Below are 71749 nucleotides of genomic sequence, written 5' to 3'. Positions count from 1 at the left end.
GCCACTGTAAGAACTCTAGCTTTTAGTCTGAGTGAAGGAGAAGCTATTAAAGCAGAGATCTGACATGATCTCCCTTTTATTTCAAAAGGATTACTTTGCTGCACAGAGCAGAGATGCAGCAATATGAACGCTAAAGCTGGGGATTAGCTAAGAGACTACTGTAGTAATCTGGGGGAGTCACCATGGTGACTAGGAAGAGAAAGAAGCAGAAGTGACTAGACGATGGATATATTTAAAGCAAAGGCAGCAGGATTTTCTAATGAATGGATGCAAGGTAGAAGAGAAAGAGAGACAACAAAGACGAAGTCAAGGATGACGCCAAGGTTTTTAGCCTAAACAGAGGAGTTGCCAATAATTGAGATGAGAAAGACTACAGGTAGAACATCTCTGAAAAGAAAGATTAGTAGTTCAGCATTGGCTCTGTTAAGTCGGAGATGTCTAACAGATTTTCAAGAGGAGATACAGAGTATACACGTGCATAGATGAAGCTGGACTTCAGGAAGACATGAGGTTAGAGATACAAATGGGAACATTACAAAACACTGAATACTTATAATCTGTGTTCTAGATGAATGTGAATGAAATCTAAGACATTTAAACATGAACCAATTTTACAAAACACTGCATTTGTGATTCTGTTTTGCAAGCAGTGTGGAAAAGGGAGGGCAAGGTAAAAGTTAATAACTCATCCCTTGGGAACCTAGAGACTAACACCTGCAGTTAAGAAGGTAACAATAAAGTATACCTGGGTAAACATATGTTAAACAAGATGGTAAGCAACCTAGACAGCATATTGAAAAGCAGAGACATTACTTTGCCAACAAAGGTCCATCTAGTCAAGGCTATGGTTTTTCCAGTAGTCATGTATGGATGTGAGAGTTGGACTGTGAAGAAAGCTGAGCGCCAAAGAATTGATGCTTTTGAGCTGTGGTGTTGGAGAAGACTCTTGAGAGTCCCTTGGACTGCAAGGAGATCCAACCAGTCCATTCTAAAGGAGATCAGCCCTGGGTGGTCTTTGGAAGGAATGATGCTGAAGAGCTGACTCACTGGAAAAGACTCTGATGCTGGGAAGGACTGGGGGCAGGAGGAAGAGGGGACGACAGAGGATGAGATGGCTGGATGGCATCACTGACTCAATGGACGTGAGTCTGAGTGAACTCCAGGAGATGGTGATAGACAGGGAGGCCTGGCGTGCTGCGATTCATGGGGTCGCAAAGAGTCAGACACGACTGAGCAACTGAACTGAACTGAACTGAAACAAACGGTAGACAGGAAGACATGAAAATTTAAATTAGGACAAATTCTGAACAGGATTTTACAACATACATCTTTGTCATGCCCTTCTCTCTTGATGTCCTGTCTCAAAGACCCCCAAGTACCTGAATCTGATCCAGTTCAGAGCATGCTCTAGAAGTCCTTGTCTATTAAAATTTTTTAGTAAGTCGTTACTTACTCCACTCTTCTGTCATGAGGTAGACATAGTGTGACTGGGCTACTGAAAATACTAGGAACAAGTTTACCAGATGCACTGTTCTTTGGACAGGTTCCTTGGTTTATTTGTATGTCTGGTGGCCAATATTTAACAAATTCTCAGTAAGTGAATGGATATTCACATAACAGCTTCCCTCAGCCCTGAGCCTTAACTCCTCTCCAACTCCCCAGACTTAGCCAGGGGTACTCTTGGTTTTTACTGGTCTTCGAAACAGACTTCACATATTTTCATCTACCTTGGCAATAAATCTTACAGCAGCTATATGGAATAGGCAAGAAAGCCTACTGTGTTGTTGCTGTTCATTCACTCAGTCGTGTCTGACTCTTTTGGGACCCCACAGCCTGTAGCCCAACAGGCTTCTCTGTCCATGGGACTTTCCAAGCAAGAATACTGGAGTGGGTTGCCATTTCCTTCTCCAGGGGATCTTTCCAACCCAGGGATCGAACTCGCATCTCCTGTACTGGCAGGGGGATTCTTTACCACTGAGACACCAGGGTAGCTCACTGAGATGGCTGGAGGTTGAAACAACTACTCTCTCTCTCTAAAGAAGAAAAGGACAATAACACAGTAACAATCCTTAACTTTACAGTCCAGTATTGTTTTCATTACACTAAAACACAGTGTAGGGTTAGTACTGATTTAGTTGAGGAAAAAGGTAATGATAAATAAAAAAAGGTTTTATAGGTTAAGAACCATTTTCTAATCATTTGTAAGTTTCCCATCAACCCAAATTCTCCTTCTATAAGTCTGGTCAGTGAAAGTCCAAGAAGTGACAGCTTTACAGGTGAATCAACAGTTTATACAGGTGAATCAAAGTCAATTATTCCCTCTCATCTCAAAGAAAGCATTTCTCCTGACTCCTATAAAGTCCAGTTTTTCCCTTAACAGCAACCTAGAGAATAAATCATGCTCATAATATAAAATGAGTTCTGGTAAACAAAAAAGATTACACAAAGACAGAAAAGCACTATTTTTATCAAGCACCTGTTCCAGGAGTTATTATGCCCATTCTTGTGAAAACTGACAGAATCTCACAAAGTAAATAATATTACACCCATCTTTATAGATGAGAAAACTAAAGTTCAAAGATTTAAGTGACTTGCCAGAGATAACCCAGCAAATAAATGAGACTCAAGATTCAAATTTATTCTGCTCTCTTCACTAACAGTGGTTGATATAAAAAGCCTCTTGTAGGATAAAAATGTCAGTAATAAGCATGGGAAACATAGAATGACAAGGAAAAGGGTAAAAGAGGAAAATTAAGAAATTGCTTTGATGGGTCAGTGCAGTTAACTGACATAAGGATAAAGTAAAAGTGAAGACAGAGAATGCAGATGGGTAAAAGGTGTTTTTAAAAGCGTGAAGCAAAAGAAAAAGGCTTCCCTGGTGGCTCAGTTAGTAAAGAATCTGCCTGCAATGCAGGAGACCCGAGTTCAGTCCAGGGGTAGGGAAGATCCACTGGAGAAGGGAATTGCAACCCACTCCAGTATTCTTGCCTAGAGAATTCCATGAGCCTGGCAGGTTCACAGAGCTGCAAAAAGTCGGACTGAAAAAGAACTGAAACCCACTTCAATGTGTATCATATCTTTTAGGAAGTCTTAATACCTAAAGTTAGAGATCATCAGCTATTTTACCTTATTTAACAGATTAATCAATGCTAATTTAAGTGTAACCTATTAATTCTTTTCAGTCAACATTTACAGAGTCTCCACTATGTGCAGGAAACTGTGCTAGATCCTAGAAAATGTTTAAAAGATCTAAGTTTAAGAAGACCTCAAGTTGTTCATGGTCTAGTCTGGTGAACTGGGAGAACAACCAACCAATTAGAACGTAGAAGGCAGGCAAGTGATAGAGTCAAGAACAAGCACTATGGAGGGACGCAGAGCACACCTAATCCAGAACAAAAAGGTCAAGGAAGGCTGGCCAAAGGAAAAGAGGTCTCAGCTGACTCACAGGTATTAGGCCCCGTGACTATCATCAAAAAGCATGTAGAGTCTTATTCACAGTCAGCTGGGGTCTGATTGAAAGCCTGAAATTAGGATTACCTTTTAGGTAATCACAGGATCTAGTGCACAGGTCAGCAAGCACAGAGATACTGATTCAGGATGAACAAACCTCTGATAAGGAAGTACAACATAAGACACAGGGAGAGGGTAATTTTTAAGCCGAGGTAACAAATGACAAGAGGAAAATCATGCTGGTGATGTGAGTCAGAGAGAGAAATCAAAATACTGTATTTATCGACTGCTTTACTGTTTACTGAATTCTTTTTAGGAAATTCATTTTTAATTATTTTTACATTTATTATGATTTCATTTAACTCTCCAAAAACTTCTAAAGGTACATAGCTAGAGTAGGTTTTATTATCACCCCCTCCCCCATCCTCTTTTTTTTTTTTTCTATTTTACAGATGAGAAAACTTAGGCTTGGAGAGGCTAAAAGATTTGTATCAAATCACATAGCTGTTAAATTGCCAGGGCTCACACTCATATTTTTTAACAGGTAACCCAGTGAGTTGCAAGTTAATTCTTTGGACTGCATGTCCATAACTTTAGACAGCATCCTCAAGCCCTCATAGTCATTGGGTTACAAAATGGTTAGTTAGCCCTCCAGATAAAACGCTGTGTTAACTCTGAAAGTAAAAACTATATGAGAAGTTAAGAGGGAAGGAAGGCTTGAAAATACTATAATATCACCTATACTATAGTATATGGTGGATGGTGGTATTTGGTGGCAAGACTGAACGGCACAAAAGATAAACTATCTCATCCAGAGAGGGGCCTAAGACACAATAATCACCAACAAATGCGCACCAGGTATTGGAAATAGGGGGTGCGGGGGGTGGGAAGTAGGGATGGGACGATAAGGGTGACAACTTGAAGGACGCAGGCATGAGCGAAGGAAAGGTGACTGGCCAAGCCGCAGACACGACAGGAGGAGAATAATGGGGAGCAGATGGGTAACCCAGAGGGGTCCGGGGGGAGAGCGGTGGGAGGGTAGAGGATGGTAATTTTTTTTTTAAGAGCCGGAAACAAGGATGTCGGCAGTCCAGAGTGGGGAAACAGCAGGGGGAAAGGTGACAAAAACCCAGGTGGTCAGGCTAGCAAGGTAACAATCCAGAGGCGGCAATGGCACGGACGGGCGGCCTGCTACCTGGGAAACAAAGTGTCAAGCCCGACCGGGTGAGCGCGTGCCGCAGTGACTCGAAGTTAGTACCTGTAACCGCGGTTGGAGGCCCGAGGAGGAATCCGGTAGACGCTGACGTCAGGCTTCACACACAGTACAGACTCGTACTCCAACTCGGACGCCATCTTGGCTCTACTCGCAGGGCCGCGGGGGGCGGGGCGGCAGCGCGGGGGCGGGACGTAGAGCCGGGGACTTAACTTCTAAAACAACTTCCGTTTACGCACTTCCGCTGACGCCACTTCCTCGAGAGTTCGGCAGGCGTCCTGAGATTAACCGCCGTTGGCGCTGGTTGCGGAAGCCATGTTGAAACCTGGAAACGGTGAGGTTGCGGGAATCACCATTTTGGGTAATGGCAAGGATGCCTTCCAAGTGCGTGATTCACGTTAAGGATATCTCCATCCCCGAAAGGCGAGAAGGGAAAGCGCCATCTTGCTCTCGGGAGGTGCCAGCAGTGCTCTGGGAGAACGAGGACCATCTCGAAGCCTGGCGAATTTTTTTTCTTCCAAGAGTCACTTCTTAACCGTAGTTTCCAAGAGAAAAGAGGTATCCGCGGGTCCGTAATCCCAAATTGGATACCTGTGAAAAAGTTGGCTTAAAGCTCAACATTCAGAAAACTAATATCATGGCATCTGGTCTCATCACTTCATGGGAAATAGATGGGGAAACAGTGGAAACAGTGTCAGACTTCATTTTGGGGGGGGCTCCAAAATCACTGCAGATGATGACTGTAGCCATGAAATTAAAAGTCGCTTACTCCTTGGAAGGAAAGTTATGACCAACTAGATAGCATATTCAAAAATAGAGACATTACTTTGCCAACAAAGGTCCATCTAGTCAAGGCTACGGAGAAGGCAATGGCACCCTACTCCAGTACTCGCCTGGAAAATCCTATGGACGGAGGAGCCTGGTAGGCTGCAGTCCATGGGATCACGAAGAGTCGGATAGGACTGAGCGACTGCACTTTCGTGCATTGGAGAAGCAAATGGCAACCCACTCCAGTGTTCTTGCCTGGAGAATCCCAGGGACCGGGGAGCCTGGTGGGCTGCCGTCTGTGGGGTCGCACAGAGTCGGACACGACTGAAGCGGCTTAGCAGCAGCAGCAGCAGCAGCAGCAGCAGCAGCAGCAGTCAAGGCTATGGTTTTTCCAGTAGTCATGCATGGATGTGAGGACTGTGAAAGCTGAGCACCAAAGAACTGATGCTTTTGAACTGTGGTGTTGGAGAAGACTCTTGAGAGTCCCTTGGACTGCAAGGAGATCCAACCAGTCCATTCTAAAGATCAGTCCTGGGTGTTCTTTGGAAGGAATGATGCTACAGCTAAAACTCCAATACTTTGGGCACCTCATGCAAAGAGTTGACTCACTGGAAAAGACTCTGATGCTGGGAGGGATTTGAGGCAGGAGGAGAAGGGGACGACAGAGGATGAAATGGCTGAAATGGCTGAGCCCACTCACTCGATGGGCATGAGTTTGAGTGAAGTCCACGAGTTAGTGATGCACAGGGATGCCTGGCGTGCTGCAGTTCATGGGGTCGCAAAGAGTCGGACACGACTGAGCGACTGAACTGAACTGAACTTAAAGACAGTGTATAATCCAGGCCTAGACATGGTAGATTTTAATCTTCCAGAGTCCAAACTTTAAAAATGCCAGGCCTGATCCATTGCCTTATAATAACTCCTTTTTATCTCAGAGTTTCGAGAATGGCACCTGTTGAAATAGTCTGCTACACTTTCAGCGTGTACTTTTGATTATCTTGTTTGGAAATTTTGCCCATGTTAAACCGTAAATGGGCTTCCTTGGTGGCTCAGATGGTAAAGAATCTGCCTTTAATGCAGAAGACCTGAGCCCTATCCCTGGGTCTGGAAGATCCCTTGGAGAAGGAAATGGCAACCCATTTCTGTATTCTTGCCTGGAAAATCCCATGAACAGAGTTGCCTGGCAGGATACAGTACATGGGGTCACAAAGTCAGACACAACAGAGTGACTAACACACTAAGCTATAAATGGGATCAATTCAATTCCTGACCAGTTGGGACGAGCATTATGAATTATTTAATAGCCAATGTTTGCTCTCAGTTTTATTATAGTGGTAAGTTCTACTGTAGTGTCTCCATAAACACCTGCTTTGTACACTCCAAATTTAAACTTGCCACAACAGTCACCTAATTGATTTAATTAGCACAGAGGGCAAGTGGAAAACCAATATACCAACTCAAGTCTGTCTGACTACAACAGTGGTCTAGTCACCACTTCATCATGTTGACTGGTTGAAAACCTGTCTAATTTGTCTGCTCTGCATAACAAAGTGATATCTTAAAATTCAAAAATGACTCATAATAGTTAGCCATTATAAGGATGTGGGGGATCAACTACTCAGTGTTTGCTGAAAGGTAGTGGTACAGCATTTCTGAAGGTAAATTTTGAATTAATACCCTGTATGTAACATTCAATGTAGCAAATCCACTAATAGCTATTTTAGGGCAATAATTTTATGTGTGCAAAATAATATATACAAAGATTGTTTATTACAGCATTGTTTGTAAGAGTGAAAAATGGAAACTAGGTAAATGAATATCAACAGAAAATGGTTAATGGCATATCTATTACTATAGAATGCTTTGGGATTTTGTGTGTGTGTGTGTATGTATGCTGTGCTCAGTCATGTCTGACTCTTTGCTACCCCGTGAGCTGTAGCCAGTCAGCCTCATTGGTCCATGGATTTTCCAGGCAGGGAAATTGGAGTGGGGTGCCTCCTATTCCAGGGAATCTTCCCGACTCAGGGATCAAACTCAAGTCTTCTGGATTACAGGCAGATTCTTTACCATCTAAGCCACCAAGGAAGTCCTTGTGAGTGTATAATACAGGCTTCCCTCATAGCTCAGTTGGTAAAGAATCTGCTTGCAATACAGGAGGCCCCAGTTCTATTCCTGGGTTGGGAAGATCGCGTGGAGAAGGAAATGGCAACCCACTCCAGTACTCTTGCATGGAAAATCCCATGGCTGGAGGAGCCTGGTAGGCTACAGTCCATGTGGTCGGGAGGAGTCGGACACGACTAAGCGACTTCACTTTCACTTTTCACTTTCATGCATTGGAAAAGGAAATGGCAACCCACTCCAGTATTCTTGCCTGGAGAATCCCAGGGACAGAGGAGCCTGGTGGGCTGCCATCTATGGGGCCACACAGAGTTGGACACGACTGATGCGACTTAGCAGCAGCAGCAAGGTGTTATTATTCTTCAAATATCTTCCACTAAACTATCAGCTACATAAGGCAAGAACTTTGCCTTTTCAGCACCTAGCATGATGCCCTTCACACAGTAGGTAATAACAGTTGAATAATACAAGGTTTACTTTGCCGACGAAGGTCCGTCTAGTCAAGGCTATGGTTTTTCCTGTGGTCATGTATGGATGTGAGAGTTGGACTGTGAAGAAGGCTGAGCGCCGAAGAATTGATGCTTTTGAACTGTGGTGTTGGAGAAGACTCTTGAGAGTCCCTTGGACTGCAAGGAGATCCAACCAGTCCATTCTGAAGGAGATCAACCCAGGGATTTCTTTGGAGGGAATGATGCTGAAGCTGAAACTCCAGTACTTTGGCCACCTCACGCGAAGAGTTGACTCATTGGAAAAGACTCTGATTCTGGGAGGGATTGGGGGCAGGAGGAGAAAGGGACGACCGAGGATGAGATGGCTGGATGGCATCACGGACTCAATGGACATGAGTCTCAATGAACTCCGGGAGATGGTGATGAACAGGGAGGCCTGGCATGCTGCAATTCATGGGGTCGCAAAGAGTCGGACACAACTGAGCGACTGAACTGAACTGAACTTCTGCTGAAGTACAGTCATTTAGCTTATTTCTCCCAAATCCCTCAATTTCAGGGTCCTATGTATACTTTGCAAAAAATTCAAAGACTATGAAAGAGGCTTTTGGGGGGAAGGGAATGATGGAGATACACTGTATCTTGATTGTGGTGTTAGTTGCACAAAATGTATATGTTAGTCAAGACTAAAGAAAATGTGCACTTAAAATGTGTGCATTATGTTATATGTAAACTATAACTAAAATGTATTTTAAAAACTTTAAAGTCCATCTCCGTGCTTCTCAAGATCCACCCTTCTGTCATTTTCCATTGAGCTGACTACTATAAACAATTTTTTGTATGTTCTTTCTGGTATTTTCTGTGCATTATGCATCTATAAGTATATGTGAGTCTATGAATTTTCACAAATGGAATCATACATACTATCCACATTTTGATTTTTATCTGACAATACATCAAGATACCGTTTTATATCAGTACATATAGGTAGACCTCAAACTTTTTAACATTTCATACACTCCATTGAAAGACTACCTATAGAGTCTTTTCAAACTACCTGTGAATTTGATTAATGAGATTTACTTTCAAAGAATCAGCCTATTATTAGAAGGTAGAAGTACATGCCTGCATGCATGCTAAGTTACTTCAGTCATGTCTGACTCTTTGCAACCCTATGGATTGTAGCCTGCCAGGCTTCTCTGTCTATGGGATTCTCCAGGCAAGAATACTGAACTGGGTTACCATGCCCTCCTCCAGGGGATCTTCCCGACACAAGGGTCGAACCATAGTCTCTTGTGTCTCCTGCACTGGTAGGCGGGTTCTTTACTACTAGAGCCACCTGGGAAGCCCAATACTCTTTGCTACCCCAGGGACTGTAGCCTGCCAGGCTCCTCTAACCATGGAATTCTCCAGGTAAGAACACTTGAGCGGGTAGCCATTCCCTTCTCCAGGGGATCTTCCCAACCCAGTGATTGAACCCAGGCCTCCTGCACTGCAGGTGATTCTTTACTCTCTGAGCCACCAGGGAAGCCCCAGTAAAAGTGCAGGAACTTTACATTAGGAGAGACCTTTAGACATACTGCCCTCAGTCGGGAAGATCCCCTAGAGGAGGGACTGGCTACCCACTCCAGTATTCTTGCCAGGAGAATTCCATGGACAGAGGTTACAGTCCATTGGGACACAAAGAGTCAGACACAACTGACTAACACTTTTAGACATATTTGGTAGTCTTTTCCAAATGATTTTTTTAAAATATGAGACCCCAATGCACCCATACAAACTCAAATATATATGCCTGAAACAAAGGTTTCCCAAAATGCTACTCTTACTAAACTTTTGCCGACAAAGGTCCGTCTAGTCAAAGCTATGGTTTTTCCAGTAGTCATGTATGGATGTGAGAGTTGGACTATAAAGAAAACTGAGCACCAAAGAACTGATGCTTTTGAACTGTAGTGTTGGAGACGACTCTTGAGAGTCCCTTGGACAGCAAGGAGATCCAACCAATCCATCCTAAAGAAAATCAGTCCTGAATAGTCATTGGAAGGACTGATGCTGAAGCTGAAACTCCAGTACTTTGGCCACCTGATGCAAAGAACTGACTCATTTGAAAAGACCCTGATGCTGGCAGAGATTGAAACTGAGAGGAAAAGGAGGCAACAGAGGCTGAGATGATTGGATGGCATCACCGACTCGATGGACATGAGTTTGAGTAAACTCCGGGAGTTGGCGATGGAGAGGGAGGCCTGGCATGCTGCAGTCCATGGAGTTGCAAAGAGTCGGACACAACTGAGTGACTGAACGGAATTGAACTAAACCTAATGGCAGTTTATAGTTTCTATTGTATTTTATTCTATTTTCTGTTGTTCTCAACCCACAAAACTGATTTCAATACCCATTACTACATTTGAACTTAGAGTTAAAAGGTAAAAAGGGGTCTAACATTGCTCACTATTCAACAGGTTGAAAAAAAACCTACTAAAGAAAGACCAAGAGTATATCTAATGATTGGATCATTTATTTAGGCCCTTATGTGCACTGAACTCTGCTTTTTGAAAGACATCTTATAAACTCTCCACTGGCTGTAAAATAAAGTCTAATGTCCTTAGTCAGATGCTTCTTCACCGTCTTGCCCCAGGTTTTCCTTCCAGACTCATGTAGAGCCACTTCTTCTCACCCTTGCTTCCTCATTCGAACCCCCAATGTCCTCTCTAACTTACCTGCTCACAGTGCTATAATTTCCTAAATGCATTACCTTTATTCGTGCTGAACATATTTGCAAAGACTGAAATGCCTTTCCCATTCATTCTTTGGTAAAATGGCTTCAGATTCAAATTAAATGTCAATTTGGGAAGCTCTCTTCAAATTCCTTAAATAGAACTAGTAACACTCTCCTCTGTGCTCTCACAACTTTTTTTAAGGCTTCAGTTTTAGTTCTTAGCCCGTTGCATTCAACTGTTTATAAGTACGTTTATTTTCCAAAAGAAAGAAGCATATTTGTATTTCCCCAGAATCTGTCATAGTTTCCAGAATATAATAAAAGCTCCATTCATTTTTTTTTGTTTGTTAAAAGAATGATCATTTCTATCCATCTTTACAGGAGTGATTTGTCCTTTCTCAATCAAGAAAAGTTCAAATGTCTTGGCTGGAATTCACCTCTGCCCACCACTAGAGGGTAGTAGCTACACAATTCAAAAATTCTAGACTGTCTATAGTAACTGTCCTAGAAATCAAGCCAATTTTCTCACTATTTGTGACTTTCTAAGTATATGTGATTTAACCAAGCTCAACAAAAGCACTTTTGTTGGAAATGATGGAGGCCTTATCCATCTCAAATCTTGATTCATTTTGGATGTGTTAAACATGAAAATAGAGGTCGTGGTTTTCTTGCCTTATACCAGTAACATATTTCTCAGCTCTTTCTTCTTTGCCCTTACACAAAAAGTCGTTTATCATAGGCTTTTAAATTCTGGTTTACTTTTGCTCAGTCCACTATTATTTATCATGAAATCATACTTGTTAAAGTACAATTTTCCTAAATCCTGGAGTTGCTACAAATGCTGTTATAAAATTGTAATAAAACTTGAATCATAGTTTATGGACCTTGCTTGCTTATAAGGGATCTTAGGGACCTTGTGGAGAAGGCAATGGCACCCCACTCCAGTGTTCTTGCCTGGAGAATCCCAGGGACGGCAGAGCCTGGTGGGCTGCCATCTATGGGGTCGCACAGAGTCAGACACGACTGAAGCGACTTAGCAGCAGCAACATCAGGGACCTTGTAGTTGAAATCTGACATTTAAAATTTTGTTATTTTTGTATTGGGATATAGCCCATTAAAAATGTGATAGTTTCAGGTGAACAATGAAGAGGCTCAGTCAAACATATACATGTATCCATTCTCCCCCAAACTCCCCTCCCATCAAAACTACTCCATAACACTGAGCAGAGTTTCCTGTGCTATCAAGTAGGTCCTTGTTGGTGTTAGTTATCCACTGTAAATATAGCAGTGTTTATATGTCGATCCCAAATTCCCTGACTATCCTTTCTCCCCATCCGTCCTCCCTTCTCACCCAGCAACCATTAAGTTCCTTCTCAAAGTCTGTGAGTCCCTTTCTGCTTTGTCAATTACTTGATTTGTATCATTTTGTAAATTACTTCACTTGTTTCCTTTCTTTTTAGATTTCAGGTATAAAAGATGTCATAGGTTATTTCTCCTTCTCTGTCTCCTTCTCAGTATGACAGTCTCTAGGTCCATCCATGTTGCTGCAAGTGACATTATTTTATTCTTTTTAATGAGAAATCCCACATTTTACATATGAGAGACTTGAATACTAGACTTATTAAAGGATTTGTCTAAAGACAGAGGTGGTGATGCAGTGAGGACTGGAACCTCATGTCTCATGATTTGGAAACTTATTTTTAACCACTTCACATTATACAAGAAGCACACAACATACTGGTTCAAAAATAGTACATGTGTAATTTTGTGCACTGCACACATTTGTTTTTTGTTATAAGCCATAAAGATAGCTTCCCAAGTACACAAAAATACATGAGATATTTATTACAGTACTTTTGCAGTTACAAAATAGAAATAATGTAAATGTCCATCAGTCTGGAGTTGGTCAATTCCGTAAGTAAATTATGGTACATCTATCAATGAAGCACTATTTGTGTCCATCAAAAATTGCAATTAATCTGTATGTTCTTAGCTGAAAAGGTAAACTGCTAAGGGAAAACTGCAAGAAACAGAAGAAAAAGTATAATATTAGTCATTTGTATAAAACTGTGTTAAAAGTAGTTAGGTTTGATAGGCATAAGATAATTATGGAATTATAGCTGAGACACTTAACAAGTGGGAAATGAAAAAAGGGGGAAAAGGGAAATTCTTTCCCATTCTGTACCCTTCTTATAATGGTTATAATAACTTATCAAAGTAAATCAGGAACGGTTCACACAAAATTTTAAAACATAAAAGTATAACCACATATTGCTTACAGAATCATATGTACAGAGAAAAAGTATAAAAGCACACACAGAAAGAAAAATCATTACATCTGGGGAAAAAGGAAGATAAAAGATTTGGGATAGGAGTATATACATCTTTTAAAAATAACTTAAGTAAATATATCAAAATATTTAAGATCTTAATAAAGCTTATTAGTTGCAACTTGATAAAGCTGATGGTAATGATATTTTGTGTATACTCATTTGTCTGTTTTAAGTATTTCACTATAATAAAATGAAGAGTCCAAAAGGTAAAAATTAAATAATGAAGAGTTGCAGAATTACATGTATACTTTTACATGTATACATGTGCAATGTTCAAAAACACACATATACTTACACATACATAGAATAATATTAAAAAGGATATAAAACCCACATTTAATATCCTAGGTGCTAAGACAGCATCTTTTGTTCTAGCACTTGGTCACTGATCCCAGTTTCTGACACAGGGGAAACTCTTGTGGTGACTCTAGGTGAGTTCTTGAACAGCTCCTGGATCAGGGCTCTGGAAAGACCAAACCATGATTCTGCAAGTGCTCAGTCTTTCCATAATGTCCAGCTCTTTGTGACCCCATGGACTGTAGCCCACAAGGCTCCTCTACCCACGGGATTCTCCAGGCAAGAATACTGGACTGAGTTGCCATGTCCTCCTCCAGGGGATCTTCCCGACCCAGGAATCAAACCCAAGTTTCCTGTGCCTCCTGCATTACAGGTGGATTCTTTGCTGCTGAGTCACCAGGAAAGCCCAAACCATGATGAGAAGCTTGGAATTTTCAGCCCCACCCTGCACACTCTTGAAAAGGGAAAATGGCTAGATAATTGAACATGCCTGTGTGATGAGGCCTCCAAAAAATAGCAATAACATGAGGTTGAGAGGATTTTCAGGTTAGTGAACACATCCATGTACTGAAAGGGTAACACACCCCAAGTCTACTGGAGACAGAAGCTCCTGCACTCAGGACCCTCCCAGACCTCACCTTATGGATCCCTTCATCTAGCTGTTCATCTGTGTCCTTTATCATGTCCTTTAACAAACTGCTAAACCTAAATATTTTTCCCCAGGGGCTTCCCAGGTGGCACTACTACTAAAGAACCTGCCTGCCCACTCAGGAGATGTAAGACATGCAGGTTCAATCCCTGGGTCGGGAAGATCCCCTGGAGAAGGAAATGGCAACCCACTGCAGTATTCTTACCTGGAGAGTCCCATGGACAGAGGAGCCTGGAGGGCTGCAGTCCATCCATTAAACAAATTACTGCCAAATAACTGTTTCCTTGAGTCTGTCAGCCACTCTAACAGATAATCGAACACAAAGGGAAGAAAATCATGAGAACCCCTAATTTGTAGCCAAGACAGCCAGAATCTGTGGGTAACATGGGGAACCTACAACTTGTGATTGGCATCTGAAGTTGGGAGCAGTCTTATGGAATTACATGCATGCTCAGTCACGTATGACCCTTTGTGACCCCATGGACTGTAGCCCACCAGGCTCTTCTGTCCATGGGATTCCCAGGCAAGAACACCAGAGTGGGTTGTCATTTCCTCCTCCAGGGGAATCTTCCCAACTCAGCGATGGACCCCAGGTGTCTTGTGTCTTCTGCATTGGCAGGTGGATTCTTTACCACTATGCCACCTGGGAAGTTCAGCCCTTAACCTGTAGAATGTGATGCTATCTATCTCCAGGTAGGTAGGGTCAGAATTGAGTTAAATTGGACAGCCAGCTGGTATTGCAGAATTATTTGATGTGGGGAAAGAACACACACACATTTGGGGACTTCCTTAGTGGTCCAGGGGTTAAAACTCCATGCTTCCACTGCAGGGGTACAGCTGGTTTGATCCCTCATCAGGTAAGTTTTTCACAGTGCAGCAAAAAAAAAAAGGGGCGGGGGGGGGGAAACCACCTTTGGTGACCAGAAGTGTCAAAAGTGAAATGTCCTGTGTGAAAGTAAAAGAGACATATGGGAGTTAGAGACCTGGTGTTTTCCCTGCACAGAGGGAAAAACTGGGTGGTTTTTTCAAACCAGTATCATTTTGTATCACCACCTTGCCCACATTCTAGTGGAAATAAACTGGGGAAGAAAAGGCAAAAGGAGAAAGGAAACAGAGGACATTTTCTAAATAATGCACAAGTAAGATAGATAACCTAAAACATCCATCAAAATTTACTCAAAAATTTATCTACACTTCAAACATTTATGAGAGCCATTACCCCTCAATAATCCTGAAGCCTGTCCCACCCCCACCAATTTTCTTACGGCCTCTCATTAGACTAGATGAACATGAACTAAAGCCTTATTTCTTGTCCATTTTGGGTTTCATGAAACTAAAGTCACAAAGGACGTTCAAGAAACACTCAGTTTACTTCCCTTTCAATCTCTCTTCCTTGGGTGGCTACCAACATCTAAAACAAAGCAAACTCTCATTTCCACCAACCTGATCTGTTTATTGGCTTTTGAGCAGCAAGTAACTGGACCCCACACCTTTCAGTAATAAAACTAGCAATCATGGCCAGAGCCCACAGCCACTAGCAGCTGCCAGGGTCCCCTGCCATCTTCGTTGCAGAAGCCCACCAGAGTTGTCTGTGGCTGCAGAAGTCAGAAACTAAATGATTCTTCTTTCAGTCTCTCTTTTATATTTTAATATTTTTAATGTTTATTCTATGTTATAGGTTTTGTTCTTTTATTTTACTTTTTTTCTTGGTTTTGTTCTTTTATTTTAAAAACATATTTGCACACTTTGAGCACAAATTAAATGTGCATAGATGGAGGAATGGATAAAGAAAATGTGGTACATATATACAACACACTATATTAGTCAGCCATAAAAAAAGATAAAGTCATTGGCAGCAACATGGATGGACCTAGAGATTTTCATGCTGAGTGAAAAGTAAGTCAGACAGAGAAAGATAAATATGCTATCGCTTATATATGGAATCTAAAAATAATGGTACAGACAACTTATTTGCAAAGCCGAAAGAGACAGAGAGGTAGAGAACAAGCTTATGGGTACTAAGGGGGAAAGGGGCATGGGATAAATTGGAAGATTGGATAAAATAAATAACAAAAAAAACAATAAAAATAAATAAATAAATAAATAAATAATAAGCTACTGTATAGCACAGAGAACTCTACTAAATACTCTGTAATGACCTTTATGGGAATAGTATCTAAAAGAGAGTGAATATATGTATATGTGTAACTGATTCTCTTTGCTGTACTGCAGAAACTAACTTGACATTGTAAACCAACTACACTAAAATAAAAATTAATTTTTAAAAAATGCAATCATTCCCTTTTGTCTTCACTTCGCAAGAGCATATGAACATACCCTTCTGGCAGAGCCTATTCAGACCCTACCAAAGTGAAGGTCTAGGAAATGCAATACCCAAGCTTCTCATAGAGAAATAACAAGAAAGGATAGAAATGGGCTTGAGTATCAATAAATAAAAATCTGACACAATCCCTGTTTTACAGGCAAGGAAGTGAAAACACAGAGACTAAATAACTCCTGTGTGTTCATGCTAAGTTGCTTCAGTCGTGTCTGACTCTGTGCGACCCCGTGGACTGTAGCCTGCCAGGCTCCTCTGTCCATGGAATTCCCCAGGCAAGAATACTGGAGTGGGTTGCCATGCCCTCTTCCAGGGGATCTTCCTGACCCAGGGATCGAACTCACGTCTCTTTTGTCTCCTGCATTGACAGGTGGGTTCTTTATCACTGGGGCCACCTGGAAAGCCAGAATAACTCCTGAATAATCACACAATTAATAGGTGGCAGAACTAGGATTCAAACTCGGGCTCTGTACGTAGCTTCCCACATACACTTTTTACTCAAAGCAACCCGCTTGATTTGTATCAACCACTTGTATTGGTCTTACCTCCACCTTAGTGTGTGTTTTGCCCCTGCTTGAAATGGCAGAATTATGGGTTGTTAGATGTAAAAGAAATGTTAGAGATCATTCAGTCCAATCCTTTAATTTTATATCTAAGAAAAAAAATTCTAGGTCAAGAATCCAGCCCAAGGTCAAGTAGTTAAGGCTAAAACTAGAACTCACTCTGCTGATTATGCATTTACTATCCTCTTTTCTAGTTACATTTGGCTAGTGGGTCTTCCCACTGCGTATTTGTCCTTAGTCAACTGTACCACCTAAGGCAACTGGATGCAAAAATGCATTCTGTCCACTCACAGTCTGGGCCTTCCCACTCTAGTCTTGGTACATTACTTCAAGAATGTCGTTACCATCTGGTAAGGGGTCAGTTAAATGTGAGGAAATAGGAATACACATCAGACTAGGCTTTGGTTTGCCACAAGTAGCAGCTGCCTATATCAATTACAGTTATTAATTTTGCTTTTCATTTTCCCAGTTCCTCTTAGCTCCCCTCTGTTGAAATGTGGAGATTTTGGCTGTCAGAGGCAACCGCACTATTGCCTCAGGGATCTGTGGAGGAGGGGAATTGTTCAGTGTAGCATTTTCACTTTCAGAACGAAGTAACCTAGTCACTCATATGAGAGTGTGCTAGTCGCTCAGTTGTGTCTGACTCTTTGCCACACCATGGACAGTAGTCTGCCAGGCTCCTCCGTCCATAGGATTCTCCAGGCAAGAATACTGGAGTGGGTTGCCATGCCCTTCTCCAGGGCATCTTCCTGATTTAGGATCAAACCAAGTCTCCCCACATTGCAGGCAGATTCTTCACCATAAAAGTGTTTTAGTCTAACTTTAAGAAAAATCCAAACTCCAACAGTTTTTGATACCATCTTGGATTTTGAAATAACTTCAATCTGTCACTGGCATTCAGAATGCCTTTGGCATGTCAGTCTGTGATGGCAGTAAAGACCTGTTAAAACACTTGAGCTGAACTTTATTAACCAAAATGGATACCACCAGCTCTATCATGATTTCCCAAGCCAGGAATCAAACCCAAGTCTCCTGCGTCACAGACAGATTCTTTACCAACTGAGCTACAAGGGAAGCCCCTATCTTCTAAATAAAGCTTGCTTTATTTTTTTTTTCAAAAAATGAAAAATAAATTAAACTAGAATTCAGATTCCTAATCTAGAGCATTTTTCACCTCAAGAGTTTTCTTCCATGAAAAAATTTCCAGCTAATTCTAAACTCAACCAGTCGTCATCAGTTTCATCCTTTGCTAACTAGCCGTAGCATTTGTCTACATTTTCATAGTATTTGGCATTTGGTTATTTTTAATTTAGAGTATAATTATATATGGTCTAATGGGCTTCCCACATGGCCTTAGTGGTAAAGAAATTGCTTGCCAATGCAGGAGATATATGAGACTTGGGTTCAATATCTGGGTCAGGAAGATCCCCTGGAGGAGGGCAAGGCAACCAACTTCAGTATTCTTGCCTGGAGAATCCCGTGGACAGAAGAGCCTGATGGGCTACAGTCCATGGGGTTGCAAAGAATCAAACATGACTGAATCAACTTAGCATGCACGCCTACACATATATGGTCTAATAATGAATCTAATCATTTTTCATTAAAGAGAGAAAATTTGTCATATATTTATTTTTAATTCTCTCAGACAGAGCAAGACAGAGAGTCTACAACTCTAAAACTTTTATTTTGACCAAGTGAATACAGATTTCTGTTATTGAAAATGTAGAATTAATCAGTGACTCATAAAAGGTTTTAATATGACTGTGTTGCAACATATATTCAAAATTTCAGTCTTTCCAAAACATCCGACCTCTGCTTAGAAGTTTATAATTAGATACTAAAAAGGAACAAAACAGAGGAGAATCACATACATTGTCTCCAGTTTTTCCATAGTACACCATGCAAGTGAAAGTTGATGAGTCATGTCTGACTCTCTGCAACCCCATGGACTATCCAGTCCACGTGATTCTCCAGGCCAGAATACTGAAGTGGGTAGCCTTTCCCTTCTCCAGGGGATCTTCCCACCCCAGGTCAAACCAAGGTTTCCTGCATTACAGATGGACTCTTAACCAACTGGGCTATAAGGGAAGCCCATATTACACCAGTTCAGTTCAGTTCAGTTCATTTCAGTCGCTCAGTCGTGTCTGACTCTTTGCCACCCCATGAATCGTGGCACCTCAGGCCCACCTGTCTATCACCATCTCCTGGAGTTGTCTCAAACTCACATCCATCGAGTTGGAGATGCCATCCAGCCATTTCATCCTCTGTTGTCCCCTTTTCCTCCTGCCCCCAGTTCCTCTCAGCATCAGAGTCTTTTCCAATGAGTCAACTCTTCGCATGAGGTGGCCAAAGTACTGGTTTCAGCTTTAGCATCATTACTTCCAAAGAACACCCAGGGCTGATCTCCTTTAGAATGGACTGGTTGAGTCTCCAAGGGACTCTCAAGAGTCTTCTCCAACACCACAGTTCAAAAGCATCAGTTCTTCGGTGCTCAGCTTTCTTCACAGTCCAACTCTCACATCCATACATGACCACAGGAAAAACCATAGCCTTGACTAGACGGACCTTTGTTGGCAAAGTAATGTCTCTGCTTTTGAATATGCTATCTAGGTTGGTCATAACTTTTCTTCTAATTTAATTTAATTTAATTTCTTCTTCTTTTAATTTCATGGCTGCAGTCACCATCTGCAATAATTTTGGAGCCCAAAAAGATAAAGTCTGACACTGTTTCCACTGTTTCCCATCTATTTCCCATGAAGTGATGGGACCAGATGCCATGATCTTCGTTTTCTGAATGTTGAGCTTCAAGCCAACTTTTTCACTCTCCTCTTTCACTTTCATCAAGAGACTTTTTAGTTCCTCTTCACTTTCTGCCATAAGGGTGGTGTCATCTGAGGTTATTGATATTTCTCCCGGCAATCTTGATTCCCACTTGTGCTTCTTCCAGCCCAGTGTTTCTCATGATGTACTCTGCATAGACATTAAATACGCAGGGTGACAATATACAGCCCTGATGTACTCCTTTTCCTATTTGGAACCAGTCTTTTGAGGCAGGTCAGGTGGTCTGGTATTCCCATCTCTTTCAGAATTTTCCACAGTTTCTTGTGATCCACACAGTCAAAGGCTTTGGCATAGTCAATAAAGCAGAAATAAATGTTTTTCTGGAATTCTCTTGCTTTTTCAATAATCCAGCAGATGTTGGCAATTCAATCTCTGGTTCCTCTGCCTTTTCTAAAACCAGCTTGAACATCTGGAAGTTCACAGTTCACATATTGCTGAAGCCTGGCTTGGAGAATTTTGAGCATTACTTTACTAGCATGTGAGATGAGTGCAATTGTGCGGTAGTTTGAGCATTCTTTGGCATTGTCTTTCTTTGGGATTGGAATGAAAACTGACCTTTTCCAGTCCTGTGGCCACTGCTGAGTTTTCCAAATTTGCTGGCATATCGAGTGCAGCACTTTCACAGCATATTACACCATAAAATAACTAATACTTTATAAGAAGGGACAGAAACACTCCAGAAATAAAAGCCCTATTCACAAGGTCCTTTCAGTAATTTCCTTCTTGATCTGCAATCTAAGTAATACAGCTGGAAGTTCTCCAACTGGCTTTTGTTTTTAATTTTTATCTATTTGGCTGCTCTGAGTCTTAGTTGTGACATGTGGTACCATCAATCTTCCTTACAATATGCAAACTCTTAGTTGTGGCATATGGGATCTACTTCCCTGACCCAGGTCCCCTGCATTGGGAAAGAGAAGTCTTAGCCACTGGACCACCAGGGAAGTCCCTACAACTGGTTTTAATTGCTGTATAATCTTTTGAGAAAAAGGAATCAGTAAAACTGGATCCACACCAGAACAAACTTTAAAGACCCGAATTAATTTTTGGATTATATATTCAAAAGCCAGCATCCTTTTCAACTAAACATTAATTTTTCATTTATTCCTTTATTGGTTCTCCAGACACAGGTTCTTCCAAGCATGGCAGCAGGCACTGGAGATAGGAGCAAACTCTTGGTCTACCGGGGTACAGAAATAAATTCTTTTACAGCACTATTATGTACATATGTATGCATGTACTCAGTCACTCAGTTGAGTCCAACTCTTTGCAATCTCATGTACTGTAACACTCCAGGGGATTTTCCAGGCAAGAATACTGGAGTGGGTTGCCATTTTCTACTCCAAGGGATACTCCCAACCCAGGGATAAATTATTATGTAGCACTATTAGTATCTGTCAAATTTCTCCCCGTTGTTAAAGCTCAGCTCTTCAGTGTATTATCTTCCTGTTTGCTTCAGTGAGAATTAGTTGTTCCCTCTTCCTGTTTCCAGGGTTACTCTGCTAACAGCCCTTACTGTATTATTATACACAGCTGTTTGTTTTTTCAATCTCCCACAGTGTAAACTACATGGATGTTTTATAGTAAGAGCAGAATACTTGTTATGGTACTGAACTTATTGAAAAGGCCCTACTTTTGCAAGGGGAATAGTTACCCCCTCCACTGTTGGTGGACATATAATCTGGTAGAGTCTCCTTAGTGGGAAATGACATAGCTTTCAAAACTGTGCATCAGTTCAGTTCAGTTCAGTCGCTCAGTCGTGTCTGACTCTTTGCAGTCCCTTGAACCACAGCATGCCAGGCCTCCCTGTCCATCACCAGCTCCCAGAGTCCACCCAAACCCATGTCCATTGAGTTGGTGATGCCATCCAACCATCTTATCCTCTGTCATCCCCTTCTCCTCTTGTCCTCAATCTTTCCCAGTATCAGGGTCTTTTCAAATGAGTCAGCTCTTCGCATCAGGTGGCCAAAGTATTGGAGTTTCAGCTTCAACATCAGGCCTTCCAGTGAACGCCCAGGACTGATTTCCCTTTGGATGGACTGGTTAGATCTCCTTGCAGTTCAAGGGACTCTCAAGAGTCTTCTCCAACACCACAGTTCAAAAGCATCAATTCTTTGGCGCTCAGCTTTCTTTATAGTCCAACTCTCACATCCATATATGACCACTGGAAAAATCATAGCTTTGACTAGACCGACCCTGGTTGACAAAGTAATGTCTCTGTTTTTTAATATGCTGCACATACATAAATTTAGCAAATACAATTCTAGGAAACTATTCTATGGAAATATTCCAAGATATGTAAAATATAAGACTACTCATTGAGGCATTGTTTATAACTGCTTAAAATTGGATAAAAATAGAATATCCACAAAGGGGAATAATTGACTAAGTGGTATAATACAAAATAACTTTAAAAGTATGATGTGAACTAATAGGTCCTGATATTAAAAGATAAGTGACTTCCCAGGTGACTCAGTGGTAAAGAATCCACCTGCCAGTGCAGGAGACACAAGAGACGTGGGTTTGATCCCTGAGTCAGGAAAATCCCCTGGACGAGAAAATGGCAACCCACTAGAATACTAGTTCTAGTATTCTTGCCTGGAGAATTCCATTGACACAGGAGTCTGGTGGGCTACAGTCTCTGGAGTCGAGAAGAATCAGACACACATGACGGAGCGACTGAACATGTTCACACACTGCTCTTCTAATTAAATAATAACAATAGAAAAAAATAAATACATAAGTAAAACTCAACTCTTGGCATTTTTCTTGGGTCTTTCTGCCTCAAAAATATTCCATGGAGATTTGGCTGCAAACAAGGGGGGATGTAGATGTTACTGTTTGTACAATAAGTTGATTCATATAAACTGAAACCTTTATTTCACATGTTTATATGTAAAAGGATAGTGTGAGTGGAAATTGCATTCAAGGTCTACTTTAAGGAGAAATCACTGACCAAGGTCCCTCTTCTGCAATTCTTCCTGATGAAACTAATTAATCCAGGGAATTAGTTAATCCAAGTAATTAATTAACTAATTTAATTTAATTAACTAGATTGCTGTCTGTTTTCCAATGTTTGAGTCTCTCACCCACACACCAGACTCTGACTATGCTGCATTTATTTATTTATTTATTTTTACAGTAACAATCAAGAATGCAAGGAGATCAAACCAATCAATCCTAAAAGAAATCAACCATGAATATTCACTGGAAGGACTGATGCTGAAGCTGAAGCTCCAATACTTTGGCCACCTGATGCAAACAGCCGATTCACTGGAAAAGACCCTGATGGGAAAGTTTGAAGGCAGGAAGGCAGGAAGAGAAGGAGGCAACAGAGGGTGAGATGGTTGGATGGCATCACTGACTCAATGGACTTGATTTGAGCAAACCCCAGGAGACAGGGAAGCCTGGCATGCTGCATTCTGTGGCGTCTCAGAATCAGACACAATTTAGCGACTGAACAACAATCAAGAACGACAGTTTTATAAATCACAGCAATATAGCTTATACACATAAAAACTTGAAGTTGATATGTGGAGGAAGATATAATTCTAATTACCTCAAATTTTCAAAGCAAGATGACTCAGTTCAGTTCAGTTCAGTTGCTCAGTCGTGTCTGACTCTTTGCGACCCCATGGACCACAGCATACCAGGACTCCCTGTCCATCACCAGCTCCCAGAGTTTACCCAAACTCACATCCATTGAGTCGGTGATGCCATCCAACCATCTCATTCTCTGTCATCCACTTCTCCTCCTGCCCTCTATCTTTCCCAGCTTCAGGGTCTTTTCAAATGAATAAGCTCTTCGCATCAGGTGGCCAAAATATTGGAGTTTCAGCTTTAACATCAGTCCTTCCAATGAACACCCAGAACTGATCTTCTTTAGGATGGACTAGTTGGATCTCCTTGCAGTCCAAGGGACTCTCAAGAGTCTTCTCCAACACCACAGTTCAAAAGCATCAATTCTTCAGCGCTCATCTTTCTTTATGGACAGAGAAGCATGGTGGGCTGCAGTCCATGGGGTCATTAAGAGTCAGGCACAACTGAATGACTTCACTTTCACTTTTCATTTTCATGCATTGAAGAAGGAAACGGCAACCCACTCCAATGTTCTTGCCTGGAGAATTCCAGGGGCGGGAGAGCCTGGTGGGCTGCCGTCTGTGGGGTCGCACAGAGTCGGACATGACTGAAGTGACTTAGCAGCAGCAGCACATCCATACATGACCATTGGAAAAACCATAGCCTTGACTAGACGAGCTTTGTTGGCCAAGTAATGTCTCTGCTTTTTAATATACTGTCTAGGTTGATCATAACTTTTCTTCCAAGGAGTAAGCACCATTTAATTTCATGGCTGTAGTCACCATCTGCAGTGATTTTGGAGCCCAAAAAGATAAAGTTGGCCACTGTTTCCACTGTTTCCACTGTTTCCCCATCTATTTGCCATGAAGTGATGGGGCCAGATGCCACTATGTGCCATTTAAACATTCCAAACAGCTTGTCACTAGGAATTCCCTGGTGGCTCAGTAGTTAAGACTTGGAGCTTCCACTACAGGGGTCACAGGTTCAATTCCTGGTTGGGGAGCTAAGAGCTCACATGCCACAATGCAGTCAAATAAATAAGGAAAACAGTTTGTCACCTCTTTTGAGAGAAGTCCCATAAATCTTGAAGGACCTTCCCAGATCTTAAGTCTACTTTCCTAGATTGCCCCAGGCTAAATACACCACTGTTATTTTCTACTATTCAGTATTTTACTTCTGCTGCTACTTCTATCATTATGGTCTGGATTGTTATTACAGCATTTGTTGTTGTTGTTGTATAGGTGCATATTCACACCAGATTGTGACTCTCTAGAAATAAGAATATAGTTTTTGCATGATACAAAAAACTCTGATTTTTGCATGATACATTCCTTGACACATACTAAGTGTATAAGAGATGTTGGTTAAGATTTATTACATGGGGTTGTGAGGGTCATTCCCCCTAGTTACTCCTCACCCACATTCATATACCACTGGAGCATTTTCTAAAACAAAACAAAAAAGCAAAACCCTATCAAGTGGGAAGTTCATGTACAAAAGTGCTTTCTTCAACCATACTCTGTACTGCTGAAAACTTCTGAGAACCATGCTCTTCCGCTTCTATTTTTTAACGTTTCTTATCTGAGACATTCAGAAGTGACTCACTTTGAAACTCTTCCTGTGGAGTCAGATAGTAGTGGAAAGTGTTGGGTTTGGTTTATCATCAGAAACGAAGAGAGAGAGGAAAGAGGAGGCGCTCATCAAAGTTCCTAACTGTACTTCAGGACCTGACTGTGGTCAAGGGCGGGGACCAGACAGGACAAGTGGGGACCTCCAGACCTGTGCAGAAGCCTTCAGCTATTGTCTCGGGTTTTTGGTAAGGAAACCTAGATGCACCTGATGACTTATGCCCAGCTTGTTCTCTTCATTGTAGATAATGGTTTGAAGGTCATTATTTTCTATTTCCCCTTCTTTCCCCAACTGTTATTTCTTTTGCTTTATTCCCATGTCCACCTTTTTCATTTTCTAGCTATTCCATATTCTATTTATCTTCGCTGTTTACATTTCATTCTGAAACTAATATTGAATTTTTACATCATTTTCCCCTCTCTTAAATTGGCTGTTTCTCCTTCTGATCTTTGATTCCAGCTTTTCCCAATAGTTCCATTTTCCAAATCAGTGATTATCTATTTTTCTTAATATATATATTTTTTCTATTTCATTTCGCTCTTTTTCTCTTTTATTTTTTTCCTCATTCTTTATTGCTACTGATTCTGTCATCCTGTTATTAGTATTTGATTCTGGTATCTACTTTTCTTTCCCTATTATAGCTGAATTTTAGTTTCAGGATATTACTTATCTTTTTAATTCTGATTGGTCAATTCAGTATTGAAAATTTAAAAATATATATAGAGAGAGTTACTTTTCAACCAAAACCAATTCAGTATTGAAAACTTAAAAAAAAAAAAGATACAGAGGTAATTTTCAACCAAACACTTGGAGAAATATAAAAAGTTACCTTGAACTGAAAGATTTTTAAGATTCTGATTCAGATACACTTTCATTTCAAAATGTGATATTTAAAGTATAGCTCATGCCAGATGATTCAGTTTCTTTACATTGGAATTTTTCTCTTTTCAATCTTTATTATTTCCTTAGTATTCTTTATTACTGTGCTGCTCTTGATGCCTTTCTCTGTTAGCAATACCAAAGGCTTTTCTGTTATGTGATTATTTGTAGTCAAAAGAGTTTTGGCCTGATAATAATTGGACCTAGGATTTGAGATCACTCTTAGTTGTGACTATGTAAAAGCCCCCTAATTTGTTGAGTTTCAGTGTCCAAAACTACAAAATAAACATAGAAACAGGAAGAAATAATTGCTAACTTTCTTTTCAGCCCTTGAATTCTGTGACTCTCTCCATCTCTCTGTATTTTATGAATCGACGCGTGAATATGTGTGTAGGACAGGTGATCAAGGTAGCTGCCGTGCACAACAGCAAAGGAAGAGAGCCTGACAGGACTCGAGTATTAGAATAAGCAAGGCTACAGAATGGACAATGAGAAGCACTTCTTCTTTTTTGTTATTTTGTTTTCTTGTTATTTTAACTTCTGCTAATCCCGATGCTAGCATTTAGTCAACTCAGCAGAACAAGTCATATGGTATTCTGGGTTTCTACCAAAGGAAACATAAAATGCTGTTATAGCCAATAAGAATTGGGAACTAGAAAACAAAAGAAGGAAGTTAGAAGAGATAGCATCCTTACTGAATTAACCGAATAAGAATTTAAAGTTTTAATTTAATAGAAAAAGAAAAGAAACCCCAAGTATGAGCATCCATCCATTCAAGTAACCTTTAATCCTTACGTCTTACAAAGCATTGTGCTAAATTCTGTGGAGCAAGCATTTAGAAATAAGATATTTGTTTACCATTACGAAACTTAAGACTAGAGTAATAGACAAGACAGCCATGAAAATAATTGCAATGCAGAACAAAATGCACCATTGCACGGAGAATACAAAAAATGGTTTAAACCCCACTATACACACACAAAATTTAGGAGGCTGAAGAAGTAAATTATGATTGGGATTATAAGAGAGGTTTCAAGGAAAATATATTTGAACTTGAACTTGAAAAATGACTAGGATTTCAGCATAACTAGGATTTCAACAGATAGTGATTAAGAATGGAGGAAAGAGGAGGTTAAGGCAGAGAACATCATTCCAGACCAAAATAAACAGCAGTCGCCAAGGAGTAGAAAATGGCATTGACTTGGAATAGTGAATTGTTCAGGAAAGCTACAAAGTAAGGTATGTTTATGGGAATGTTAAAAATTACAGTTATTTCCCTGGCAGTCCAGTGGTTAAGAACCTGCCTTCCAATGCAGGGTAGGTGGGTTTAATCCCTGGTCTCGAAACTAAGATCCCACATGCCACAGGGCAGCTAAGCCCATGAGCCACAACCAGCGAGCCCACATGACTCAGCGAAGACCCAGCACAGCCAAAAAAAAAGAAAGAAAGAAAGAAAGAAAAGAAAATTAGGTAAGTGTTATATCATAGAGGCCAAGAGAAATAGAGTGACAAGAAGCCAGTGTAAAATAATAGGGATATTGTGGAGGATAAAGATAAAGGAAAAGATGCTTGTATTTGTTCTCTAGAGGCAGTTTTAGCAGAGTGATGGGATAGAAGACTAATTACAAAGGGTTAAGAAGTAGCTGGTGAGAACAACAGACCCCCCAAACAAGCCAGTATTCTTGAAAAAGAAAAGCTGCTAATTTAAAAGACTTAAGAAATATCCTGATGCAAAGTGGGATCCTTAACTGGATACAACTGTTGACAAATCAGCTATAAGGGATATCTTGGGGGATGAGGGGGGAGGATAAAGTCTGAATATTCATCAAGATAAGTCTTACTGTAAATATGGAGACTGCTAAATGATAAAAGTGATCAAAGAAAGCAGTTTATATAAAACAATATGCATTTACACCCAAGTTCATAGCAACAACATCCACAATAGCTAAAATGTGGAAGCAACTCCAATGTCCATCGACAGATGAGTGGATAAATAAAATGTGGTACACACATACAGTGGAATATTATTGTCTTAAAAAAGAAGAGAATTCTGACACACACTACAACATGTATGAACCTTGAGGACATTTTGCCAAGTGAAATAAGCCAGTCACAGACAAATGCTGTAGGATTCCATCTATACAGGGGATCTAGAGTTATCAGTCCTGAAAGATGATGCTGTGAAAGTGCTGCACTCAATATGCCAGCAAATTTGGAAAACTCAGCAGTGGCCTCAGGACTGGAAAAGGTCAGTTTTCATTCCAATTTCAAACAAGGGCAATGCCAAAGAATGTTCAGGCTACAGCACAATTGCATTCATTCTACACGCTTGCAAAGTAATGCTCAAAATCCTTCAAGCTAGGCTTCAACAGTATGTGAACTGAGAACTTCCAGGTGTTCAAGCTGGATTTAGAAAAGGCAGAGGAACCAGAGATCAAATTGCCAACATCTGTTAGATCATATAAAATGCAAGAGAATTCCAGAAAAACATCTACTTCTGCTTTATTGACTATGCCAAAGCCTTTGACTGTGGATCACAAGAAACTCTGGAAAATTCTTCAAGAGATGGGACTACCAGACCACATTACCTGCCTCCTGTATGCAGGTCAAGAAGCAGCAGTTAGAACTGGACATGGAACAACAGACTGGTTCCAAATTGGCAACGGAGTACCTCAAAGCTGTGTATTGTCACACTGCTTATTTAACTTATATGCAGACTACATCATGAGAAATGCTGGGCTGGGTGAAGCACAAGCTGGAATCAGAAATGCTGGGAGAAATATCCATAACTCCAGATATGAAGATGATATCACCTTTATGGCAGAAAACAAAGAGGAACTAACGCACCTCTTAATGAAAGTGAAAGAGGAAAGTGAAAAAGCTGGCCTAAAACTCAGCTTTCAAAAAATGAAGATTATGACATCCGATTCCATCACATCTTGCAAATAGATGGGAAAATAATGGAAGCAGTGACAGACTTTATTTTCTTGGGTTTCAAAATCACTTCAGACAGTGACTGCAGCCATGAAATTAAAGGATGCTTGCTATGACCAACCTAGACAGCATATTAAAAGGCAGAGACATTACTTTGCTGACAAAGGTCCATGTAGTCAAAGCTATGGTTTTTCTAGTAGTCATTGTATGGATGTGAGAGTTTTGAACCATAGAGAAAACTGAGCACCAAAGAATTGATGCTTTTGAACTGTGGTGTTGGAGAAGACTCTTGAGAATCCCTTGGACTGCAAGGAGATCAAACCAGTCAATCCAAAATGAAATCAATCCTGAATATTCATTGGAAGGACTGATGCTGAAGCTGAAGCTCCAATACTTTGGCCACCTGATGCAAAGAGCTGATTCACTGGAAAAGACCCTGATGCTGGGAAAAATTGAAGGCAGGAGGAGAAGGAGACGACAGGGGATTAGAAGGTTGGATGGCATTACCAACTCAATGGACATGAGTTTGAGCAGGCTCCGGGAGATGGTGATGGACAGGGAGGCCTGGCGTGCTGCAGTCCATGGGGTTGCAAAGAGCTGCACAGGACTGAGCGACTGAACAACTAAGAGTGGTCAAATGCACAGAAACCAAAAGGAGGCTGGTGATTGCCATGGACTTCGGGGAAAGGGAAGTGAGGAGCTGTTTTTTAAAAGATAGAGATTTTCAGCTTTACAAGATGAAAAATTTCTAGAAATTGACTGTACAATAATGTAAAAAAAAAAAAACACTACTGAGTTGTATCCTTAAAAATGGTTAAGATGGTAAATTTTGTTACATGTGGTGGTGGTGGTTTAGTGGCTCGGTCATGTCTGACTCACTGCAAGCCAACTGTAACCCTCCAGGCTCCTCTGTCCATGGGATTCTCCAGGCAAGAATACTGGAGTGGGTTGCCATTCCCTTCTCCAGGGGAACCTTCCTGACCCAGTGATCAAATTCACATCCCCTGCATTGCAGACTGATTCTTTACCAACTGAGCCATTGTATTTCAACACAATTAAAACAATTTAAATACCAGTATGCACAGTGTAATCGAATTTCATTAAATTTTTCTTAATAAAAAATATATATACATATAGTACACATATATGAATGTGAATAAAGATCCAGAAAAATGTCAATTAAGATACTAAAAGTGTGGGAACTCCCTGGTGGTCCAGTGGATAAGACTTTGCCCTCCCAATGCAGGGGGCCCGGGTTCAACTCCTGTTCAGGGAACTAGATCCCACATGCTGCAACTAAAGATCCCACATGCAACTAAGACCTGACATAGCCAAATAAATAAAAATATTTTTTAAAAGATATTTGAGAGTAATCACTGACTAGTGGTATATAATATTTGTATTTTCTTATTTTTGCTTGTTTATGTTTTCTAATTTTTTTCATGAATGATTTCTGTTTGTGTAATAATCAAGCTATTTTACCCAAGCTATATTCATTAAAAACAAATAAGAAAGCAATGATGGGTGGTAAGGAAATCAAGGGCTTCCCAGGCGGCGCTAGTGGTAAAGAACCCACCTGCCTATGCAGGAGACTTAAGGACAAGGGTTTGATTCTTGGGTCGGGAAGATTCCCGGGAGGAAGGCATGACAATCTGGAGGACATGACAACCCAATCCAATATTCTTCAGTGGAGAATCCCATGGACAGATGAAGCCTGGAGGGCTAACAGTCCATAGGGTCGCAAAGAGTCAGGCACAACTGAAGCGTCTTAGTACAGCACATAGTTGATTTACCATGTTGTGTTAATTTCTGCTGTAAAGCAAAGTGACTCAGTTATACACTTGCATTTTCTTTTTCATATTCTGTTCCATTATGGTTTATCACAGGATATTGGATACAGTTCCATGTGCTATACAGTAGGACCTTGTTGTTTAACTATCCTATATATACTGGTTTGCATCTGCTAATCCCAAACTCCCAATACTCCCCTTTCCCTTGGCAACCACAGTCTGTTCTCTACGTCAGTACGGTAGATTTTACATTGTCTTTCAGAGTATGTTTTTGAGTAATTCAAAAGTTAAGTGAAGTTAAGGAATATAAAATAAACCAGTGTTAGGGTCTTTGTGGCTCTCCATCTTTAAGTTAGAATTCTACGAATATGCTTTTTTTTTTAGTTTTAATATTTTTGTTTATATTTTTACAGAAGTTTGAGCAATGGAGTCTTTCTCTGCTGAGACCAATTCAACTGACCTACACTCACAGGCCTGGGATGAACCCCACGCAATTCTCTCCATGGTCATCCTCAGCGTCACTTTCCTACTGGGGTTGCCAGGCAATGGGCTGGTACTGTGGGTGGCTGGCCTAAAGATGCAACGGACAGTGAACACAGTTTGGTTTCTCCATCTCACCCTGGCTGACTTCATCTGCTGCCTCTCCCTGCCCTTCTCCCTGGTCCACTTGGTTCTCCAAGGACGCTGGCCCTATGGCTGGTTCCTATGCAAGCTCATCCCCTCCATCATCGTCCTTAACATGTTTGCCAGTGTCTTCTTGCTGACCGCCATTAGCCTGGACCGCTGTCTGTTGGTACTCAGGCCAATCTGGTGCCAGAATCATCGCAACGTGGGAACAGCCTGCACTATCTGTGGTTGTATCTGGGTGGTGGCTTTGGTAATGTGCATACCTGCGTTTGTATATCGGGAAACGTTCACTATAGACAACCAGAGTATGTGTGGCTACAATTTTGGTCACCATGGCTCATTAGATTATTCAGACTTCACCCTTGATCTACTGGAAAATGGGTCTTTTGACAGCTCCATTGCTGATCCGCTTGGAGAAATGGATGACAGGTTAGATTTCTTCTCTTTGCAAACCAAGGATCAGCCTTGGGCAGCCACCAGTGGCCTCCACTCCAAAGAATTTCAAAGAACTTCTAGAGACTCACTCCCTACGGATCCAGCTAGATTATCTGTTCAACAACCACATTATGATTTATTTCAGTCTGCTGATGGAGTCTCAGCTACACTCTCCAGTGACTTTCCCACTGAAGATCACCAAACTCACCCCTTGGAGAACTCATATTCTTTTTTCCCTGCTGATTTAGAGTTTTTTTCTAATGCATCTGAGCTATCACAAGGTTTCCAGGATGATTATTTCAGCCAATTTGCATATGATCATCAAGTGCCAACACCCCAGGTAGCCATAACCATCAGTAGGCTAGTGGTGGGTTTCCTGTTGCCCTTTATCATCATGGTGGCCTGTTACAGCCTCATTATCTTAAAATTGCGTCGGAGCCGCTTCACCAAGTCTCGGAGCAAACTCTTAAGAGTGGCTATGGTGGTGGTGGTTGTCTTCCTTGTCTGCTGGGCTCCGTACCACATTGTTGGAGTCCTCTTATTGTTTACTGACCCAGACACTCCCTTTGGGGAATCTCTGTTGTCCTGGGACCATGTGTCTCTTGCTCTAGCATCTGCCAATAGTTGCTTCAATCCATTCCTCTATGCTCTCCTGGGAAAGGACTTTAGGAAAAAAGCAAGACAGTCCATGCAGGGAATTCTGGAGGCAGCTTTCAGTGAGGACGTGACACACTCTACCAGCTGCCCCCAAAACAAAACCTCTTTCGAAAGAAACAGTATCAGTACAGTTGTATGAAAACATGGAGCCATTGACCTAAGCAGAGGTTCTTAGGCAAATGCAACATGTTTCTTAAAAGTCGGGAGAGATGGGGAGCAGGGGGGTTCTTGCAGAGACTGTCAAAGAATCCATCTGGAGGTTCTCAAAGCGTGGTCCCAGACTAGGGGCATGAGCATCACTTTGAAAGTTGTCAGAAGTACAAACTCTCCAGCCCCTCCCCCTGCAGGCTGGCTGAATCCGAATCTCTGGGGGTGGGGTTCCAAGAGTGTTTGCACAAGCTCTCTTGTTTCTGATGAATGCTAAACTTGGGAATCACTGTAAAGATAGTCTATTTCGATCCCAAACAAAAGCACCTGTGAGATAAATGAGAACGCAGTCTGCTTAAAAATGATGTTTAAAAAAATAATAATGTTTCCATTGTCAAATATTTTCTAAATTTCCTTCAGATTCAATTTAAAACCATTTTTTCTAGTGCTCCCTGAGTGAAAGATGATCTTTTATTCAATGGCTTTGCTGGGGTGATGGCAGTGGTGAGGGTTTTAAATGAAAAAAAAAAAGTGCAAAAAGAAAAAGTCTGTAAAAACAAGGAACAGCTCTAAAAGGACTGTTTCTGAATAAAGCTGGTGCAACATGTGAAAAACAAACAAACAAGGCGTTATGAGACTGAGTTGGGAGCAGAGTACAATGCCAGTTGCCTGCTACTTGGAATATTTCTGGATACAGGACACAGGAATTGAGTTGCCTTCATTACAGCTGCATAAGCATCTATTGCATACAGACTACTTAGGGCACCTAAGAACTTTCTCATGAAATGGTATATAAGTCACAGTTTGGGCAGATGGCTCCTCTGTTTGTTTGCTCTAACTGCTTATTGACAGAAGCATCTATCTTTCATTCTTTTTCTTAAGCTCCTTAATTCCCTTACTTCTCTCCTGCCTCGAAATCTTCTTCCAGGCTTTTGCCTCTAATAACCAATACTTTCATAACACACAAATGACTCGCTTGCTCTCACTACTTCCCAAGAAACTTATTTCAAACAAAAGGAGAATGAGTAGAAGATGAGGCAACTATTCTTGAATTCACTGCAGAATAGCTGAGTACCCTCTGGGCTTGTTACCCATCCAACTCCTAAAAACACGACTGTAGGTGTGTATTTTCCACACCAAAATCATCAGATGTATCTGGGTTTTTTTTTAATTAATCTTTACCAATGTAATACATGCACACAGTTTTTTAAAGAGAAACCAATGCTCATAATGAAATCTAAGAGGTTTCCTGCCCTACTCTGGCCAGCTTCTCCTTCCTCCCACTCCCACTTCCCAGAGATAACCCTTGAAACCACAATCTGAGATTTTCCTTCTGAAACTTGCCATATTTCTAAGTCATGACCTTATGATGGTAGTTTTTGTACATGATAAATGACTTTTTGTTTTGGAAGAGGAAGAATTTTTTCTAAACACCTTCATATTTTGTGTTTATGTAGCATCCCAATATCCATTAACCATCATCCTTTAATTTGTTCACAAGCACACATTTTCTCCTACTTTGTTGATCCATTCCAACCACCCTTCTTTCATTTTTAAAAAAGCATTCTCCAACCCTATCACCTTCTCATTTTTTTCTGTATATGAAGTTTTATGCATGGATATTAAGTCTACATTTTTACGCTTGTTGGTACTACAACTTAGCCTCATCTGAGCCCAGTGATTTAACCTGAAACATAGAAAATGAGATGTTTTAGACTTGCAAAGCACTGTTCTTTGTTAAGTGGTAGAGGGGACGGTCTGGACTACAAATGAGTTATAAAGTGCTATGTGGAAAATTTTCAAATCATTAGGAATGCTCTCACTTGTGCAATAATGATATCCAAGACGATGTGATTTGTCATGCTACTTTCCAGTTTAATCTGCTCATATATTTGATGCGAATAAATGCTTTCTTTCTCCATGGTTCCTTGCAAGGTTCAGAGATTCATGGATCCTTTTAATTGTTTGACACTCAGGATATATCATAATCTCTAAACATACAGCAAATAAACCTCATAGTGGGTAGCTGTAGGCTTGCTATAATGACAATTAGCTAGTTTCCTGGAAACCCCAACATTCTCATGGGACCCTGGATAGAAGCCTCAAACTCTTAGGGCTAGTGAAGAGGATACCAGGTTGAATGATCTTGGCATAATTATCCCAAGTTGGCATACCTATTCAATAGTTCACATTTCTGGACTCCTTTTGAGAGTTCTGTTTCCCTTGGAAATGTATTCTGAAGAAATCCCTAGAATTGGAATCCCCTCATTTTCGATGTAAAACTCTGGTGAGTACCTGTAAGCTTTGCCCGAAGTCCCAGAAGGAGAGCCAAGTCCTTCTCAAATTGTAGTTATTTTTAGTCTTTAAAATACCCCAGAATGCAAGCAAGGTAGTTTAGTCCACACATCAAGCTGCAAGGCGGGACGGACTGCCTCTCCCGACAATATTTCGCAATAATTAACAGCATTAAAAAAAATGGCTAGAGCCATGCTTTTAATCTTCCTTTCTTATCAATATTACCAAAAACATCAGGGTCAGATCCAGTGGGGGAACGAGGGGGAGGGGCAGTAGAAAACAAATGATTTCACATTTCCCTTTTCCCTACTCTGGCAAAAAAGAAATTCGAGACCAGCACCAGGAAGATAAAACCATAAACATTTTGTTTTGTTTTGTTTTTTTTATTAAGAAAGCATGCAAAAAACAACAACAACTTGTGAGCCCATATACCCCCCCTTCCCAGCCTGCGCCAATGCAAAGCATTATGGGTGGTATGAAGGACTCACCAAACCAGAAACATGGGGGTTGAAGAGAGAAAGGCAGGGATGGGTGGATGGATACCAAAGAATTGCTCCTTCGTCCCTTTCCCCCACGCTCTCCTCTATTTCCTCTTTTGGCGGTGAGCTCCTGCAGTTTTGCACACGTCACCCAGGACGACAACAATGACTAAACTTTCAAGGCTGGCAATGCTGGACCAATAAGAAAAAGGAGCATCCTTTCCCTTTCAGGAAGGGGAGGGGAAACTGAGGCCCAAAGAGAGTTGGGTTTGTCCTGTGCCATTTAGCAAGGCTGGTTTTAGCGGAGAGGGGGGCTAAAGGCCCCGAAGGCCTGACGGCCCATCTCCAGCCCAAGCCCCAAACTTCAGTGACTGGCTGCCCGCCAGAGTTCTCATTTTCAGAAGACACAGATGAAGTACACACCGGAAACATTTCCATGTCTGATTTAGTCTACCCTGGCAAATCTTGTGCAGATCTGGGTAGAAGAGGGGTTGAGAAACATGATGATTTGTAAGAGAGGAGATCTTAGGAAGAACAGATGGGACGCTGTGTGTAGGAGGCACCCTGACTGGAAGGATAAGGAAGACACGCCTCAGATGGGGACACTGGGCTAAGGCGTGTCACCACCCTGGAAGAGGAATTCTCCTTTCCCCAGTGGGAAATCTTACGCCATACTTCAACCCCACAAACTGCCCTCCAACACGACAGGGGGTTCAAGCCACTCATACCCCCATGTCTTACTAAGAACTTCAAAGAAATAAAGTGCTGTTTAGTTAACTGCCCTTTCTTGCCCCCCTGACTTCAGCCTCACTGGACTTCTTCAACAAACTCTCAATATAGAACCCTTTACGAAGAAAGGAAGGGGAGGATGAAAGGGAAAGCAGGAGAGCAGAAAGCATGGGTAAATAAAAGGACAGGGAAAACACCAGAAATCACAGAGACAGTGGCCTTGTCCATTTCGCACATTTTGTCCTACAGCTTTGAGAAAGTGACCATTCAGTAAAATAAAAACGGAAATGAAACTGTTCTTCCTTCTCAGAACTAGAATTCAACAATTAATATCCAATATACGCTAAGTACTTTGCAGCCATAAACCATGGCCACTCCTTGATAAAGGAGGTAAGTTTCCCCTGTACCTTTTTCGGGGGCGAGGGGGTGGGGGGGGGTCCTTCCTTGGCCCTCATGGAGCTCTTTGTTTGCGGTTATTTATTACCTTCTCCCAAGTTCCTTCATCCCTCAAAAAACCTGACTGCAGAAGCTTCAGCCCAGTGATCTGGATTCCAAGAGAAGCATTTGCCTACGTAGTTAAATAACTGAAATATTCCCTATGCATGTCTACACCAGTTCCCCTTTCCTCTCTCACCCTCCTGCCACCCGTACTGTAGGTTTGGTTCTACTTTGATCCGTGGGAAACAGATTGCAGTCTTGCCTGAGGACATGGTGAGACTAAAACGAATCATGGGTTACTCTTCTTTCTTGAGAATCCCAGAAAATGGGAGAAGAAAATTTGATGGGTGGAAGAGTTAGGCAGACAACTGAAGGAGGATGAAATAATATTTGCCAAATGAGATAAGGGGATGAAAGGATAACTAGTAAATGCAAATAAAAGCCAGTTAATTTCCAGAGAACATGATATTTAAAAAGCCAGAATGGTTCAACAGAAACCCTCTCCAAAAAGCTGACCCTATGCTGAAGGGTTGTCCTCATTTCCACCAGAGAAGCAGCACATCTGTGCTAAGTTGCTTCAGTTGTGTCCAACTCTGCAACTCTATGGACTGTAGCCCACCAGGCTCTTCTGTCCATGCGATTCTCCAGGCAACAATACTGGAGTGGGTTGCCGTGCCCTCCTCCAGGGGATCTTCCCAGCCCAGAGATGGAACTCACATCTCCTGCCTTGGCGGGCGGGTTCTTTACCACCGTGTGCCACCTGGGAAGCCCTGAAGAGCAGCAGAGTTCTGGCTAGGACTGACTCTATATCCTATAGAGAACAGGCCAGGAATAAGTCAATGGCAGTTTATTTGACAAGAATGGCAGAGACCCAATTTCTGACTGTTTTGTATTTCATCACCCCTCAAGAGCATTCCACTCTACTCAACCCAGACCTTTTATTCCACTAGGATTTTATCTCCACCACCATCACTCTTACCCTTGATGGGGAATGAGGACCAGCAGAAGTAGGATTGGAGATATAAAGGGACAAGGAAGAGCTCAGAGGACAAAATTAGCACCATTGAGTAAAACCTGCAAATTCATGGCTGCCAAGCAGCATTTTAAATCCCTTCTACTTGATAATGTGGCCTCTTCAGCCCTGGATTGAACTGATACCCACAGAAAACAACGTAGGGCTGAAAGGTGGGATTAGCACTGAACTGCCCAAAGAGAAAGGTAAATCAAAATTTGAGACCTTTCGCTGTGGCTCTCATGGCTTCACCTTCCAGCCAGATGACTTTAAATTAGCAAGAAGTGGACATGGACCATGGTGTGGTGACAGGAGACTGGAGACAGCATATAACCAATAATAATAATAATAAAATAATAAGAATAATAATAAAAGAATTAGGAAAAGAAACAAGAAGGAAGAAGAAGAATGAGGCAGGAAAGAGGGGGTTATCTTCGGCAGCATCTTGCGGTGGCTTCTCTGGCAGAGAAAGAAAAAAAAAAGGATATATATCTATATACAGGAAAGGGCAGAAGGGTGGGCGGGGGCTGGGCTTCCCCCACTGCCCTGTGTCACCACCCAGCCCTGGGCTGATGGCCGGGCTCTCAAATGCACTAGGTAATCAAGTCCCAATCGAAGTCATCTGGGATCTCCTCACTGGCCCCAGGAGGTGGGACCGGTGGCCGAGGGACCATGTGGTGTGCTGTGGAAAGAGAAAAGGAGATTAAGAGGAGAGGGCATGGGAGGCCAATCTGTCCATCTCGATGGATGGTGGTCAACCCCAAGCACCACCAGGGGTAAGGTCTGGGGAAACTACCGTCCTTATCAGCCCAGAGTTATTTTTGCCGCCAGCCACCACTTCAGTGAGGTCCCAGGAAAGAAACTAGAGTAAACTACGCCATGCGACAATCTAACAGCAGTAAAATGTAACAGCCATTAAAAATTATACTTATGGGGAATGCCCTGGTGGTCCAGGGGTTAGGACTCCTTGTTTTCACTTCCTAGGGCCTGGGGTTTGATCCCTGGTCAGGGAACTAAGATCCCACAAGCCATGTAGAGTAGCCAAAAAAAAAATTATATTTTCGAAGACTATATAATAACATCAAAAAACATACAGAATATATTACTATTTGAAATAGCAATACAGAGATTTGTATATAAGAAGGAATACATGGACAAAGACACCCTAAATTGAAAACACTGTGGTTAGGCAAGATGATAACAGTGGTTTTTCTAAAATGCATTTAAATGTGAAGGATCTGTTCATTTTGCACTATTCATGATAATTTAGGGTATCCACGCCTACTCCCACCAACAGAGATAGTTCAATCCCAGACTCCTGATACTAGAGGTCCAGTGACATGGGCACCAAGCAGGTACATGTATATAACATGTTCATTTCATTTGTCTGAGTGCATCTTCCATCCAGATTCCAAAGTGAGGCGTACATGTTCTACTTGTCTACCTTTTGTTTATAATCATGCTTCTACTTTTTGTCATCACGGTAGGCATGGGCTAATTTTAAAGCACGTTGATCTTCTCTTGTCTCCCATGACATATACACCTCCCTAGCAGGCGGCCCACCCTCAGTCTCAGGAACCAGGAGGGCTCACCGGCTCTGGCAGGCGCAGGCAAAAGGGCTGATAATGCAGGCTCGGAGCCACAGGAAAGCCAAACAAACTCGTTGGTGCTTAAAACAAGCCTCCTGGCTCTTACCTGGGCGACTGTATCCTGCTGAGTCCTGGGTGGGAAGTGGGTACATTGGTGATGGGCCAGGGTAGAGATGGGGGGCTTGAGGGTGCACGTAAGAGTTCACTGCTGTGAAAGCAAGACAAGAGTTAAGTGAGTGGGACCCCTGTACTCAAGGAAGCAGACTCTGATAGAGAGGGTGACGTACTCCCCATCACCTTCAGCTTTTCTCCCTTCCCCGCTCTGTTCTGTAGCTCTTGTGGGCATCAGTGCTTTCTACAGAAGCTCTCAGTCCTAGTCATTTAGGGTACAAAGGCAAAGGCACCCGATACTAGCCCCTGCAATATCACTGCTATCATCAGGGTGATAAACACAGAATCTTAATCACTGACTCTCCCTCCCTTCACTGGTTTGCCGATCATGATCCTATGTGATATGATCCAGGGAGGGGTTTCCTGAGACACCAATTTAGAACAGGGACTTTCTCTTCTCTTTTCTTAAGTAACCCTGACCTCCCAGATCAAGATCTAAAAGGAAGACTTCCCTTGGAGTCCAGTGGCTAAGAATCCACGTGTCAATGCAGGGGACACAGGTTCGATCCCTGCTCCGGGAAGATCCCACAAGCCAAGGGGCAGCTAGGCCCATGTGCCACAGCTACTAAAGCCCGTGAGCCCTAGAGCCTGTACTCCACATCAGGAGAAGCCACCACAGTGAGAAGCCCACACACCTCGACTTGAAAGTAGCGCCCACTCACTGCAACTAGAGAAAAGTCTGTGCACAGCAACCAAGACTCAGAGCAACCAAAAGGAAAAAAAAAAAACCTAAAAGGAAATACAGTCTATTTCTTTGGTATTTGAATCAGTGCCCATAAGCTGATGTTTCTCAGTTCTCTTCCACCCTTCTCATCCCCGTTCCTTCGCATCATCCAGTCTCCACCTCCTTGGCAACTGGCTTCGTGCGGTACCTTGGTTCATGGCCGGCTCCTGCTTGCCACTGGTGAGGGCACAGGAGTCCGCGATGCGGGCGGGGGCGGGTGGCCGGTGGGAGCCCCCCTGGGGGGGCACGTGACCAGTCTGAGTGAGGAAGTGGTTGAGGGAGTCACACAGATTGGCGATGTGATGCTGGTCCAGGCTCCAGTTCTTCTGCTCTGCCTGCCGCAGGCTCTCCATCAACTCTGCCAGTAAAGAAGCAAGAAATGCTAAGTCCTGTTATTTTTGCAATGAATGGTGAGATTTCAAATTTTGATTTTTGCTTTCTGAATTTATCTGTTGCTTGACAGGCATTATAAAAAATAAACTGTCTAGTCCATTAAAAAAAAAAAGAAATGCTAACCTTGCCGGAGCCCCAACACCCCTAGTGGTTCTATAACTAAGTCACTGCTCCAGTCACACTGTCAATCAACACCACTGATTATATGCGCTACTGAGGAAATGGCAACCCACTCTAGTATTCTTACCTGGAAAACCCCAAGGATAGGAGTCTGGTGAGATCTACAGTCCATGTGGTTGCAAAGAGTCAGACATGACTTGGCAACTAAACAACAACCCCCAATAATTGACATCTACATTTTCAAACTCTCATTCTATTTCTTCCTTATCAAACTCATATAATTTCCATATTACTGGTGAATAAAACTTTCCAAGTAACTGAGTGAATTAGCCGTGGTCATATTGTCAGTCACGAATTTTCCTGGGAAGAATACTGGAGTGGTTTGCCATTTCCTCCTCCAGGGGTCTTCACGACCCAGGGACCGAACCCCATGTCTCCTGCATTAGCAGGTGGATTCTTTACCAGGTGCCACCTGGGAAGCCCCCATACTGTCAATAAATGGTGGCAAAACTATAAAATGGTGATCCAGGGCTTCTGAATAAAGAGTCCTCCTTCTCCCAGAGATAAAACTGAGTAGAATAAACCACTGTCATTTTGAATAAAGGCAAAAATTAATCAAGATAAAAATCTGGCTTAAAATTTAACATTCAAAAAACAAAGATCATGGCATCTGGTCCCATCACTTCATGGCAAATAGATGGGGAAACAATGGAAACAGTGACAGACTTTATTTTCTTGGGCTCTAAAATCACCGCAGATGATGACTACAGCCATGAAATTAAAAGACACTTGGTCCTTGGAAGAAAAGCTATGACCAACCTAGACAGCATATTAAAAAGCTGAGACATTACTTTGCTGACAAAGGTCTGTCTAGTCAAAGCTATGGTTTTTCCAGTAGTCGTGTATGGATGCGAGAATTGGTCCATAAAGAAAGCTGAGTACTCAAGAATTGATGCTTTTGAACTGTGGTGCTGGAGAAGACTCTTGAGAGTCCCTTGGACTGCAAGGAGATCAGACCAGTCAGTTCTAAAGAAAATCAGTCCTGAATATTCATTGGAAGGACTGATGCTGAAGTTGAAACTCCAATACTTCGGCGACCTGATGCGAAGCACTGACTCACTGGAAAAGACCCTGATGCTGGGAAAGATTGAAGGCAGGAGGATGAGACGGTTGGAGGCATCACTGACTCGACAGACGTAAGTTTGAGACATGGAAGCTGCCGTGCTGCAGTTCATGGGGTTGCAAAGAGTGGAACACAACTGAGTGACTGAACTAAAGATTAACTTGAAGAAGGTATCAATATTATCCACCTTGTGTAACATGAAATCCTCCATCCTCAAGCTTTACTTGGAGGAGGAAATGGCAACCCACTCTAGTATTCTTGCCTGGAAAATTACATGAACAGAAGAGCCTGGCGGGCTATAGTCCAAGTGGTCACAAAGAGTCGGACATGACCGAGCACACAAGCTTCACTTAATCATCCCCTCTGGTTCCAGTTTCCATTGGGTTTTTCCACTTATACTGCATCCCTCAACCCCTCTCTGCGCCCCCACCCCTCCCCCTCCCACGCTGCCCAGGCACCACCGGTTCTTCTGTTTTGTTTTGCTTTTTCTTATTTCAGGCACCATCACTCAGTCACCAACCTGAGAACTGTGACTGCTCAATGCTGGACCAGTTGAGCCGGTTCACCATCTTAAAGCTTTCCTTTAAGGAATCGATATTGGAGCACCAGTCTGGAGGAAAGGCTGTGAAGAGGAAGGGGATGGGGAAATAAGACAGAGTGAGGGGCGAGACAGCCACCAACTGACAGCAGACTGAGTTATGAATTCAAGATTCTTGCATCTACAAGATGCAAGTTACATTACCAAGATAACTTTGGACTCTCCCTCCCTGGAGATTTAGGACAAACCGAGCTATTGATGCTTTAATTACAAACAGCTCAGCTCAAAGACAAGAGAATAAGTAAAACAATCCAAATTTGTCTAAAAATTCTCTTAATATAGAGCTCCAATTTGCAACTTCTGTTGCCCACAGGAGCTCTGGTGGGAGAGTAAGGCTAAAAGAGCCACTACTGGGACTTTCCTGGTGGTCCAGTGGTTAAGACTGCCCTTCCAATGCAGGGCGGGGCAGGTTCGATCCCTCCTGGGAGAACGAAGATCCCAAATACCAGTAGGTGCGGAAACAAATAAAAGACCCGCTGTTAATTTCCTAACCAATCCCATCTCCTTCCAGAGTCAGAACAGGAAGGTCAGAACAGGCAGTCCTTCGGGGGGTCCGCGCACCTCGCTTACTCACCAAAGCCAGTGCTGTTGATGGGTGCCTGGCCTTGTGCCTGTTGCTGTGGCGGCGGCTGCTGGGCGGGGTGGGAATGGGGGTGGTGCTGATGGGCATGGTAGCCTCCGTGCTGCAGCGGGGGCGGGTGCATGGCCATCACCTGGGGCGGCCCGTAGCCCTCGGACCCCGCTGGCTTCCCCCCAGGTGGGGTACAGCCGTCGGGGCTGGGGGTGTGCAGTGGCGGCGCACCCCCGACAGCAGAGGTGCCCTGGGCCGGTGCCTGCGGCTGTGACTGCGGGGGTGGCGGCTGCGGCTGCTGTTGCTGCTGCTGCTGCTGATACACGTAGTAGTTGTTGGAGGGCGGCAGGTCCCCCAGGAGAGACGAGAAGCCTGCGGCGGGGTGGGGGTGGGGGAGGCAAAGTGGGTCAGGATTTCCACGGGGTTGAGACCCGAGACCTCAGACCCAGAAAAGGCAGCCGACGAAGGGTAAGGGCAGTCTGGACAGCAGGGTCCCCTCCAGCCCTGGTCCCCTCCAGCCCCTGGGCAGGTATAACCGACAGACAGAGGGAGGGTCTTGACAGCAGGGCAACTGCTGAAATTTTAGCCAAATGTCAACATGCACCTTTTTATGCTATTTTTCAAGGATACTGATTTAGGAATCATAGTTTCCAAAGACCTCAGACATCAGATAGAGTTCCAAACATGTGCTGTGCTTAGTCGGTCGGTCGTGTCTGACACTTTGCGACCCCCCTGGACTGTAGCCCACCAGGCTCCTCTGTCCATGAGGCTTCTCCAGGCAAGAATACTGGAGTGGGTTGCCATTTCCTTTTCCAGGGGAATCTTCCCAACCCAGGAATCGAACCCAAGTCTCCTGTTCAGCAGGCAGTTTCTTTACCACTGAAACATCTGGAAAGCCCCCAAATTAACATAAATATATTAAAATTTTTAAAAATGAAGTTGTTCTCACAATCAAACGCAGAGATCCTTAGAAAAAAGAAACTGCTGTCCTCTAGTGGCCATCCTCATAATGACTTGGAGCAGCCATTAAATCACAGCTCTTAGTTCTAGAAGGGGGATTCCTCTAGCTCACTTACTGCAGTTAAGGAGCCAGCCCACTGCCTCTTGAGACAGCTGTCCTTCAGCACTAAGTCAGAAGAGATCTGACTCCAGACAGTTTTGGCTCATGACACACTTTCTTCCCTGACCAGTGATCACCCTCTCCTCGTGTTACACGTAGGAAAGAGGGAGAGAAGAGAATGTCACCATCTGTTCAAAAATACAAGGACGGGGACTTCCCTGGTGGTCCATGGGCTAAGACTCCCCGCTCCCAGTGCAGGGGACCTGGGTTCAATGCCTGGTCAGGGAACTAGACCCCACATGCCACAACAAGAGCTCACATGCCACAACTAGGACCTGGTATAGCCAAATAAATATTAAAAAAAGTAAAATACAAGACATCCCAGCTCCCCTCCCCAGCCCAGACTCACCGTGCTGGGACGAGGAGGACTTCTCCAGCATGGACTTGTAGAGGTTGCGGAAGGACCAGCTTAGATCCTGAAAATTGATCTCTGAGTAGGAGAATTTGAAGTCATGGTTGGTGTTGTACAGGGGAGGGGGCCCCTCAGTGCTCTCTCGACCTGGACCCGCCGCTGCCACCGCTCCACCGTCCACAGACCCTGTGCCCTGCAGGAAGAGGCAAGAAAGACTTGGTCCATGTCCTTTGTGAGGGACCCATACAACACTTTAGTGGATGCCAAGCTCTCCTGCCTATCCTTTTCATCCTCTCCCATCCTTTCAATGAACGAGCATCATTTTTCTCCTTTTCTCATTCCTATCTTGATATAGTCTCTTGCCCTTTCCCTGTGTTGCATCCATGCCCGTCCTTCTTTTCTCAGAACCCTTTTTGGCTCCCTTTCTTGTCTTCTCACCATTTTTATTTTTCTGATCTTTCTTAAAATGTTTCTCTCTGCCTTTTGCTCTCTTCCTCTCTCTGCTTCCCTGTTTCCTTCTTTTGCTTCCTCCTTCTTTCCCAATTTATCTTCCTGCTACAGCACAGACACTCAATATATAATTTTCAACTGACAGACATATCAATCTATTCAATCACCCACCCATCCACCCATCCATCCATCCCTTATGCCTCCTGCCACCTCCACCTCCTACCTGGCTATAGCTGGCAATCGATGTGGGGCTCTGAAGTGGTATCTGAGGATTCCCCTCAGGAGGCAGTGAGGCTTCTCCACTCCCTGGAACCCCTCCCCGTGGACTCTTGCTGGCCTCCTGTTCTGGTGAATCCTGAGACAGCTGAGGGTTGAGAAAAAAGAGCAGTCTATAAGCAGATGCTAAACCTCCCCACATGACCCATGGTTCCATCCTCGCTGGTGTCTGACCTTTGCTCCTCGTTTAGGAAATGACTGGGAGACATGGGAGGAGCAGCAGGCTCAAAAATGGCATCTCATTGAGGTAGAGACTTACATCATCCTCTGGAGGGTGGCGTCTCTTCCGGGAGATGTCAGGGCAAGTATCAATCGTCCAATAAGAGCCCTAGAAGAGCCCACCGCCAGAGAGGAAAAAAAATCATTAAATATGGATATACTGCCCACTGGAAAAGTAGACATTTGAAAGGATTTTCATATAAAATAGGGCTTCCCTGGCTTCATATAAAATAGGCGCTACCATGAAATGGTAACAAATCCTCCTGCAATGCAGAAGGCATAGGTTTGATCCCCAAGTCGGCAAGATCCCCCGGAGAAGGGAATGGCTACCCATTCCAGTATTCTTGCCTGGAGAACTCCATAGACAGAGAAACTTGGTGGGCTTGCAGGGTCCACGGGGTCACAAAGAGTCAGACACGACTGAGGGACTGTCATTTCTTCATATAAAATAAGAGCTATATTAAGAAAAATGACTGGCAACTCACATAGAATCCTGAGAGTAACAGCTATATTTGAGTACTAAATCCGTCCTAACAGCTCACAGAGTATGTCAGAGGTACCCTCTGTGGTCCAAACACAGGTCTCGATCATACTGAAGATGCAGAATACAGCATCCACCTCAAAGAGCTGCAAATGCCCCAACCAACCTACCCCTTCCCTGTGATCTAAGGCAAAACTCTCTGAGACTTTAGCACCCATGGCTGTGCAACAAAGAGGATGATCTACCACTTCTCCCCTTCACAGACAAAAACCATGAGATTTTTCTATAGAAAAATGCCTCCAAAGCTTATTTTACATCTAGAAAGAGCCCGATACACAAAAAGGGCATCGAAGTCAATTTTTTCATAAATATTTCTATTAGGAAAAATTTTCACAGCTTTCCTTAGTCATTCATTCTTGTGAGGACCCATAAGTTTGATAACCAAGCTCTTCCTCTGAGAGAAAAATAAAGCTGCTTCTCTAATTAATACAATTTCCTCTTCTGGGTAATTAAAACAGCCACAGGACTCTGAGCTGTCAGCTACTCTCCTTTCCTTCCTGGTCCTCCCCTCTCCAATTACAGCTGAATCTCACCTTTCCAGGGTCATCCCGTGGTCTGGGCACCTTCCGGAAACACTTGTTGAGAGAAAGATTGTGCCGAATTGAATTCTGAGGAAGCAGAGAAGCAAGTTAGATTTGAGTATCATGCAAAGCAGGAAATTTTCCAATAGTTCACAAAAGGACACAAAGGAAAATAACACACGCTAAAGTGCAAGTGTCAGGGTAAACTGAGCACCTCAGAACCATACTGATGGAGGAAATCGCCTATCAGATAGCAAGAGCAATGAGATAAGAAAAAGCAATTAAATTGATGAGAGATAACTGCTGTAAATTTGACTACCTGGTGCTTCTAGAGAGCTGATTTATATATAGTTTTCTCAATCTCTCCACCCAAATCACACCCAACTGACAACAGGTATATAAATGCCTCAAAATCACATTTGCACAAACCTAAGTGCCCATCCACAGTTGAATGGATAAAGAAGATGTGGCATATAAATACATGGCATATACATATGTACACATATACACACAGTGGAACACTGCTCGGCCATTAAAAAGAGTGAAAATTTTGCCATTTGCAGCAATATGGACCGATTTGGAGGGCATTATAGTGAAATAAGTCAGACAGAGAAAGACAAACTGTATGATATCATTTACCCATGCTATCCAAAAAATAGAACAAACTAGTAAATACAACAAAAAAAAGAAGCAGACTCACAAATATAGAGAACAAACCAGTGGTTACCAGTGAGGAGAGGGAAGGAAGTAGAGGCAATACACAGGTAGGGGATTAAGAGGTACAAACTATTATATATAAAATCGGCTGCAAGGATATATTGCATTGATACAATATGGAGAATAAATACAGATTTTATATTAACTATAAATGAAAGTATAACCTTTAAAACTGTGAATCACTATACTGTACACCTTAACTTAATAATATTGTATAGCAACTATATGTCAATTAAAAAAGAATCACATGTGCTCAGCTCCTTAATTCATTCTATCAATAGTAAAAGAAGGTTTTAAAACTAATGATGTGGGAATTCCCTGGAGGTCCAGTGGTTAGGACTCTGAGCTTTCACTGCCAAGGGCACAGGTTCGATCCCTAGTCGAGGAACTGAGATCACATAAGCTACAGTGGCACAGTCATGAAAAAAAAAAAATACAAAACTGATGATATAATGATGTAAATGATAACAAAATATAAATTGTAAGTGAAACCAGGTACAATTCACCTTTTTGTCTTCTCAAGAGCCCAGGCAATGGTCACATTTGGAGGAAAGAAATATTGTTGCATACATGCCTTGGGTGAAGTTGGTGGGGGCTGTGGCAGCTAGCAGGAACATATTTATAAAGGAAAAACTGAATGTTTTCAACAGTTTCCAGCTCACCATCTGGCTTGTATGTGAGCTGATGATTTACAGAGTGACACAGCTACATTAAATCCCCGTTTCTACTCAACAACTGGCAAGTGAGTGATTGCTCCCAAGGACTGAGAACATCAGCCTTCCTTCCATGCGTGGAAGAAGAGGCCCCTTTTTCCTTCATCTCCAGCCAAACCACTTATCCTCTCCTTCCTTGCTTGGTGGATGAGCTGCTGGGGAAGGACCTAATTACATTATTTTTTCCCTTGGTACATAGTTTTTAAAAAGATAATGACTGTGTGCAATGGAGCTCTGCAAACCAGATGAGGTTCAAGCTCTAGGTAGGATGGAGAGATGCCATGCCTTGCATGTGGCTTCAACAGAGCAGAATGGCAATAAATATCTGTGAAATAAACCAAACCAAGGGACAAGAGGGTAGGATGAGGGACTTCCCTGGTGGCCCAGTGGCTAAGACTCTGTGCTCCCAATGCAGGGGGCCTGGGTTCAATCCCTGGTCAGGGAACTAGATGTTGCATACCATCACTAAGTGTTCACATGGCGCAACTAAGACCTGGCACAGCCAAATAAATAATTTTTTTTTTTCAAAGACAGTATGGTGAGCATCAGCATCCTGCCATACCGTAACTATACTCAGAGGTTTGGTGTCACTGGAATTTCCCAGATACACCTTATGAAAGTTGTTCAACTCTGGAAAAAAAAAGAGTAAGGGATGGGAGATTTGAGATTTTTAAGTTCACACATCTCTGAGACAGCTCAGAGTGAAGTGGACCAGGTTACAGGAAGACACAAAAGTAGAGGAAAGTGTTGTCGAGGCTAAGAACCATCTCAGGGCATAGAAGCTGTCCCACCTTCCAACCAATGCCTGCATTCTTGTAGTAGGGGAAGTTGTCACAGATCCAGCGGTAAATCTCACTGAGGGTCATCTTCTTGGCTGGAGAGGAGTTGATGGCATAGGTGATGAGGGTGGCGTAGCTGTACCGGGGTTTACCGTCCTGGTGAACGGCAGCCTCGTCTTTGCTCAGGGTGGCGTTCGGATCTGTGGGGGAGCCTGGTGGACATTTGCGGCTCCCACCAGGAGGCCCAGCCTGAGAAGCACTTCCCAGCTTCTCGATGGTGGCTCGGAGAGTCAGCTGGGGGAGCCAGTCTATGGAGGTGAGGCTGCTCTCTAGGTCAGAAGCCATGGTATTTTGGGATTCTGCAGAGAAGAGGTAAATAAAATAGACAAATGTTACCTGTGGCAAGTAATACCAAATCTTAGGGCTTTCAGGGAAGGAGAGTTTCTTCTCACTCTAATTCCTATAGAAGACTGCACTCACAAGATAACCAGGTTCGCAGAACCCTCATACGTCACCAATCACCTGCCAGATGACAGACTGGCACTTATCCTGCAACTTCGCATGGAACATGGCCGAAGCCTCCTGCTTCACGCAGGACGAAAAGGGAGATCAAACCACCCAGCAAGTCGAGCTGTTCCTCAATTCTCCTTACTTAAAGCCCTGCAACATAATATTTTAAAGCTTCGTGGAGGGCTTTGCTGGTGGTTCAGTGGTTAAGAATCTGCTTTACAATGCACGGGAGACTGGTTCAATCCCTGATCTGGGAAGATCCCACAGGCAGCAGAGCAACTAAGCCCATGCAGCACAACTATTAAGCCTGCACTCTGGAACCTGCAGTCACGACAACTGCACACACACGCTGCGATTACTGAAGCTAGAGCCAGTCAGTCCTCGGCAGCTCCTGCACGGAAACTAGAGAAAGCCTGAGTGCAGAAACGAAGACCCAGCACAATCAAAAAATAAAATAAATAAATCTTTAAAAAAAACAAAAAACAAAAACACCTGTGTCGAATTGATTTCTTAAAAAACCACTTAGCAGGTAAAACCCGCCAAAGTCTATTCTCCAATTATGTGTCACCTGTTATATTTACATTCAACATCCACAGAGACAGCACGAGCGAACGTGTAAAGAAAAACAATCAGAGTAAACACAAGTATACCCTAAAGAAGCACACATCAACACTTTCAAAGGCATTAGTTCCATCCCCAGTGCTCGCCCTTGGATCCCACATCCATGTGCATATGAAGAGTATTAGGTACAGATGTATGACAGCCAGCCAAACAGGGATGGCAGACAGACAGCGGCCCATGACCAGAAACCACAAGGAGATACACGGCATACGTTACCCAAGGGGCACCGACTCACAACACAGAGGGCACGGGCCGGAGGGCCAGAGCACGGCTGCCCTCGCACCTTTAAAGCACCGCCCCCTCGGAGTTCCCGCCCACAGACAGCGACACCAGGAAGAAGTCACTGGCGAGGCCCTCCCACCGCTCGGCCTGCACCGAGCCAGGGAGACACCCAGCTGTGCGCACACCGGTAACAATCAGATAGGCAGCTAAAAATAGCCACTCTGGGGCTCAGGGCTGGCTCCCCTTCTGCCGCCTCCTCCTCCTCTCTCTTGCCTTCCCGGCCAGGCACGCACGCTCGCGGCACCTCCATGCAAACTCCTGGCGCTGCCAACCCGCCCACGCCGGCTGTCTGCACGCCCTGCCGCCACCCACGCGGCCTGGGCGCTCTCTCAAGCGGAGGGGTGCAGCCGGAGTGACGTCTGGGTGGGGGAAGGTGAAGGACAGTGGGTGAGATTTGCATTGCAGGGGCTGGAAAGAGTGGCATGATCCACGTGGTAGCCATTGGCACTTCCCTAGGGTGGAAGCCAGCACCACCCCACCTCACTCCACCACCACCCCCACTCTGCCCCACCCCCCTTCCCCTACCCCCTCACCTCCCCACCCCATCCCCTTACCCCTCCCAACCCCGCCCAGACATACAAACATACATCAATCGTGCCTGCATGCTCAATCGCTAAGTCGTGTCTGACTCTTTGTGACCCCATGGACTGTATAGCCCACCGGGGTCCTCTGTCCATGGGATTCTCCTGGCAAGAATACTGGAGAGGGTTGCCATTTCCTCCACCAGGGAAACTCCCGACGCAGGAATCCAACCGCCTCTCCTGCACTGGCAGGCAGATTCTTTACCACTGAGCCACCAGGGAAGCCCTCCTGGGAAGCGCCCTGCCGGCCCCGCCCCGCCACCACCATGATTGCTGCCGAACCACCTTGTGACTGTACTGTTGGCCAGGTTCCAGCTAGGGTTTCTTCCTCCGACCCCTGCTGAAGGGGTAATCACTCTTGAGGAGCCAAGGCTAACAAGTCTCAGAATCCTGGACAGAAAACATATTGGGTGTGTAACGCCTAAATCACATAATCACTCACATAATGTGCACCAGCGTTACAGACAACTACACGCAAATCCACACACTGTAGTTAGAAGCTCAGTCGCAGGCGTGGGCCCAGTCTCCTGCCTCCGGCTATCGGCTCACTCTCCTAGTTCATAACTCCCCTGGCCTGGAGACTTTCTCCCAAGGGTCAGCAAGCTCACTCATCCCCTAATCTCTCAGTTCCCCACCCACACAATCTCTGCATGCGTGTGCACGTCCTGGAGCTCCTCACCAGCAACACATCAACTCCGCCCACTCTGTACTCAAGGAAACACCTTAGTGCCTCGGGGGCCTGGGCAGCGTGAGACCCAACAGCAACCCAGGTTTATAAATAGCTTCGCGAAGGGGATTCCCCTTTATCCTTAGCTCCTCTCCTCACCATCCTCCTTTCCCATCCCACCACCAACATTTTGCTCTAAAACCGTGGAAACTTGGAGACTAACAGGGACACTGAATCATTCCAGGAAGCCTCAGAGCTCCCAATTTACTAAGGCAGAGCAGAGCAGCTACTGGGGTAAAGAAGGGTGCATTCCACAGCCATCTGGTTCTGGAGCTACGTTAGCCCAGCTGAACGGGAACATGGCAATGAGTAGGTTCACAATGACCAGGGTTCTCCTGGGTTTCTAAGGAAATTTTACCCTATTATCTCCTGCTAAAGATCCTGGGAAGTTTCACCTTAAGAACACAGCAGGGGCTTCCCTGGAAGCACAGTGAATAAGAGTCTACCTGCCACCACTGGGGACACAGGTTCGATCCCTGATCTGGGAAGAGATTCCACATGCCATGGAGCAGCTGGGTCCATGAACCACAACTACTGAGCCCTCATTCTAGAGCCTGTGAGCCACAACTACTGCAGCCAGTGCTCTGCGACAGGAGGGCCACTACAGTGAGAGGCCGGGGGCATGCCTCTGTAGCCAAGAGTAGCCTCCACTCAGTGCAACTAGAGAAAAAGCCCACGCAAAGCACTGAAGACCCTGCCCAGCCAGAAATAAAAATAATAGAAGGAAAGAACACAGAAGCTTTCAGGGGACATTTCATTTGCAACCCTCCCAACACTGGCTAGGGAGGGACAGGAGTATACAATCAAAGCAGTTTACAGAACCCACTTGGCAGGTGCCAATCACTGTGAATTCCGTAAAGGGAAGTGCCCTCAGCCTTTTGCTGGTTCTGTGCCCTTCCCTAGCCTTTCCCCAGCACCAGGTTAGGACACTGAGGTTAAATTTAACCTTTCTCCAGCACCCTCCTAGCCAGCCCTCGAGCTACCGCCCCAGCACTCAAAATATCTTCCAATCTTACCAGCTACAAGCCACTTACAGCAAAAGATCCTCCTGATTTCTCAGCACCATTCTCCCTAAACCCATCCCACTTCCTTACCCCCAGCACTTCCCTATTTTTGAAGGGCAGCCCAGCGTGTAGAACCTCAGAGAATGAGGTTCCCTGGTTCTATTATGAACCTTGACACCTACGCGCTGAGTCTCCCTAACCACCCCTTGCTCCCTGAAGCCTTCCTGCCTCAGTTTCCGTCTTCAATAAAAGGGACGCCATCATAAACACTGTCAAAGCTTCATTCCTAGAGGGACATGAATGAAGCTTAAAGAGCTGGTGGCTGCCGTACATTCCACATTCCCCCAAAATAATGGCACCAGGCTAGTGTTTGGGGCTATTATTAGAAAGGTACCCAAAAGGTACTTCCATTTCTCAGTCCAACCAACCCAGTTACCCAGACCTCTCTCTCCAGGTGGGCCTTGTGCCACAGGGCTGGGGCAGAACCTGAGTCAGGCTGCATTCTTCTCTGCAAGCTGGAAGACTGAAAGGAAATACCCATAGAAACTGGGAAAGGCAGCCAAAGGGCAGGCTCCATCACATCCATGGAACGTCTAACGAAGACTACACTACTGGGAGAGAGAGAAAAACAGAAAGCCATTCTGGTGGAGGGGAAGACTTATCCCAGGTGAGACGTGTAAGACCCCAGATAACAGGCACAGTTTTCTTCCCATTTTCTCTGAAAGGCCAGTCATTGTTCTCTGTACAGTGCCAAGGTCAGACATTAAGGAATGATAACTTCCTGCTCTGTACCTAATGCAGAAACTAACAGAGCAGTGGCTAAGTTTGCCACCTTGCTGATTACCAGCCCGACTGTCTGGGTTTCAGTCCTGGCACCACAGCTTACCTACTGGCTGTGCAACCTCAGGCAAGTTGCTTAACCTCTCTGTGTTGCAGTTTCTTCATTGGAAAATGCAGATGATAACTTGTATATACATAGGGTTGTTGGGAGGATTACCTTGAGTTAAAATTTTTAAAGCACTTAGTGAGTGTTATATAAGTGTAGCAATGACTATTTCTGAATAAGAAAAAAGAGAGAGAGAATAATAGATATTGAAAATTAGAAAAATGGACAGACCATACAGGTAGGCCTGGAAGAAGTAGAAAACCTACAATGAGTTCACAACAGTTTTCAGGATGTCAGAATCTCAAACTTTCTTTTTCGGAGAGTGTCACCCTCCTAAGGACTGACCAGTGCCAGGACTAGTAAACTCCCAAGGATGAAGAAATGGGGGAATATCATCTCTTATTTTCCACGGGGCACTAGGTCGAGTCATAAGATGTGATCTGGAAAATAGCACCAAGTCATAGTTAATCCAACCCAATAGCTGTCTATTGGAACCCTAACTGATTCCACGGAGGCAAGGAGACTCAGGGAGACTCAGTCCCAGCACGGCCGCTTAGGCTATGTGGCAGTGGGTCACCTGGACATGCTCTGGTCCCGTTGGCTCTGGGCCATTCAACAAGTAGCCTTCTGGCATTTGGTAAAGTGCTTTGTGGGAAATAGGCTGTTCTCCAGAGCCGGTTCTTTTCAAACAAAAATGGGGGAGGGAGTTCTAGAGTAAACAGCCGAGGATCCTCATGCTTATTAGACCAGAGATGTCAGAGCTGACGCTCTCTATCAGTCCTAGCAGAAGTGGTCCCAGCCAGAGATCGGGCTGCAGCCACTCAAGAGGGCTCCCACTGGCTGGGGCAGGCCAACCCCGTCCTCCCAGCTGGGCATCCTTACCAGCATTCTCCCCACTTCCCTGCACAGGCGCACCTGTTTTAAGCGGCCTACCAGAAACACACAATTCTCGGTAACTGGAGCCTATTCTGAAAAGCACATAGACTTGGCCTTGCAGCCCTCATGGGGCGCATGATGGGGACAGAGCCATGTCCATGTGAAGTAAGAAACAGACGCACGTTGTTTTACAGCACAGCCCCACAAACCCAGATTACAGCCCTAACTCATGGACCACGACCAACAGGTAGCTTCCAGGACACAGCAGATGTACTTAGAGATCCAGGCAGTTCACCCAATGGCCAGACAAAGGAGGAAACATAAAAGCCCAAATAAAAGATGAAGCATCCTGGGACTTCCCTGGTGGTCCCATGGCTAAGACTTTGTGCTCTCTATACAGGGGGCCTGGGTTGAATCCCTGGTCTGGAAACTAGATCCCACATGCTGCAACTAAGCCCCAGAGCAGCCAAATAAATAAATAAAAATGAAAGAGAGAGGAAAAAAAGAAAGATGAAGCCTCTCACTTGGATTCGCTGTGGGGTCTAATGCTCCTTACCGAAGACAAGTATTTCCTAGTGGTGAGGCAGAAACACAAGCACCTAGCTGGGGACCCCAGGTTGACAGGCAGAGCGCTACTAAACCCACAGCCCAGACTCCACCAGAAGGATGTCCTGGCACCTTTTTCTTGCCTTTTCTGAAGATCCTGGGCTTTGATGGTTCTTGCTATTTTCCTATGAAAGATAACATACATTCAAGGTTCCAGAGACCCAGAACTTGCACACGAAACAGGAAGAGATAGGATGAGGCTATCAGGTGATTTTCTGAAAAGAAATTCCTTGGGGGTCAAATCTCCCTGGCAGTCAGCTTATTTCCATGGAAGACTGGAAGTAGGCTGAGCATCACCCCTCTCCTCCTCCTCTCCAGGGTCTGCCTTTTCCTGGGGAACTGTCAGCAAAGGACAGGAGCAGTGTCGGGCACTGGGACAGTGGGACCCAGCCAGCATTAGGGACAAACTTCAACCCAGAAGCTGGCATTCCCTGCAGACTTTTTTCTTGCCTTGGGACATGGGATCTCCATTTTCCCTGTGGATGTTATGCTTCCAGCCAGGAATGGAGATGTCATAAGGGGAGGCTGGGAAGCAGAGTGAGTGGAGACAGACCGCTTTTCTTATAAAGGGAGCAGTAATCACCGTGGGCTGGAGAACAGCTCTGGTGGACGTTAAATGACCTAGGGTTACAGGTAAGAAAATGTAATACCAATGGAAGCCCCAGACAAGGCCAGGCCACAAGATGCCACCATGACTTCAGTGAGAGCCCGTTCTCGGTGTGACAAGGCCCAAGGATGGAGGGTGGTGTGGCAGTCCGATTGGGGTGTGTCTCATCATGACACCGTATGGATGGAGTGCTGGAGATGCAGAGGTTTTCTGATGTCCCTTGCCCTTGGCATGAAAACAAACATTTCCCTAGGGACCTCCAATGAACCCCATCCCATCAGTCCCCCCAACACTAAGAAACCCATTTCTCATAGCCTCTGCAGCAAGATGAGGGTTTGAATCCAGTAGCTTCAGAACACATTTCCCAGAAGTCTCTGAGTTGTTGCTTTACCATCCCAGTAATGAAACCCAAGAGGCACCATCTCAGGCCCCCTACACCCACTAGTGCCTAAAGAAGACAAAAGATGAAAGAAAGCACTAACCTGTCTCCACGTCAGCTGCAGCAGAGGGCGGGGACCACCTGGTACTGGAGTCTGGGGTTGGAGGGACCCCTCTCTTCAAAGGCAGATGCAGAGCCTCATCCTCAGTGGCTCTTCCCGTTCTTGGCTGAGCCTCCCAAGCTGGGGAGGGGAACTGGGTCCCCCGAGGATGAGGAGTGGAGGGAGGGCGAGGGGGAGGAGAAGGAGGTCCCACCTGGGGAAGGTGGCACACCCCCCACACTCGGCCGGCGACCCTGGGGAGGAGGGGAGGAGCCTCGTCCAACGCGGAGTTGTCTCCTCCCCCTTGGGGGAGTCCCCCTCCCCCCCAAACTGAATCTGTCGGGAGTAGAGGGCTCTTTCTGTCGGCTGGAGATCGGATCGGATCGGAGGCTTTGCCCTGTTCCACCGTCCGGGTACAGGGAAGTTGGGGGGACTTCTTCCCCTCTCCTGGAAGCCTGGAAGCCGAGTCGTCTTCTCTCCCTGGGGTGTCCTCTGCTTCTGAACGTGAGCAGTCCTCGCCCCCGTGAGCACGGGCTGGGCGGCAGGGTGCCTACTCCAGAGGCATACCCCCTTCTCTCCGCCCCCCCCCAAAGTCCAGAACTGCGGAGTGTGTGTTGGCAGGAGTGGAGGCACGCGGGGCTGCTCACTCGCTTCCTCGGTAAGGATCACCCCTCTACTTTGGGGGCTCCATTCCCGGGACGGTGCGGGGATCCTCCTCGCCTCTAGGAAGGAAAGACTCGCCCCCTAGCGGGGTCTCCTCGGTCCCTCGCCAGGGCGCGAAGGGTCTTCTCCCGTCCCCCTCCCGCCTCCGCTCCCGGGGCGCCACCGAGGGTGGGGTTTGCTTGCTCCCCGCTCTCCCGGAGCTGGCCTGGGCAGCCGGGGCCGGGAGGCCGCGGCTCTGGACGCGCGTCCCTGCGGCGGCCGCGCCTCCTCTCGTCCCGTTCGCGTCCGCTCTGCTCCCGCCGGCGCGTGGAACTCCCCGCGCCGCCGCCGCTCGGGCTCCGGCCAGTCCGGACTCCCCCGGGGAGCCAGGCGGCGGACGGAAGGTGTCAGGGCTCGGCCGGGGCTCGGGCTCGGCGCGGCTCCGCTGCAGGCCCCGGCTCCTCCCCGGCCTCCGCGCCGCGCTCGGCGCCCCTCCCCCGCCCCCGCCCGCCGGGCCGCCGCCGCCGCCGCCTCCCCGCGCGGGTTAAGGAGGAGCGGGCGGCGCAGAGCCTTGGGTGCGCTGCGCCCGGTGAGCCGCACCGCCGCCCCCCGAGCTCCCGGGGAGAACCGACGCGCGCCGCCCGCGGCCCTGGGGACGCGCGCCCCTCCGGCCGCCACTGGATCCTGTGCAGCTCGCCATCCGCCCGAGACGACACCCACTGCTGTCTGTCGGGAGAGTCCCTCGTTTGCGCCGCAGGAACTGTCAATTTCAGTTCCACGCTAATTCTGCCATACTGATTTTTCTTTTTTTTTTTAGTTCATTGTTTTCCATACATAGATGAACATAGGTTTTCCCAGGAATGCCTTTGATAGGTTTCCTTTTTTCCCTGAATAGCTTTTAAAGGGGTATGGGATTGGGCCGAAGTTAGTATATTACACTGATACCATCCCAGAGTTCAGTAAATGCTTGTTGAACGACTGAATGTAGAAGGCGATCAATGACCGTACAACCGAGGAAACTCTGCACCAAACATCGGAAAATCTAGGAGAATCTAAACTTGTGCAAGGCCAAGTTCTATGGCATCCTGGGCGGCGAAGAGGAGGTCCTTATACTCGCCTTACCCACCCAATAAGGCTCCTGCAAGAATCTAATGATCTCATTTACGTGGAAATGCTTTTTAAACCACTGTACATAAATGTGTAAAGAATATTGTTCAGTTCACTTGGCAATTCTATAACATATCTTATCCGGGTCACAGTATAGAATGTTCATATCCTCTGCCCTTAACAGAATAATCCCCACCCAAAGACAGAAAACACCACCAGATGACTACCTCCATTTTTCCTCTTGAACTCATGTTATTCTTCTGCAAACTCTTCTGATGTGTTTCATCATCTGGCCTCTTGAACTTTTCTCAAACTACTCTACTTTCTGTTAAATAAGGAGAAAACAATATTATCCGTGAAATATTTTAATTGCTCAAAAAATAAAAAGGCAGAATACTCAGGATTACAGCTTGATCACTACATTTCGTATTTAGATATTAAAGTTTTTTTTCCTCTTCTGGTTAAGTATATAATACTGTATTTTATATTATATTTACAATGTGCCAGGCATTGATTGAGCTATGCATGTATTATCACATTTAATTCTTCCCAATCCCATAAGGCACTATTATTAAGCCTATTTTACAGATGAGAAAGCTGAAGTAGAGCCATAGATTGTGTCTGAGTTCAAATTATTAGTAAAATGCAAAATCAGGACTTAAATTAACAAATTCAAAATCCAAATGATTCTTCTATCCCATTTTACTGAGCTGTCAGAATTAAAAGTCATTCCTTTCATTGTAATTAAAGGCAGTCAATTCCAGCTGAGCCTTCTCTTCCTTTCCTCTCTTCCAACATCCAGAATTAAAATTGTATTTTTCTCTCCTCTTTGAAACATTGATTCATTCTCCCACACACAGATAATTTGGCATCAGATGTTTCTTACTTGTGTTACAGGTTTTGTTATGTTTCTTTTTTCAATCCTTTTTGACTTTTTTTTAGGTATATGAAATTTGAGGATCAGGGGCAGAGCGGTCAAAGTACTAAAAGTGAGAGTTAGGGAAGGCTTAGAATCTCTCTTCCTAGAAACTGAGAAAAGTAAAAAGGTCAAGAAATTATTTGATGTATACAAGATATTTGCTGCAGCATTATATACAGCTGTAGGAAATTAGCTACACATCTATAATAAGGCAACTGTTAAATATCTTATGGTACTGCTATATAATAGAATACTACACTTAGCTTTTAAATGAGTAAATATATTTAACTCTGGAATGTAGAATTAGTGAGTAATTGTTTTAATTCTTATATCTTTAGCTATTTTGCAATAGTCATGTTATTATTTTAAAGAACTAATTTTTTTCATACATCTAAATATTTTCCAGTGAGAATATCATGTTAAAAAAAGTTTGTATGACTATGTAGGTGATTTTTGTAATATATATGTATGTATATATTTGTGTATGTACACATACACACACACATAGATGGATATACACCCAAAATGTAAGCTTAAAGATTATTATAATTTCTCATTTTCCACTATAATTACTGTTTGTATGGGTTTTATGTGTGTTTTTTTTTTTTAATAAAAAAAGAACCTGAAAAGCTAGTTTTGTTTTGTTTTTCCCCCGGAGACAGGAAGAAGCACTTGCATTCATTCTCCATTTACTTTCTATTAAGGAAGGTGATATGGAACAGAATCAAAATGTAAAGGATCCACCCTTCTCAATAATAGAACCTAGTATCTAATTATTCATGTGTGCTATTCTACCTTGAGCAAAATGCTTCTTCTAATATTGGTGACCAATATACCACAATACATATTTTGGAAGCATTTATGAAACACTTGTATATTACATGAAACATGGTATAGTGGCTAAAATTCATGTATTCAAATCCCAGCTTTGACACTCAATAACTGAGAACTTAAGTCATTTAACTGCTCTGGTAGTCAGTTTCCTCATCAGTAAAATGGGGATCATAATATCACCTACTTCATAGTGCTGGGGAGGGACTGTGATTCACAGGAGGCACTTAGATACCAGCATGGAGGAAGAGGAACCTAGAAGTTGAAAGAGGCTTAAAAGACACAGCAACCAAATGCAATGTATACAGATCAAGAGACACGACACACCTGTCAAATACAATATATGGACATTTCAGGGGATCCTGATTTGAACAAAGGAACTGGGAAAGACACCAATTTCTCAATCAAAATTTCAATCCTGACTTTGGTGATATAAAATAATTATTATATTTTAGATATGTTAAAGAATTATGCTATTATTATTTTTAAAGATCTTTCTCTTTTTAAGATTCATACTAAAGAATTTAGTCATGGAATGCCTGAAATTTGCTTCAAAATAATCAAGTGATAAACCAAAGAGGTATAAATAAGAAACTAGCCCTATGTTGCTTATGACAACATGGGCTTTTTTTCATGCATCTGTTTTTAATACTATTCTACTTCTGCATGTGTTTGAAATTTTACAAGATCAAGAGTTTTTTAATACTGTTTAAAAAGCTATCGAACGACTGTCAAAATTTGCTTGTGCTTAGTAGCTCAGTCGTGTCCAGCTCTTTGGGATCCCATGGACTGCACCCCGCCAGGCTCCTCTGTCAATGGGATTCTCTGGGCAAGAATACTAGAATAGGTTGCCATGACCTCCTCCAGGGGATCTTCCCAACCCAGGCCTCCCGCATTGCAGGGGGATTCTTTTACCGATTGAGCCACTAGGGAAGTCCTTGTAAATATTTACTGTATGCTTTATATTTGTAATTTTATCTGATGTTTGTTTAAACCTTTCAGATCACAATGTGTTTTTATTTACATGAAGTCTTTTATTACTCACACTGAACGTATATGGTAGCTATTATTATTCCCACTTTACAAATGATAAGACTGAATTAGAGGCAAGACTGGCAGGACGCCCAATATACCACCTCCGCTCTTTCAGCTTCCAGGGGACCCTCCGTAAGAGTAGTAGGCGGTAACCCACAGTCACTAAGGAACCGGCTCTTGCTTCCTTTAGAGATTGCCGTCAGATCTAGTGGGGAGACAAAAAGCAAACACACAAATGATTCACTTAGAAATATTTATCAGACAAAATTGGAGCCCACATTTGCACATCTAGCCGCTACTTTAAAAGGAACTCTCAGGGAGAAAAGAATAGAATACAGAAGATAAGATTACTCGTAAAAGTTCTCTCCATGGTTTGGATTTCTTTTACATAACTTTATTGTTGTAAGTTTCATTCGTTTATATTCTCTACCTAACCTGTTTATTCTTTCTGAAAATAAAATCAGGCTTAAGGTGAGGGGACCAGAGATGAGAAACTGCATGGGAAGCGAAGTTGGGAGGCAGGAGGACGTCACATCCCAGCCGCTTGGAGGCCCAAGCACCTCACAGCTCGGCGCCACCTTAAGAAGCGTTAGCATCTCCGCCAACCCTGCTTGCCGTCGGCTCCTCCCACTCCCGTGTCAGCTCCGACCCGGGAACGTGGGGAAGGGAGGAGAGACGCACTGAATGGAAAGATTGGCGCGGGAGTCTGCGGGGTCTCTCCTTCCTCCTGCTCTGCGGCGCGGGGAGGAGCAAGGACAGCTCGGCCCTTTGGGGTTTGGTCCTTTTCCTGAAGACTCGGGATGGGAACGTGTTCTACTGACACGAGGGGTGGAGGGCTCATCTTGGGGTGCGGCCGAGGGGAGACAGACCTGGGGCGTCTGAGACATACAGTAGGCAAAACGGGTCACAAATTCTAAGTTTAGGAGGTCCGTACGCGTCTCCTTCAAACCATTTCCAAAAGTGGGGGCAAGTTTTCCATTCTCCGCCCAATTCCCCGTCTTCATTTTAATTGATTGGGTTTAAGGTAGGCCGGGCCCAAGGCTGCTTGCTGGTTGGCTGCACAAGTAATCTATCAGGATGACGCAAGCGCGGGGCGGCTGTTTGGGAAGGAAGTGAAGTTTATTTTGGTACCTCCCATCCCAACTACTGATTGGTTGAGATTCGTAGTGATGTAAAACAAGGCATGAAAATGTCCACTAAAGGGAAGGGCCAATTGGCCACACTCTCGGGACGCTGTCTAGGCTGGGACTGGGAAGAGCTAGATGGAGTCGGCTGTTGTGGTGAAGGACCAAATGGATTGAAACCCGGAAATGAGTTTAGTAGGGAGCTGAAGGGAAAGGGAAATTTGCGAAACCTTCCTTGCCCTCAAATAAGGTCATTTCCTGCGTGGGATCGATAGTTTCCTGTTTACTCAGCGAAGTCGGCGGGTACCGTGGTTTTCTGGAATACACGTAATAGTTAAATTCGTATGAGCCTCTGGTCCCAGACTTCCCATTTACTTATATTACCCAAAAGAATGAATGAGACGGAGGAAAGGAAACACGTGGAGTTTAACCATGCCTTTGGGGAAGGATGGGGAAACCGAGGTTCTTGTCTAGAAAGCTAAGGACTGACTGGATGACAGGATCCAAGCAGGTGGGTTCCTAAAGAAACCATTCACAAAATAATGGGAGAGGCTGGGTAGAGGTGAAGGAAACTATAAAAGTTTGTCTGAAGAAAGGACATTGATCAAATTACAGAAACCTACTTGGATCAGTACAGTCGCTCAGTTGTGTCCGACTCGTTGCGTCCCCATGGACTGCAGCACGCCAGGCTTCCCTGGCTATCACCAACCCCCGGAGCCTGCTCAAACTCCCGTCCATCGAGTTGGTGATGCCACCCAACCATCTCATCCTCTGTCGTCCCCTTCTCCTAGGATATGGAATGTATTTTATGCATCGTTGCATATCCGGTGCCTAGCAGTATCTCATACATAGCAAGTTGTGAACCCAAACAAAATAAGACGTTTACAAAGTATGTGGCACACATTCTAAATATTGCAGACATTGAAATATGTTTTTAAAGGTATCTATGCCAGTCAGTCCAGAATATTCATTGGAAGGGCTGAAGCTGAAACTCCAATACTTTGACCACCTGATGCAAAGAACTGACTCATTGAAAAAGACCCTGATGCTGGGAAAAATTGAAGGTAGGAGGAGAAGGGGACCACAGAGATGACTGGATGGCATCACAGACTCGATGGACATGAGTTTGAGCAAGCTCTGGGAGTTGGTGATGGACAGGGAAGCCTGGTGTGGTGCAGTCCATGGGACTGCAAAGAGTCAAACACGACTGAGTGACTGAGCTGCAGTGATGAGTTTTATGATCCTGGAAAAATGTTTCACACTTACCACCTGGATTGTTCCAGCCATAAATTGAAAGATAAGTCTACTCCCTGAATCTACCTGGGAGAAGCTACCTACCTGTGAAAAGCTACCAGTGAAAATGCTGCCATTTTCTCCTTAACACCCTGAGGTGTTTAAAATTCGGAAGCAGATTTCCCCTTAAGGTAACTTCCTAAAAATATTGAAAAGATATATGGTGTTAGTGAAAAGATATCTCTACATCCAGTGAATGAAAAATAAGATGTTTAACCTACAGTCAGCAATTCCAGGGTAGGAAGAACTATTTGAATTGAGAGATGTCATCTATACTGTAAATTATGCAATTCCTTTGCTTCCCAGCATTAATAGACCATTTTTATTTTTTTCCCTAGTCCAGACATTTTCTTAGAGCTAAATTTCAGCAATGCTTTAAATATTGTGCTTTGGAAATTGAGGGACCAGTGTGAGGACTTCCCATTAGTACAGCTATCCCCACTGCAGAGCCTGCAAGGGCTCTGGGTCAAGATTCAGTAACAGGTACATTCTGTTTGTCCAAGGTGATCCCATCTTTTTATGATTCTCCAGGATATCCTAGGCCAGATAGTTTACAAGGGAGTCTATCATATTGGCCTTTCAGTATCACTATGGCCATAGTTTAAAAATAGGAGAAGGAACAAGAGGCAGCTGTATTTGCAATAGTAAGAGTACCATGGGAAAATTATAGGCTATACACAATTCTAGCATAATAAAGTATTGTTATATGTTGCTTATAGCAAGGTGGCAGTAGGGGTGGGACAAGGAAGGAAGGGGCTTTTAAAAAGTTTTTGGAGAATTGTTTGTCTAAGCTTTCTGGGCACAGAGATTGCGCACCTGGGAGAACCGTTGGCACAGTGGTTGCAGAGGCAGTCCTGGCTGCATGAGAGGAGGACGATGAGGAGGGCTGAGCATCAGCATGGCAGAAGAGGACACGCTGGTATCAGTGGATTAGGAAACACTGGGGAAGGCGCAAGGAGTGTTCTTCTGCAAATATAGGCAGGCGGAGGGTAAAAAGCTGGGATTGAGAGGCCAGGTCCAGAACACTGACCAAGGCACAGGGCAAGGGCGATTGAAAGGTCCCGTCCCCAAAGTGCGTCATTTGCAAGAATGGCTTGAGACAAGAGGAAATCCCGAAACAAACGTCCACCAACAGAGCAAACTTCTACAGTGAGAAAGTCATCTCAAAGTTGGATTACTCAGATTCCCAACTTGTAAAATAATGGCCAGAGTTTAAATTTTCCGAGATAAACTCAGTGACTTTGTTTTTTTTTATTGTTAATAGAAATGGAACTACTCTGTGTTCAATATTAGAATTTATCAGTAAGTTACTTTAGTATCAGATATTTGATCATGACTGTATATTATAGGTATGATGGAATGATTACTCTGTAAACAATTCCAATCAATGAAAACACCTTAAACCTTCAAAAAAAATTGTGTTTATGAGAGAAAAGCGTTTTGTTCCTAGAAATATTAAAAGAATATGGAAACATATTAGTTTTAGGTTAATAATTCATACACGTAAAGCACTGTCACTTTCCCAATGATGATACCCAATGAGTCAAACTAGAAATTGTGTCTCAGGGGACCTCGAATCCAAGGAATAAACTGCTATTGTTCCTCATCACAGACCCAAGCCCTCCAGCGAGTAAAGATAAACCATTGGCATCTTGATTGAGAACCTGAGACACTGGGTCAGATAGCCTCTCGGGTGTCAGGGAAAACCTCAACCTCTAGGAGACTAGCTGCTCCCACCTCCACCCACCTTGTGAAATACTGTGATCATGAGTTACTTTCTTTTTTAAAAAATTTATTCATTTATTTATGTTTGACTGTGCTGGCTCTTCATTTCTACGAGGGCTTTTCTCAAGTTGCAGTGAGCAGGGTCTACTCTCTAATTGTGGTGCGGAGGCTTCTCGATTTGATGGCTTCTTTTGTTTCCAAGCCTGGGCTCTAGGACACCTGGGCTTCAGTAGTTGCAACACGTGGGCTCAGTCGTTGGGGCACACTGGCTTAGTTGCTCCCCCGCATATGAGGTCTTCCTGACTCAGGGACTGAACCCATGTCTCCAGCATTGGCAGGTGGATTCTTTACCACAGAGCCACCAGGGAAGCCCATCGTGGGTTTCTTTTTATCTGGAGGCTCAAGAAACAGCTACAGGGCCTCAAAAGACCAAGAATGAAGACACTAGGTTATACTGCATTTGGGATTATAGAAAGAAGAGGGAAAGGGAAGGCAGAGAATGAGGAGGGGCAAGTAGGGGAAGTACAGAAGAAACAGTGGACTTACTGCTCAGTCAAGTGTTGTATCTGTCAGGGTTATTTGCAGTAAACAGAAACCACTTTTATTTTAAGCAGAAAATACCTTAATACAGGGACATGCATGCTTACAAAATCATTTGAAGAACTGAAGGAGCAGAGTCTCTGCTGTTTCCCAGAAATGGCTCCTAGAATGGGATTACTAAACACACTCAAGGAAGGGGAGCTTCAGAAAGCTGAGCAATCAGGCTTCCTGAGTGGCTCAGTGGTAAACAATCTGCCTGCCAATGCAGGAGACGTGGGTTCGATCCCTGATCCAGGAGGATCCTGCATGCCCCAGAGCAACTAAGCCTGTGGACCACAACTACTGAGGCTGTACTCTAGAACCCGGGAGCTGCAACTACTGAGCCCACCTGCAGCAATTACTGAAGCCCACTCACTCTGGAGCCCGTGCTTCAGAACAAGAGAAGCCGCAACTAGAGAGTAGCCCCCACTCATCGCAACTAGAGAAAAGTCATGCAGCAACAAAGACCCAGCACAGCCTTTTAAAAAAGAAAAGAAAAGAAAAAGAAAGGTGAGGAACCACAACTTATTGCTGGGACTTTCCTGGTGGTCCAGTGGCTAAGACTCTGTACTCACATTTCAGGGGGCCCAGGTCCAATCTCTGGTCAGAAAACTAGATCCCACATGTGACATCAAAGACCTAGCACAGGCAAATAACTAAGTGAAAGTGAAAGTGTTAGTCACTCAGTCCTGTCTGACTCTTTGTATAAATAAATATTTTTAAAAAGCAAAGCTTTATTGCTGAAACTGTTGAATTCAAGAACACAATGCTCTGGCTGTGATCCAGAAGGCCGTGTTGCTAACACTGCCTCAAAGCCTTCAGTGGCCAAGAGCTACTGCATGGATGCGGAACACTACTGCCAAAAGCCTAGCACCTCACAATCATGCTGGCCAGCAGCAAGCGCCAAAGCAGCCAGGAGGTGGCTCCTACCTCACTTCTACTTTTCAAGTCTCTTGGATGTGCTGACTACAGATAGATCATAATTTAGAAACAGAATCCTAGTGGCAAAAAAATCTGGGATGTATAGTTGTGGGTTTTCTAGCCTCTGCAGTACAGGAAGTTGTATGCAAAGGAGACAGAATATGGGTCAGTCATATCCATCACAAATGTATGTGTATCTACATGTAAAATCTGAGCCAGAAACAGCATGAGTGAAGCAGAAGTTTAAGATTTTTTCATTTTACAAACCAATAAGGGGATGCAGAGGACTTGTTGAAGAAAGACGTTACCAACTGCGATCTACTATGACCATCATTTTATAAGAGAAGTAATACTTTTTTACACCAAAAAAGTGGGAAGGTTACATTCACAGAATTTAAGAACTAGATAAATGTAACTTCAAGAAAAACAGTAGGTTGTCTTTCTCAGTGAACACCTTGTCCGAGTGTGGCAGTCTATGAAAGCACTGAAGTAGTGTAAGGTCAGGCTTACAAGATGGCTCGGTGGTAAAGAATCTGTCTGCTGATGCAGGCGACACAGACTGTATCTATGAAATTAAAAGACACTTGCTCCTTGGAAGAAAAGCTATGACAGACCTAGATACTGACAGGCAGAGACATCGCTTTGCCAACAAGGGTCCGTCTAGTCAAAGCTATGGTTTTTTCCAGTAGTCATGTATGGATGTGAGAGTTGGACTATAAAGAAAGCTGAGCACTGAAGAGCTGATGCTTGTGAACTGTGGTGCTGGAGAAGACTAGAGAGTCCCTTGAACAGCAAAGAGGTCAAACTAGTCAATCCTAAAAACTCAACCCTGAATATTCACTGGAAGAACTGATACTGAAACTGAAGCTCCAATACTTGGGCCAGCTGATGCAAAGAGCCGACCCACTGGAAAAGACCCTGATGCTGGGAAAGACTGAAGACAGGTGGAGAAGCAGGCAACAGAGGATGAGATGGTTGGATGGCATCGCTAACTCAATGGACGTGAGTTTGAGCAAACTCTCAAAAATAGTGAAGGACAGGGAAGACTGCCGTGCTGTGGTTCATGGAGTCACAAAGATTCAGACACAATTTAGTGACTAAATAACAACAACAGGTGTCAGGTCACTGCCCCTTGCCAGGAAGAAAAAAAAAAAAAAGCAGCTTCTTATCCAGTCCTGCTTAAAACGAGCTGAATGAACCTTACTTCTGGGCCTTCATTTCTTGCTAACTAACATTAGTATTGTATATAAATACTAACATTTAAGAAAGGAGGGGAAGGAAAGGTATGGAAGAAACAGTTTCTAAAAAGAACATATACAGTAGCACCTCTTATTTATAGTTTCACTTGCTGAGATTTCACTTACCCATGGTCAATCTCTGCCTGAAAGTATATTAAATGGAAAATTCCAGAAGTAATCAGTCCACAAGTTTTAAATTGCACACCATTCTAAGTAGCATCATGAAATCTCAAGCCACCCCACCTGGACAGAAAACATCCCATTGTTCAGTGTATATAGGAATCCATGCTGAATTCTCTGCCCACCCGTTAGTCTCTTAGCAGCTGCTGTTTTATCAGCTATATTGTCACAGTAGTACATTCACATAACTTTCATTATGGTATATTGTCACACTGTTCTATTTTATTAATAGTTACTATAGTTAATCTCTTACTGTGTCTAATTTATAAGTTAAACTTTATCATAGGTGTATATATATCATATGTGTAATTTATATGTAATTACATATATGTATCATATGTGTAATTTATAAATTAAACTGTCATGTGTATATATGTATAGGAAATATAGGATTTGGTACAATCTGTGGTTTAAGGCATTCACTGAGGGTCTTGGAAAGTATCCCCTATGAATAAGAGGGAACTACTATAATAAGAAAATGCCAATTTAAAAATAAGACATATTAGGTTAGTGAAGCTCTTAGATCCCTTAATGGTTCTGAAGGTCTATTATTTCACTTTTTATCTGGACTCCTAATAAACTTCTACCTGAACTTCAACTTGTAGACTCTACAACTGTCCCATTCAGTGATTCAGATTTAATAAGGAAAAACAGATTTTTTCATGTCACTCAATTTGTTTGAAAACATTCTGTGGATACCAATTATCAGTAAACTATAATACGTACTATTCAGCTTGACATTCAAGATTGTCTTCCACCTGATCCTAACCCATATTGCCCACAATTTCTGCTCCCAAAATGACTAGTATCACCTAAGTAGTTGCCTTTACTTAGGTTACCATTTTCCCTCATTTCAACAGATATCCATTGAGCTTATTAATTATCTCCTATGTGCCAGACTTTGTGTTAGAAACATTAACAAATTCAACTATGAAACAGGCTCAGCCCCTGCTAGAGTGACCACCCATCCAGGTTGCCCAAGACTGTCTTGGGTTTAGTGCTAAAAGTCCCCTGTCCTGAGAAACCCCTGAGTCCTAGGATAGCTGAGACAGTTGATCATGCTGGTCCCTATCTACAGGAAATTATGAGGTTCTTCAGATCCTTTCTGGGGCTTCCTAAATGGCTCAGTGGTAAAGAATCTGCCTGCAGTGCAGGAGGTGCAAGAGACACAAGTTCGATGCCTGCCTGGGTCAGAAATATCCCCTGGAGAAGGAAATGGCAACACATTCCAGTATTCTTGTCTGGTAAATCCCATGGACAGAGGAGCCTGGCCAAGGGGTTACAAAGTGTTGGACACAACTGAGCACACACACACTAAGATCTCTTCTAATTTAGAAACTGAATAGATGCACATTCCTTTTTTTTTCCATTTATTTTTTAAAGTTTATTTTCAATTGGAGGATAATTCCTTTACAGTACTGTACTGGTTTCTGCCACACAACAACGTGAATCAGTTGTAAGTATGTATATATCCCCTTCCTCTTGAACCTCACCCCCGCACCCCATACCATCCCACTCCTCAGGGATGTCACAGAGCTCCAGGTTGAGCTACCTGGGTTATACTTCCCAATCAGTTCAGTTCAGTCGCTTAGTCGTGTCTGACTCTTTGCGACACCATGCACTGTAGCACACCAGGCTTTCCAGCCCATCACAAACTCCCGGAGCTTGCTCAAACTCATGTCCTTCAAGTCGGTGATGCCATCCAACCATCTCATCCTCTGTCATTCCCTTCTCCTCCCACCTTCAATCTTTCCCAGCATCAGGGTCTTTTCAAATGAGTCAGCTTTTCTCATCAGGTGGCCAAAGTATTGAAGCTTCAGCGTTAGTTCTTCCAATGAATATTCAGGACTGATTTCCTTTAAAATTAACTGGTTTGATCTCCTTGCAGTCCAAGGGACTCTCAAGAGTCTTCTCCAATACCACAGTTCAAAAGTATCAATTCTTCGATGCTCAGCTTTCTTTATGGCCCAACTTTCACATCCATACATGGCTACTGGAAAAACCATAGCTTTGACTAGATGGACCTTTGTTGGCAAAGTAATGTCTCTGCTTTTTAATATGCTGTCTAGGTCGGCCATAGCTTTTCTTCCAAGGAGCAAGCATCTTTTAATTTCATGGCTGCAGTCACCATGTGCAGTGATTTTAGAGCCCAAGAAAATAAAGTCTGTCACTGTTTCCATTGTTTCCCATCTATTTGCCATAAAGTGATGGGACCAGATACAGTGATCTTAGTTTTTTGAATGTTGAACTTTAAGCCAACTTTTTCACTTTCCTCTTTAACTTTCATCAAGAGGTGCTTTAGTTCCTTTTTGCTTTCTGCCGTAAGAGTGGTGTCATCTGCATATCTGAAGTTATTGATATTTTCCCCAGCAATCTTGACTCCAGTTTGTGCTTCATCCAGTCCAGTATTTTGCATGATGTACTCTGCATATAAGTTAAATAAGCAGGGTGACAATATACAACCTTGACATACTCCTTTCCCAGTTTGGAGCCAGTCCATTGTCCCATGTCAGGTTCTAACTGTTGCTTCTTGACCTGCTCACAGACTTCTCGGGAAACAGGTAAGATGCTCTGGTATTCCCATCTCTTTAAAAATTTTCCACAGTTTGTTGTGATCCACACAGTCAAAGGCTTTGGCATAGTCAATAAAGCAGAAATAGATGTATTTCTGGAACTCTCTTGTTTGTTTGATGATCCAACAGATGTTGGCAATTTGATCTATGGTTCCTCTGCCTTTTCCAAATCCAGCTTGAACATCTGGAAGTTCACGGTGCACATACTGTTGAAGCCTGGCTTGGAGAATTTTGAGCATTACTTTGCTAGTGCGTGAGATGAGTGCTTGGAAGAAAGGTTATGACCAACCTAGATAGCATATTCAAAAGCAGAGACGTTACTTTGCCAACAAAGGTCCATCTAGTCAAGGCTATGGTTTTTCCTGTGGTCATGTATGGATGTGAGAGTTGGACTGCAAAGAAAGCTGAGCACCGAAGAACTGATGCTTTTGAACTGTGGTGTTGGAGACGACTCTTGAGAGTCCCTTGGACTGCAAGGAGATCCAAACACTTCATTCTGAAGGAGATCAGCCCTGGGATTTCTTTGGAAGGAATGATGCTAAAGCTGAAGCTCCAGTACTTTGGACACCTCATGCGAAGAGTTGACTCATTGGAAAAGACTCTGATGCTGGGAGGGATCGGGGGCAGGAGGAGAAGGGGACGACAGAGGATGAGATGGCTGAATGGCATCACTGACTCGATAGACGTGAGTCTGAGTGAACTCCGGGAGTTGGGGATGGACGGGGAGGCCTGGTGTGCTGGGATTCATGGGGTCGCAAAGAGTCGGACACGACTGAGCGACTGAACTGAACTGAACTGAGATGAGTGCAATTGTGTGGTAGTCTCAACATTCTTTGGTATTGCCTTTCTTTGGGATTGGAATGAAAACTGACCTTTTCCAGTCCTGTGGCCACTGCTGAGTTTTCCAAATTTGCTGGCATATTGAGTGCAGCACTTTCACAGCATCATCTTTTCGGATTTGAAAGAGCTCAACTAGAATTCCATCACCTCCACTAGCTTTGTTCATATTGATGCTTCGTACGGCCCACTTGACTTCATATTCCAGGATGTCTGGCTCTAGGTGAGTGATCACACCATCGTGGTTATCTGGGTCATTAAGATGTTTTTTGTGTAATTCTTCTGTGTATTCTTGCCACCTCTTCTTAACACCTTCTGCTCCTGTTAGGTCCATACCATTTCTGTCCTTTATTGTGTCCATCTTTGCATGAAATATTCCCTTGTTATCATTAATTTTCTTGAAGAGATCTCTAGTCTTTCCCATTCTTTGTTTTCCTCTATTTCTGTGCATTGATCACTGAGGAAGGCTTTCTTATCTCTCCTTGCTATTCTTTGGAACTCTGCATCAGATGGGTGTAGCTTTCCTTTTCTCCTTTGCCTTTAGCTTCTGTCTTTTCTCAGCTATTGTAAGACCTCCTCAGACAATCATTTTGCCTTTTTGCATTTCTTTTTCTTGGGGATGGTCTTGATCACTGCCTCCTGTACAATATCACGAACCTCTGTCCATGGTTCTTCAGGCACTCTATCACATCTAATCCCTTGAATTTATTTGTCACATCCACTGTATAATCGTAAGGGATTTGATTGAGGTCATACCTGAATGGTCTAGTGGTTTTCCCTACTTTCTTCAATTTAAGTCTGAATTTGGCAATAAGGAGCTCATGATTTGAGCCACAGTCAGCTCCCAAGCTTGTTTTTGCTGACTGTATAGAGCGTCTCCATCTTAAGCTGCAAAGAATACAATCAATCTGATTTCAGTATTGACCATCTGGTGATGTCCATGTGTAGGGTTGTCGCTTGTGTTGTTGGAAGAAGGTGTTTACTATGACCAGTGTGTTCTCTTGGTAAAACTCTGTTAGCCTTTGCCATGATTCATTTTGTACTACAAGGCCAAACTTGCCTGTTACTCCAGGTATCACTTGACTTCCTACTTTTGCATTCCAGTCCCCTGTGAATGAGAAGGACATGTTTTTTTTTTTTTTTAATCTTCTAGATGGTCTTGTAGGTCTTCATAGAACCATTCAACTTCTGTTTCTTCGGCATTAGTGGTTGGGACATAGACCAGGATTA

At 43.7% G+C, this 71749-nt stretch overlaps 3 protein-coding genes and 1 pseudogene across 3 annotated transcripts in view; 2 read left to right on the top strand and 2 right to left on the bottom strand.

Moving 5' to 3' along the window:
- Nucleotides 1–4816, bottom strand: part of NECAP1 (NECAP endocytosis associated 1) — a 12148-nt gene extending 7332 nt beyond the window's left edge. The window contains exon 1 of the mRNA XM_004006895.5: nucleotides 4709–4816. Within this exon, the coding sequence (XP_004006944.2) occupies nucleotides 4709–4803 (95 nt within the window). The 5' untranslated portion in view covers nucleotides 4804–4816. The remainder of the gene's footprint in view (nucleotides 1–4708) is intronic.
- A 20100-nt stretch (nucleotides 4817–24916) lies between these two features.
- C3AR1 (complement C3a receptor 1) lies at nucleotides 24917–34329 on the top strand. The gene is made up of 2 exons (XM_004006903.5): nucleotides 24917–25124; nucleotides 30954–34329. The coding sequence occupies exon 2, from the start codon at nucleotides 30965–30967 to the stop codon at nucleotides 32396–32398; it is 1434 nt and encodes a 477-aa protein (XP_004006952.1). The 5' UTR covers nucleotides 24917–25124; nucleotides 30954–30964; the 3' UTR covers nucleotides 32399–34329.
- Nucleotides 34330–35063: 734 nt separating this feature from the next.
- FOXJ2 (forkhead box J2) lies at nucleotides 35064–56624 on the bottom strand. Its single transcript, XM_015094954.3, has 11 exons — nucleotides 55519–56624; nucleotides 48349–48695; nucleotides 46140–46214; nucleotides 45106–45174; nucleotides 44794–44934; nucleotides 44118–44313; nucleotides 42652–43020; nucleotides 42000–42101; nucleotides 39992–40201; nucleotides 39055–39156; nucleotides 35064–38041 (listed from the first exon to the last, which is right to left on the bottom strand). Exons 2-11 carry the CDS (start codon nucleotides 48679–48681, stop codon nucleotides 37953–37955), a joined length of 1686 nt encoding a protein of 561 aa, XP_014950440.2. The 5' UTR covers nucleotides 48682–48695; nucleotides 55519–56624; the 3' UTR covers nucleotides 35064–37952.
- Nucleotides 56625–61276: 4652 nt separating this feature from the next.
- LOC105612574 (acylphosphatase-1-like) lies at nucleotides 61277–64261 on the top strand (annotated as a pseudogene).
- The last annotated feature ends 7488 nt before the right edge of the window (nucleotides 64262–71749 follow it).

The sequence above is a fragment of the Ovis aries genome, chromosome 3 (genome assembly GCF_016772045.2).
Source record: "Ovis aries strain OAR_USU_Benz2616 breed Rambouillet chromosome 3, ARS-UI_Ramb_v3.0, whole genome shotgun sequence".
Lineage (NCBI taxonomy): Eukaryota > Metazoa > Chordata > Mammalia > Artiodactyla > Bovidae > Ovis > Ovis aries.
Note: the sequence above shows the minus strand (reverse complement) of the source record. Positions and strands in the feature narration are given on the sequence as shown.

What these genes read in the sequence shown, in the direction of transcription:
- C3AR1 (XM_004006903.5), top strand. Translation starts at nt 30,965, where the DNA reads ATGGAGTCTTTCTCTGCTGAGACCAATTCAACTGACCTACACTCACAG.
- FOXJ2 (XM_015094954.3), bottom strand. Translation starts at nt 48,681, where the DNA reads ATGGCTTCTGACCTAGAGAGCAGCCTCACCTCCATAGACTGGCTCCCC. An exon ending in CATCAACAGCACTGGCTTTG is followed by an intron (nt 42,102 to 42,651) that starts GTGAGTAAGCGA and finishes TCCTCTTCACAG; the next exon opens with CCTTTCCTCCAGACTGGTGC. An exon ending in GGAGCCGGCCATGAACCAAG is followed by an intron (nt 39,157 to 39,991) that starts GTACCGCACGAA and finishes TTGCTTTCACAG; the next exon opens with CAGTGAACTCTTACGTGCAC.